The 72,089-nt window shown below is 32.6% G+C and overlaps 4 protein-coding genes across 7 annotated transcripts; 1 reads left to right on the top strand and 3 right to left on the bottom strand.

The window, feature by feature from the left end:
- Positions 1 to 24,195: 24,195 nt before the first annotated feature.
- LOC109789259 (PH, RCC1 and FYVE domains-containing protein 1) lies at positions 24,196 to 32,397 on the bottom strand. Of its 2 annotated transcripts, none has more exons than XM_083072873.1 (6): positions 31,929 to 32,397; positions 30,371 to 30,397; positions 27,145 to 29,220; positions 26,922 to 27,059; positions 25,620 to 26,089; positions 24,196 to 25,108 (listed from the first exon to the last, which is right to left on the bottom strand). In XM_083072873.1, the coding sequence occupies exons 1-6, from the start codon at positions 31,974 to 31,976 to the stop codon at positions 24,937 to 24,939; spliced, it is 2,931 nt and encodes a 976-aa protein (XP_082928999.1). In that variant the 5' UTR covers positions 31,977 to 32,397; the 3' UTR covers positions 24,196 to 24,936. The 2 variants fall into 2 exon arrangements, with proteins under 2 accessions (XP_082928999.1, XP_082929000.1); XM_083072874.1 differs by having other exon boundaries at positions 24,199 to 25,108; positions 30,307 to 30,397; positions 31,929 to 32,396.
- Positions 32,398 to 43,052: 10,655 nt separating this feature from the next.
- On the top strand, positions 43,053 to 55,792 carry LOC109789260 (regulatory-associated protein of TOR 1). 3 transcript variants are annotated; one of them, XM_083072871.1, is made up of 23 exons: positions 43,053 to 43,672; positions 44,789 to 44,891; positions 45,368 to 45,450; positions 45,538 to 45,702; positions 46,633 to 46,749; positions 46,870 to 47,027; positions 47,618 to 47,772; positions 47,875 to 48,019; positions 48,101 to 48,179; positions 48,370 to 48,471; positions 48,788 to 48,871; positions 48,976 to 49,086; positions 49,877 to 50,230; positions 50,320 to 50,506; positions 50,885 to 51,490; positions 51,614 to 51,943; positions 52,033 to 52,147; positions 52,570 to 52,694; positions 52,780 to 52,925; positions 53,078 to 53,179; positions 54,359 to 54,444; positions 54,703 to 54,787; positions 54,932 to 55,792. In XM_083072871.1, the coding sequence occupies exons 1-23, from the start codon at positions 43,334 to 43,336 to the stop codon at positions 55,268 to 55,270; spliced, it is 4,116 nt and encodes a 1,371-aa protein (XP_082928997.1). In that variant the 5' UTR covers positions 43,053 to 43,333; the 3' UTR covers positions 55,271 to 55,792. The 3 variants fall into 3 exon arrangements, with proteins under 3 accessions (XP_082928997.1, XP_082928996.1, XP_082928998.1); XM_083072872.1 differs by having other exon boundaries at positions 43,054 to 43,672; positions 45,538 to 45,696; XM_083072870.1 differs by having other exon boundaries at positions 45,538 to 45,696; positions 46,633 to 47,027.
- Positions 55,793 to 62,193: 6,401 nt separating this feature from the next.
- Positions 62,194 to 64,706, bottom strand: LOC145957480 (uncharacterized). The gene is made up of 2 exons (XM_083073745.1): positions 64,431 to 64,706; positions 62,194 to 64,224 (listed from the first exon to the last, which is right to left on the bottom strand). The coding sequence occupies exons 1-2, from the start codon at positions 64,704 to 64,706 to the stop codon at positions 62,194 to 62,196; spliced, it is 2,307 nt and encodes a 768-aa protein (XP_082929871.1).
- Positions 64,703 to 66,850, bottom strand: LOC109789261 (uncharacterized). The gene has a single exon (XM_020348175.2). The coding sequence runs from the start codon at positions 66,848 to 66,850 to the stop codon at positions 64,703 to 64,705; it is 2,148 nt and encodes a 715-aa protein (XP_020203764.2).
- Between the last annotated feature and the right edge of the window lie 5,239 nt (positions 66,851 to 72,089).

The raw sequence follows: 72,089 nt of genomic DNA, 5'->3' as shown, positions 1-72,089 counted from the left end.
CCTTAAAAAATAAAAATAAAAATTGTGGTTGAACCGATTTGACTCATCGATTCAAGTAAGGTCTCAGTATTATCTTATTAACCGATTTTTAAAAACTACTCTTCTTAAAATAAAAAAAAAATTGTGGTTCTATATATCATTGGTTGAACCGAAAAATTGACCGGTTCAATCCGATTTAAAATGGATCAAATACGTAACCGATCAAATTTAAGATTCGAACTGTCTAAACTACCGATTCCCGGTTCAACCAGTCCGACCGGTCGATCCGATCCGATCTTTAAAACACGGATAAAGATAAATAAAGTTCAAAGCGTCATAATCTATAGCAACGAAAAATTCTTAAGGCACATTTGGTTTGAATTCTAAGATTGAAACGAGTAATTGATACTCCTCTACCTTGATATTTGTTTATATAATATTATCTTAAAGTAATTTATATTTAGTTTTTTTTTAAAGGATACCTTAGTTTACCAAAAGTTCTAAAACTACTCTAATATTATACTCTACTCCACTTGAAGTAGCTAGTAAAACATAGAAAAATGTCCGTAAACATCAACAATCTCTAAGTTAAAGACTAATTTAATTTCATGTTACTTCTATTTATTGCATAATGGTTGCATAATTTAGTTAGGAGTTCTTTTTTCCAATTTTCTAACACCCAAATTGGTACCACTTGACTTGTACCGTGGGTTGTTGTCATTTAATAAAAGAAAATTACTTCTTTGGTATTTAAAAAAGTTTAAATATGCCTTTCTAGAACATACATATCAATATTATATATTTTTATAAATCATAATAAAATAGAATATTTTCATAAATTATTATATTTTTTTGTACTTCTATTTATTGTCATATAGATATACTAATCATTGTGATTTATATAAATATTTCATATTACGTGAAACAAAGAAAAATGTTTTTTTCTGTTAGCATATTTTATATGAAAAAAAGGTATCAAAATCCATAATGTGCTAACAGTTGTAAAAACAACTCAGCAATAAAAATGCTAACGATAGTAATTCTATTGAACTAATTTAAATTTTTAACATAGTAATAGTTAAAAAAAAATTTAAAAAAAAACTCCATTAAACCTGGATTCATACGATAAAAAGAGAGTAAACAAGCGAGCGTAAAAATATTTGATATTTATTAATACTGGTATTTTATTTAGCTTATACATTTTACATGTTTGTCTATTATACTTAAATATATAAATTATATTTAAAATTTGTATAAATAAATAATTTAAATATATAAATTACATTAAAATCTAAGATAAATAATTTATATTACATTAAAATATTATTTTTAATTGTTGATAATTTATTTTAAAAGTATTAAAATTTAATTTATAAATAAATATAATAAATAAAAAATTAAATTAGATAAAAATTTATAAAAATCCTACAAAATTGCTGGTTGAAGAAACTAAAAAAATATTTTCGCATATTAGATAGTCCCTTGTATTTAATATATAAAGTTATTAATCAATTTGATGGCTTTGGTTAATTAAAATATTATGCCAATGCCAGTATTTATTTAAAATTTTGTGTCTGAATTGATAAAAATGGGGTGGAGTATTTTATTCGAATATATTAGTGTAATTCAAATAAACCTTAAGATGCTACCTTTGCTTTTCTGAACCAAGTACCTCAGGGTGATCCTACGATTCATTGTTGGGCCCCACCCATTAGCTCTGTCGTGACTAGGGATGACAATGGGCCCATGGGGTGGATAATAGTAAATTTACCCCTGCTCCGCTAGATAAAAAATGTCCTCATATCTATCATATATCTGCGCGGGTATCCATTGTGCGGGTATCCATGAATTTCTTGAATACCCACGGATATTCATGGATATCCGTGGATATTTATAAATTTTTTAAGAAATTAAAAAAATTATATTACAAATATTTTTAAGTCTATATTTAATGTCATTAAAATATTAAAAATAAAAATTCAATGTTAATTTTAAACTTGTATTTAACGTTAATTTTGTTGAAATAATCTCACAAGTAAGTTAAAGTCTTATCGCAAAGCTACAATAATTCAATCATATAATTCCAAACGAAAGTAAACAACTTAAAATACATAAATTTTATTGATTCAACCAAAGCTAGAAAATTAATCAAATTATATCCAACATAATTCTATAACATGCTTAACACATGTTGATAACTTCATCAACCTCACTTTTGTAAGAAAATAAGACGAGAGAGTGTACTTTTAGGATTATGTAGTACAAGAATAATTAAGATATTTAAGAAATATTATTAAACGGATACCCGTGGGTATGATATCATCATACCCACCCCCGCCCCATTTATAAACGGGTAAAAAATTATCCGTCCCCATTATCCGCGGGTACCCAATTAGCCTATCCATTTATTATCTGTAACGGATTTTATCCATAATATCTGCGGCTGGGGGTATTTTTGTCATTCTGTGACTTGTGAAAGCATATACAGACCTCCATAGAGAAACCAACTTTTAGACAGAGATCTCATGTTTATTAGCAAGTTCTTTCTTTTTGCTTTTTCTTTCTTCATGTACTTAAAAAAAAAAAAAAAAAAAAAAAAAAAAAAAAAAAAAAAAACCTTGATGTTAGGAACTATGATTCTCAATAGTGGTTCGCATGCGGCCACAACTGGCCACAACTCAAAGGTTTTTTAAACTCATTGTGACTACATTATGACAATTGATGTTAAGTGACAAAACCGCCAATTTAAAATCATGTTGTGAACCAAAAAAAGAAAAAAGAAGGATGTGGGAATCACAATAGCTTTTGGAATGATAGATAGATATGTTTATTTTCCTCTTATGAATGTCTTCCCAAGACAATTTAGCATTTCTAAAGATAAAATAGCAGAAGTGGTTGATGTGTGTGGTCTTTGAAGTGGTTGGAGAGTTTTCTTCATTTGGAAGTTGGACAAGGCAATAACATTTTTAGTCAAGTCAGCGTATATATGACCACTTGTAATAGATCATTTACAATGTAGAAAATTTTGAAATCCTTCAACAGGTTTTGGTCGAGCCATGTGTTGCCGAAGGTGTTAATTGTTAAGACTTTTCATAGGGTGTGAAACATCATATTTTTCAAAAACGAATAAGATAAAGTTTTTAATTAATATTTATATTATATGCTTAATTAACTTATTAGTTGAGCTAGTATTATAATATAAGTAGTGGATTTTTATAAATAAAATAAGGTAAATGTTGAATTAGTGTGTTAACATTTGAGTTTAGACTTTAAAAGAAACTTGACCCAAAGTTTGACTTAATATGGAGGAGAGAAAGAGTAGGTTACATAAGTCAACTTTTTAAATTTAAAGTATTTTATGCGTAAAGAGACAACAAAGGAGAACCTTGAAAAATAACGTCAAAGATATAAGATCACACAGTGTACATCAAAGATCTTCGTTTATGATAAGAAGAAGAGTGTGATTCCTCTTTATATATATAGACATATATAAGGATTATGAATAGTAATCTCAAAGCCTCTATAGGTTCTTATTGAAGAATTATGTTTATTATTGATTGATTGTTACGTGTAAGGTTATGTGCTATTGTGAATTTGTTAAAAATTGTATTGGATTTTGCTTTATCATGTGTTTGGTTATCTCGGGGTTAAACTTCATGAAAGTGAATTGAATTAAGAATTTTGTAACATTCTAAATTTTTAATTACAATATTTTTATTAAGTTGAATACATATAAGTAATATCGAATTATATTATTATGGGATGATATTTTTAATAAAATATTTATGTTTGGGTTCCTAAAAATATATACTTATTTATAAAAAAAAATTATGTAAAATTTAATTATATAAATAATATAATATAAATATATATGTAATAAATTAGTTTATTTTTAGACATATATATAGTTGTTAAAAAAATATTATAGATTTTTAATATATAAATAATAACATGACTTCAATTAGGTTTTTTTTTCTTCCAAATCTGAATAAACATGTCCAATTAATCAATTAAATATACTGACATTTCAGGTAATAAATTGAATTTTTTACATAAATAATATTTTTTTAAAAAAATTACAAAAATAACATCTGTGCAACTTTATTTACCCAACTAGAACCAATCACTGTTCATGCTCAGAATTCGGTTTCCCGGGAACCGAATTCTGAGCTTCAATATTTTTTGTTTTTTTTACAACTCAGAATTCGGTTCCCGGGGAACCGAATACTGAGTTGTTTTAAAAAAAAAATTTCGGGGTTTGTGGCCCATTTTGGGCAAATGCTAGAAGTGGAACGGGCCGTTCCGAAAGCAGAACGGTCCGTTCTGCTTAAACACATAGAGTGTTTTTTTTTAAATTAGAACGGGCTGTTCTAATTTTAAAAAAAAAAACACTCTATGTGTTTAAGCAGAACGGACCGCTCTGCTTCCGGAACGGCCCGTTCCACTTCCGAGACTTGCACAGACTAGGCCACAAACGCAAAAAAAAAAAAAAAATTAAAAACAACTCCGAATTCGGTTCCCGGGAACCGAATTCTGAGCATGAACAGTGATTTGTTCTAGTTAGGTAAATAAAGTTGCAAAGATGTTATTTTGGTAAAAAAAATTTTAAAAAATTTTATTTACGTAAAAAATTCTAATAGATTAGGCAGCTATTGAAGAAATTTCAGGCGTGATCTCACACATTTTTGGATTCTATAAGTAGCAGAGGATACACACATTTTGTTGCACACTCACTACTCTCCTTATTTCACTCGTTCATTTTACTTAAAGAAAAATAATGAGAGTATAAAAGTATTATTTACAATGAGTTACAATGAGTGATAAGATAGAAGGGGAAGATATCTATCATTTTTTTTAAATATAAATATAATTATAGTTGTTAAGTGAAATATTTTTAATCTCATCTTATTTATTTATTTTATATTACAAAGTTAATATTAATATATTAATTAATTATTTTTATTTTTTAATGTTGTATATGCATTATTTGTGTGTTTTTTTTAATTTATTTTAATGTGTTAATTTTTGTTTGTAAATACTTTATTTAAAATTTTACTTCCAATTATATAAAATGATATCAAGTTCATTTAAATTATTTTTTTAATATTACAATATATTGATTATTTATATATTTTATTATGTTATTGTTTTTTTTTAAATAAAATAACATAACTTATACGAAATCAAAAAAGTGTGTATATATATATAATTTAATAATAATAATAATCTACTAATAATAAAAGAGATTATCTCATTTCGTGTCTTTACTATATATATATAATTTAATAATAATAATAATCTACTAATAATAAAAGAGATTATCTCATTTCATGTCGTTAAAAATTTAATTTAATTTAATTTTCATTTTTAAATTGCTAATAACTCTTTTATTTTATATTTTAAAATACATAAAGGTATTAAGTGACTTGTTGGTTAATTTAGTAATAATAATAATGATTAATATAGTAATAGATTGCCCATTGACATGGCAGCCATGGCCTATGAGCCTAGGCTCTCTCTCCCCACGCATCATTCATACCACATCTTCAAACCAAGACCTTGATTTCACCTCACTCCTCCACACCCTTGTTCATTCACTTCATGCACACACATCTCTTTCTTCTTTTTAAGCATCCAAACCTTTGCACAAAGGGGACTATATATGATACCATTATTATGGTCATGAGACTTGAACCATTATTAGCTTGTATGCGAGAACCACCTCAACCAAGCCCCATGCACCATGCACCATGCACCATGCAGCCTCAAGTTCCACTACGCCACTGATTGGCATGTGCAATCCTCAAGATGAACAACTCACCATCATTAATTATAACCTTATTCAAATAAATCCTCAAAGCTTTGTTGTTGCCATGTGGGTAACATGAACTTTTCCTTCACTTGCTTATGTCTTTGCCATATTGCTTGTCCCATGTAGCCAGGGTTGTTTTCGTCTAAAACCATCTCCATCGAACTTCATTATGCATGGTTTGATGTGTTTTTTGTTTATTTAGTAGTTGATTCACTATTAGAAAAGTGTTATTTTTCCTGTAAATTTTTCTATAAAAAAATACTCATAATTTTTTTGTGAATTTTCTTGCAATCATAATTTCACAAAATATTTTTACGAATTTATTTGCGAAAAATAAATTATAGATATTTCTTACAAATTTTTTTATGAAAAATAATCTACAAGAAATTTTTGCAAATTTTGCTACAATTTTGATGATCATAGAAATTTTTTTCCATGGTAAAAATTAGTAAAAAATATTTTAAGAATTTTATTTTGTTTCTTGCAGATTTTCTTGGAAAAATAAATTCGCGAGTAATGTTTATTAAATGGTAGAAAAATTTTACAGATAACTTTTCCTGCGGATTTTCCTGCCAATTTTAATCTGCAGGAAAAATAAAAAAATATTTAAATTTATAAGTTTATTATTTTAAAAAAACTTCAAGCCCCACATCGATTGAAAATAAAACAATTAAAGAGTATATAAGTTGGGGCAACACTTACCTTACAAGTTGATTTGTATGGTTAATTATTAAGCTTATACTCTAGAATCTTATAATTTAAAAGATTATGTCTCACATGTTGGAGGCGTGGAAATATATATTTCGGATGAATTTATTGTGAGCATTTGAAAGTTGAAGAATTATTTATAGAATTTATGGTAATTTTTTAATTTTTTTTGCAAAAAAATATTCCTGCAAAATTTCTTGTGAAAAATTCGCAGGAAACTTTCCTGCGAATTTTTTTCGCAAGAAAATTTCTTGCGAATTTAAAATTCGAAAAAACATATTATCCATGAAGGTATTACATGTGAATAAAATTTCGCAGAAAAATGTGTAAGAACAGCGTTAAAAATTCACAAAAAAAATCACATCTAATTAAAAAAAATTTAATAGTAATTTTATTTTTATTTTTATCAGACTCTTGGCATGGATCTTGATATTACGTGTGTTTCGTGGTGCAAGCCTATTCCTTTTTATGCATGAATTTAGTTAATTTATGTGGAATTAGATAATAAATTTGGTGTTTTCCTCTTCCAAGTTCAGGCTCCAATAATGCTACTATCACATCACGTTGTCTTTTTCTCTTTTTGTTACTTTGAGAGTTAATTGGTTCATTTATCTCTTTAGTTTTTTTTTTATAAAAAAATTGATATTCTTTTAAGCATTCAAGTTTAGGAGCCATGTGTGCCCTTAGCAATTTAGATGCATATATAGTTTTAACAAGAATGAGTACACATTTGAAAGATAAAAAAATCATAATATCAATTAAAGTTAGAAAGATTATTAATTATTAATAATAATAATTTATTTAAAAAAAATAAGAGCAAAAGGTTGATTGAATGTGACATTCTTTTAATCTTCAAGTTTTTAGAGCACATGTGGTTACATTTCAATTGTTCTAAATTCTAAAATAAATATATAATCATTTAATATACAAGTTTATAATAAGATTACAAATCAAGATGAATATTTTAAAATACAAAAAAAAAAAAGGTTGATTAAATGTGACATTTTCTCAACCTTACAATTTCTTGAGATATAAGTTGCGGCAATTTGATAGGCTTGAGATCCTTTAAAATAACATATTCCATAAATTATAAGCTTAGTTAAAACCAAATTTTATAATCTATCAAGAAAATGATTTATTTGAAATTAAGTAATAGAAAAAAGATTATTTGAATGTGACATTCTCTTAATCCAAGAGTTTATGAATACAAGTTGCAACCACTTGTTATCTTAAAGCTCTTCTCTAAATTAATTACAATGTATAATTCATATATATTAAAAATACTACTACAACATTTCGATAAAAAAATATTTAAATTAAAGCATTGTAATCAAATTTATTAGTAAAGGGATTAAATTTTATATGTACCACAATAACTACGATAACAATAATCATAATCAAAATCAAATATTTAGTTGAATTGACTTTGGTTGGTATGCACCTTTGTCAATTTTATATTTTAGGGTGCATGAGTTGAGACAACGCAAAAATCCTAAGTTTAATAAAAAAACTAAAATTTAATTAAAAAATGTTAACACAAATATTTTCTATCAAAGAATTATGTGATTATGATTCTCCATTACACACAGAGATATATAGAAGTAGGAAATCATTCTTGTCGAGTTAAAAAAATAAAAATAATAATATAGACTCATTTTTTTCATAACAATAATTTTAGTATTCATTAAAATAAAGGAAATACACTTGTTAAATAAAATACATTTGATTGTTTATAGCCAACTTTGATTAATTTGATATGAGATAAATATTTTAAAAGTTATAAATAATTTGCTTAATTAATTAGGGGTAACCATCTATACGGTGAGCGTTGTAGGATGCTAATATCTTCTTTACACTCAATCGACTTTCGAACTCAAAATCTAATTTTGTAAACCATTTTCTATTTTATGGTTTTTCCAATATTTTTTTCTTAAAATAAACATTGGTAACAACTTCCTATCTTTTTAATCTATTTTTGTCATCCCATGGCAACCTAGGTTGCTACACTCGTTTTTCAAATTACTCCTAATTAATTAATTAAAATATTTATTAATTTATTTACAAAAAAGTGGGATGTTACACAAGTACAAGAAATCCATCAAACTTCATTAAAATGAACCTTTTATTCCAAAATTTAACAATGTACAAAACTAACAATTCAAAATTTTCATTTCTTTTCCTCATCCAATTATCACTAAACTTAAGCTCTTCATGTTTCATGTCATTCTCAAGGAAATACCTACGCATCTCTAAACTCTCAACATGAGTTCTTCCATTTAAAGAATCACACCATATAGATTTAGGCAAACAAACTATAAATCTTTAAACATGTGCTCCTCATGCCTATAGAAATTATGGTTCCTAATATTCCCATAATGAACAACAAACATTAAAAGAAGACTCGTTATATCCATGCAATCCAAAATGATGTGTTACACTTTCAATCCTCCGAAACTTTATTTCATTGCCTAAGACTATCATGCAAATCATAGGCAAGCACAACAAATACTTTATGATTCAAAACATCAAGCAAATTGTAAGGATTATAGCAAGTATGAATCAAAATATTCTTCTCCAAATTGTGTCTTTGTTCCTCATGTGCATCCATTTCTCCTCCAAATTGACTTTCTCATTGCTTTCTTATATATAGCTCTTCCCTAGGCATCAAAACAAAAGGATTCGTGTAATTAGATGCACAATCAAAACTATAAAAAAATAAAATAAAAAAATAAAATAAAAAAACATCAACACAATTAGAAATAGCAAGGTTGTTGTTTTCCTCCTTTGAGGATTATTTTTCAACTTCTTTCACCATAAAAACACCTATTTCAAACAGAGAATTAGAATATAAAGTTTTGTTCTTCCTTGATGGAAGCATTTCTTCAAACTCCTTAACAAAAGATTCTTCAAAATCACACAAAAGGTTAGAATAAACACAAAAGTAGTTTTCCAAACTTTTTTGTTTTATCCTTTCTTTTTCCCTCATCTCTTTTTCTATCATTTTATTTTCTCTCAACTCTTTTTCTTTCATCTCATTTTCTCTCATTTCATTTTCTTTCATCTCCTTTTCTATAGTTTATTTTTCTCTCATCTCTTTCTTTTTTTCTTCCTTTTCTTTTCTCTCTTGTTCTATTAGTTCTCAACTTGTTTTGATCCTCAAAAACCTCACTTGGAGACAAAGGTGCAAGTTTCATCTTATGTCTCATTTTTACAAAAGAGAATTTATTTGTCTTCCTATGGTGATGCATGTCCCTTGCAACTTGCCAATGTCCACCTAACAAAATATATCCAACTTTCATGGGAATTACATCACACAAGACCTTATCTTTATATTTCTACTGGGTAAAGCATACCAATACTTGTTGGTCAACAACCAACTCACGTTCATCACATAACCATTTCAAGCTATAAGGCTTAGGGTCTGGGGTGATCTTAAGGTTTAGTTTGCAAACCAACCTAGTGCTAGCTACATTTGTAAAACTACTCCCATCAATAATCAAAAAACACATTTTCCCTATAACCAAACATCTAGATTGAAATTTACCTCCTTTTAAACCTCATCCATATCCTTACATTGTCTACCCAACAACCTCTTACACATCATCAACTCACAATTTAGAGGTTTGGTAACATATCCACCATCAATATCACCATAGGTATTAGATGAACTACTATAAGATAAATCTCTAATGACATCTCCATTAATATCCTTCATGACCTCACCTTTCTTGTATGGACAATGTAATGCAATATGTCCTTTACCCAAAAATTTAGAACATTTAATTAGATCACTCTTAAATGTAGGAGTGTTAGAGTTAAGATCAAGTTTACCACTTGGAGACTTGGGTTGCTCAATTAAGAAATATCCCTTCTTCTTATACTTTTCCATACCATTAGAATGATCTTTATGGTAGGTCTTGGCTTGATTAACAACATCTTCCAACATATCATAGCATTGAAACTTCACCATGTCTCGTGAAACGTCTAATTGTATTATTATTAACTCCAATATTATACGTAAATAATAGTAATATACTTTGTACAATTAATATCATTATACATAAACAAAAATTTTATTTTTCATACCATCGCTTACATATAACCCTTTATATTTGCATCATATTTTAAAAAAAAAATATTCATAATAATGTACATTCTTATAATCTACTTATTTCCGATATAATTGTATGATGTCTACATATCAGGTTGATATAAGTTCACTATTGGGTTGACATGATTGGTTGGAGGGAGATAAAAAGTGACTACTATTTGACCATCTATGATAACGGGATTTTGCTGGGTTGGTGAAAACGCAAAGGTTGATAATCCTATTCCTTGAAAAGTAACAAAATTTGCAGACGCGTCCATGGCCCAACTGGTACCCGGAAAAACTGCAGTAATAACGGAAGTGAAAGGGCCTGGTAGGAGTGGTAGATCATCTATTTTATGATATATTAAATTTTTTTTCACAACAAGAAATAAGGAGTGAGAACACTTATTAAATAAATATAATTAAAAGAACAAGATTATTTATAGTAACATAAAAATTAAATAATAAAATTTGAATTATTTTAATAGTGACTAGTCAGGATAAATAAGCATTATTGTATATCAATCAAATATCAACAAAATATTTTATCATAAATGTTTACTCATTTAAATCCCCAAGGTCAAACCTCCAGCTATAAATAATTCAAATTTTATCTTCTATAGCCATAGAATAATATTTATCTTCATAAATATGTGAAGAAATAACAACAAGACGAGTCCAAGATATCACAACTATATCCTAGTTGATTATAAATATATTTACAATAAATATATTTACGTAAAAAGAATATATTAAAAGTACTAATGATATAAATAAAAATGACAATAATTACAAAATAATTAAACAATATAAAATATGAACACCTTAATGATTAATATATGGACAACAATAATTATAGGTTAATCAAATAAATGAGGTTAGGGACACTCCACTAAATAAATATACATAAAAAATAACATAAATAAATATACATAATAATATATAAAATTTTAAAGAGACAAGGTTCTCCTCTTCCTTACCTTTGGAATGTAGATTTATCAAGATTTTATTATTTTTTTTCCACTTCGGTGCTTTCTTCTCTCTTTTCTCACCGCTGTTACAATGTTTCTTATTTTTCAAATTTCCGTTGAGGTGAAACGCACTATTTATAGTGCGCGGTTTACTTAATAAATCCACCCACATGTTTTTATGATTTACCTGAGTGTGCAGGTGTAAGCACCACCACCACATGGACTCTCCGTTGACCCAGGTGTAAACACCACGTCTCTTTGGCCACTGACCCATTTTACTTCCCAGCTGATTTACTATGGGAAAGTTATATTTATCTTTTCCTAATTTTAATTATTTATATAAAAATATATAAGGTCATGGTAAGATTTGAACCCAGGACCCAGTATATGTAGTTCTTAAGCACAACTAATTAGACCACTGAACCATTTTATTTTATATATCTATAACATCATGCAAATTTATAATAAATTATTTTTCGTAGATAATATTTATAATACAATTAGATAGCACACACACCCATATATATATATATATATATATATATATATATATATATATTATATTTAGTTTACTGAACATAAGATTTTATAAAATAAAACACTAGTATTTTTTTTTAATTATACTAACTAAAATTTAAGAATTTGATTTAAAATAATAATAAAATTATAAATATCAGATGATTCTATTTTATTAATTTAGATCATAATAATTATGTAATTAGGAATAAATATTTTATAATTTTATTTTAATAAAATTTTGATATATATATATATAGTGAAAATATTATACTTATTCTCTTTTATATATATATATTATCATAACTAAAAATTTCAATACACTTATTAATAATGTTGAGAATATTGTTATCTAAAAACATTAGGATATTACAATTCTCCCCTACTTACAGAAATTTCGTTCCCGAAATTTTTATTGCTTAAAAATAAATAAGGATAGTTTTCCCTGATTTTTTCTTCCAATTCCCACGTAGCATCTCCAGTAACATCATTCTAGATGACCTTTACCAGTGAAATCTGTTTGCCTCTCAACTGCTTGATCCTCCTGTCTGTGATTTGTACAGGCATTGTTTCAAATGTAAGGTTATCCTTTAACTGTACTGTATGAGGCATTATTACATGAGATGGATCAGAAATATATTTTCTTAATTGAGACACATGAAAAACATTGTGAAGATTAGAAAGAAAAGGAGGTAGAGAAATTTGGTAAGCAACAGGACCTATTTTTCTGAGGATTTGATACGGACCAATAAATCGAGGTGTGAGTTTCTTTGATTTCATTACCCTACCAATTCCAGTTGTTGGTGTAACTTTCAAAAATATATGATGACCTTCCTGAAATTCAAGAGGTCGTCTTCTTTTATCAGCATAACTTTTCTGTCTGCTTTGAGTCGTTCTCAATTTTTCTTGAATCATTTTGATCTTTTCCGTGGTTTGTTGCACCAATTCAGGACCCAAGATTAAATTTTATCCTGTCTCAAACCAACACAAAGGAGTTCTACACCTTCCCCCATATAGAGCTTCATAGGGTGCCATACCTATGCTAGAATGGAAACTGTTGTTATAAGTGAATTCAATCAGAGGTAGATATTGATCCCAACTACCACAATTCTCTAGCACACAAGCTCTCAATAAATCTTCTAAGGATTGAATGGTCCTTTCTGATTGTCCGTCTGTTTGAGAATGATATGCAGAGCTAAGGCGAAGCTTGGTTCCTAATGCTTGATGTAAACTTCCCCAAAATTTAGAAGTAAATCTAGGATCTCTATCAGATATTATGCTAGATGGTACACCATGCAGCCGTACGATCTCTCTTATGTACAGTTCAGTCAATTTTTCTAGGGAATACCTAATGTTAATGGGTAGGAAGTGAGCAGATTTTGTCAGCCTATCCACGATAACCCATATGGAATCAAACTTATGAATTGTTCGTGGTAAAACCAACTACAAAATCCATGGCTATGCTGTCTCATTTCCATTCAGGTATATCTAAGGGTTGTAACATTCCTGCTGGCTTTTGGTGTTCTATCTTGGCCTTCTGAAAAATCAAACATGTAGCCACATATTGTGCTATTTCCTTTTTCATTTTGGGCCACCAAAACATTTTCTTGAGGTTCTGATACATTTTTGTTGCCCCAGGGTGTATACTCAACTTGCTCTTATGTGCCTCACCTAGAATTGTTTTCTTAATTTCTGAATCATTGGGTACACATATCCTATCATTAAATCTCAAAACTCCTCTTTGATCTATACTAAACTTTTCACCATCCTTTTGACCCACCAATCTCTTTTTCTTTTGAATGAATTTATTAACTACCTGAGCCTCACCAATTTGTCCATGTAAGTCACTAGTAATTTGAACTGCATGCAATTGTATTCTATCCTGACTTACTGTAGTTGATAAATTCATATCTCTAAATTTTTCTATCAGATTCATCTCATGAATCATTAGTGAAGAGATGTGTAAAGATTTTCTACTTAGTGCATCAGCCACAATATTGGCTTTTCCTGGATGATAATGTAATTCAAAATCATAATCTTTCAAAAATTTCATCCACCTTCTTTGTCTCATATTCAATTCCTTTTGATCAAACAAATATTTTAAGCTCTTATGATCACTAAAAACATCAAACTTACCACCATACACATAATGTCTCCATATCTTGAGTGCAAAAATAATGGCAGCTAATTCTAGATCATGGGTTGGGTAATTTCTTTCATGAGCTCTTAGTTGTCTAGAAGCATATGCTACTACCCTTCTATCTTGCATAAGAACACACCCTAATCCCATTTTTGAGGCATCACAAAATATGACAAACTGTCCATTAGGATTGGGTAAGGCTAAGACTGGGTCAGTGGTTAATCTTTTCTTAAGCTCTTGAAAACTATTCTCACATCTTTCTGTCCACTCAAAGGGTTGTCCTTTCTTAGTAAGTTGAGTTAAAGGTATGGCTAATTTAGAAAATCCCTCAATGAATCTCCTATAATATCTTGCTAAACCCAAAAAACTACGGATTTTTGTCACTGTCTTTGGAGGTTCCCATAGCAGAACTGCTTCTACTTAGACGAATCCACAGACACTCCATCTTTAGAAATTACATGTCCTAAAAACTTAACCTCCTCTAACCAAAATTCACATTTAGAAAGTTTGGCATACAATTGTTTATCTTTCAGGATTTGGAGAACAGTTTGAAGGTATTCTTCATGCTCTTCATGAGTTTGAGAATATATGAGGATATCATTTATAAAGACCACCACAAAATGGTCTAAATATGGATGAAAAATCCTATTCATATAATCCATGAACACTGCAGGTGCATTGGTTACTCCAAAAGGCATCACTTGATATTCATAATGACCATACCTTGTTCTAAATGCAGTTTTCTATATGTCTTCTGCTTTCACTTTGATTTGATGGTATCCTGATCTTAAATCTATTTTAGAAAACACAGTGGCTCCTCTCAATTGATCCATCAAATCATCTATCCTAGGAAGAGGGTATTTATTCTTTATAGTAAACTTATTTAATTGACGGTAGTCTACACACAACCTAAAACTTCCATCTTTCTTTTTAACTAACAAAACATGAGCCCCCCAAGGTGATACATTAGGGAGTATAAATTGTTTTTCAAGAAACTCTTCTAATTGTTTCTTCAACTCTGCTAATTTAGAAGGTGACATCCTATAAGGTGCCATTGAAATTGGTCTAGTTCCAGGTATTAAATCAATCAAAAATTCAATCTCTCTGTCAGGTGGCAACCCAGGAATATCATTAGGAAAAACTTAAGGAAAATTTTGAACAACAGCTATGTTTTTCAAGTCGACTTCCTCTTTAGCTTCCATAGAAGATAAGATTAAATATCCTTGAACTTTACCCCCAAGAAAACTTGTTTATTGGTTTGGATACTGAAATTAATAGGTCCTTAGAATCAGAAAACATTACAGACCTTTCTGCACAATTGAGAAGGACATGATTGAATGATAACCAGTCCATACCTAAAATCACATCTAATTGTGATAAAGGTAAGCAGATCAAATTTACAAGAAATTTTTTATCATTAATAAAAATAGGACAGTCTAAACAAACTTTTTTTGGCAATTACAGATTTGTTTGTAGGGGTCGAAACAATTAGATTAGACTCTAAAGGAGAAACTGACAATTGAAGGTGTTGAATGCAATCATTGGAGATAAAGGAATGAGTTGCGCCTGAATCATACAGTACATTTAAAGTTTTGCCTTTAATGAAACATGTACCTTGTATTAGATCGTTGTTTTGAGTCGCTTCAGTTCCGGTCATGGTATAAACTCTCCCAGTTGTAGGAGGTCTCGGTTTGGGCCCAGAAGTATTTGCGTGTGCCTTTGGTTGTCCACACTCAGAAAACACATGACCCAGCTTCCCACACTTGAAAGAAACAGGTCCTTTGAGATGACAGTCTTTAGTATAATGACCATGTCCACACTTAAGACACTTAGCTTGATTATTCATGGATCTACTGGAATTTCCTGCAAATTGAGAAGATTGGGGTTTCCATTGAGGTCGATCATATGGTTTTCCTTCATTATTCTTTTTCTTATTAAACTGAGGGCCAAAGGACTTTGGTCTATTATCCTTATAGTGATCAAAACCTTCCAGAAAATGACACTTGTGTATTAACGTGGGAAAATCAGAAATTTCTAATATTCCCACTGCCTTTCTTAATTCCGGTCTAAGTTCATCCTCAAATTTAATACACTTCATTCTCTCATCAGGGTGATAAAAGAAAGTAGAGTATTTTCCCAATTCCTCAAACTTAGAAGCATATTCTCCCACTGTCATGTTCCCTTGTTTTAATTGCATAAATTCTATTTCCTTAGCCCTCCTAACATCATTAGGAAAATATTTTTCAAAAAATTTAGCTCTGAATACTTTCCATGTAATAATTATTCCTTCTCCTTCTAATAGTCTCCTAGTACTATCCCACCAATATTCTTTTTCTCCTACTAACATAAACACTACATAATTTACTTTTTGGTTATCAGGACAATTCATGGCTCGAAATATCTTTTATATTTCTTTAATCCATAATTCAACTTTTTCAGGATTATATCCTTCGTCAAATTGGGAAGGTTTATTTCTCCTAAATTCCACTAATCCTTGTGACTCCCCTATTCCTTCCGGTCGTTGATTCCTTAATAAAGCGATAGCCATGTCCCTAATAGCTTGCACAGCCTCAGTCAGTTCTGTATTTCTCCTTCCTGTCATCTGAAATTTTATAGATTAGTTTATCATACTAGAAACATGGTTAGCACATTTCCCCAAGTTACACATGGAACGTTGCTCTGATACCATTATAATGAAACGTCTAATTGTATTATTATTAACTCCAATATTATACGTAAATAATAGTAATATACTTTGTACAATTAATATCATTATACATAAACCAAAATTTTATTTTTCATACCATTGCTTACATATAGCCCTTTATATTTGCATCATATTTAAAAAAAAAATTCATAATAATGTACATTCTTATAATCTACTTATTTCCTATACTAATTGTATGATGTCTACATATCAGGTTGATATAAGTTCACTATTGGGTTGACATGATTGGTTGGAGGGAGATAAAAAGTGACTACTATTTGACCATCTATGATAACGAGATTTTGCTGGGTTGGTGAAAACGCAAAGGTTGATAATCCTATTCCCTGAAAAGTAATGGCATTTGCAGATGCGTCCATGGCCCAACTGGTACCCGGAAAAACTGCAGTAATAACGGAAGTGAAAGGGCCTGGTAGGAGTGGTAGATCCATCTATTTTATGATATATTAAAAAAATTTTCACAACAAGAAATAACGAGTGAGAACACTTATTAAATAAATATAATTAAAAGAACAAGATTATTTATACATAAAAATTAAATAATAAAATTTGAATTATTTTAATAGTGACTAGTCAGGATAAATGAGCATTATTGTAATATCAATCAAATATCAACAGAATATTTTACCATAAATTCTTACTCATTTAAATCCCCAAGGTTAAACCTCCCGCTATAAATGATTCAAACTTTATCTTCTATGGCCATAGAACAATATTTATCTTCATAAATATGTGAAGAAATAATAACAAGACGAGTCCAAGATATCACAACTATATCCTAGTTGATTATAAATATATTTACAATAAATATTTACGTAAAAAGAATATATTAAAAGTACCAATGATATAAATAAAAATGACAATAATTATAAAATAATTAAACAATATAAAATATGAACACCTTAATGATTAATATGGACACAATAATTATAGGTTAAGCAAATAAATGAGGTTAGGGACACCCCACTAAATAAATATAAATAAAAAAATAACATAAATAAATATACATAATAATATATAAAATTTTAAAGAGATAAGGTTCTCTTCCCCCTTATGGAATGTAGATTTATCAAGATTTTTTTTTTCCACTTCGCTGCTTTCTTCTCTCTTTGTTACAAAGTTTCTTATTTTTCAAATTTCCGTTGAGGTGAAACGCACTATTTATAGGCGCGGTTTGCATTCAAAATTCGTAAGTACCCTGAAGATAATCTCCAATCATTTATGGACTTGTTATTCTCTGACGCAAGAATATTTGTTAATAAATCCACCCACATGTTTTTATGATTTACCTGATACGTGTGCAGGTGTAAGCACCACCACATGGACTATCCGCTGACTCCCAGTTTACTTACGCTTGCATACTGATTTACTATGGGAAAGTTATACTATGGTCATGGTAGAATTTGAACCCAGGACCCAGTACATGTAGTTCTTAAGTACAACTAATTGGACCATTGAACCATTTTATTTTATATATCTATAACATCATGCAAATTTATAATAAATTATTTTTCGTAAATAATATTTATAATATAATTAGATAGCACACACACCCATATATATATATATATATATATATATATATATATATATATATATATATATATATATATATATATAGTTTATTGAACATAAGATTTTATAAAATAAAACACTAGTATTTTTTTTTTAAATTTTAATTTACTAACTAAAATTTAAGAATTTAATTTAAAATAATAATAAAATTATAAATATCAGATGATTCTATTTTATTAATTTAGATCATAATAATTATGTAATTAGGAATAAATATTTTATAATTTTATTTTAATAAAATTTTGATATATATATATATATAGTGAAAATATTATATTTATTCTCTTTTATATATATATATATATATATATATTATCATAACTAAAAATTTCAATACACTTATTAATAATGTTAAAAATATTATTATCTAAAAACATTAGGATATTACATCTCGGATGTCCATTCAATTCTTGTATGAACCCTATAGTATTATTTTCTTTCTCTCTTGGATGTTGGATCTCCTTATAGTCATTTTAAACTCCTTATAGTACTCATCAAGAACTTTTCCACCTTGTGTTAGCTTCAGTAACTTTTCACAAGCATTCATCTCACAAAATCATGGTTGAAATATCTTCTTAAACATCTTCTTCATCTCAGCCCAATCTTTTACCTTAGGTTTCCCTATCTTTTCCCTTACATTCACCTCATGACTCCACATTGCAAGTGCATCATCAAAAAATTCCATTGAAGGCAATCTAATCTTTTTTCCTTTTAGTATACTCACAACATGCGAAGACTTGGTTAACCTTCTTCTCCCACTCAAGATAGGCTTTTGAATAATTTTTTCACCCATAAAATATAGGTATTTTCAGTTACATACCTCTCATAGCTTCCTCTCTAACATTTTCTCTTCCTGTATCTTTTCCTCCATGTCTTTTTTCTTGACTTCTCTCTCTATGTGTTTCTTTTCTTTTCTCATCCTTTCCTTTTCTTGTTCTCTCCAACCTTATACTAGATTCCTTATTTGCTTTTAATATTTTCTCAAGCTTTTTCTTTTCAATTTTCTTCATTTATGCTAGTTACTTATTGAGATTTTCAATAGCCAGTTAGCCACCAACATAAGGTCACTTAACTTAGAACTAATATCCATACCTACACAAGGAAAAAGTTAGTACAAAAACAATTACACTTGATTTCTCTCATGTTTCACACTTTAAAGGTTTTTTCTTAAATATTCTCTCTTGCCTTTTTCCACACAATCTCCTTTTTAACTCTTAGAAAAGAACCCAATTAACTTGATTCAAAAAGAGATCACCTTAGTGAAAAAAGGTAAGGAATTCTAAAATTGATTCAAAAGGTCAAAGAAAGAAAGAAACTCTAGAGAAAACTATATAGGAAATTTCAAAAGACAATCAACAAAGCTTGAAAGAAAATTACTACTTAAAGAGAATATAAATGTGACAACTAGAAGACACAAGAATGATAAATGCACACAATCATGCAATCAACAAGAAGGTGTAGTAAATTTCACTTAAGAGAATTGGACTTGTTTCACTGTTCTTTTTCTTTTGTATTGGACCTTTCACTTTTCTTTTCTTTTGTACTTCTTTTTCTTTTCTTTTTCACTTATACTTTTTTTTTTTATACTTTTGGTCCTTGTACTTCTTTTTCACGCTAACAATTGTCCTAAACTCAATAGAAAAAAATTCGAAAGACCAATTTTAGGCATGCAAAAATTTCATATGGCTAAGCTAAAATGGCTTTCCCAATGGACCACACATTTTGTTGAGTGAGATGTAGCACGACTGAGCAAAAATCTTTCGACAAAACTCACCAGATTTTTAAAAATGCCATTCAATCTCCAAAAAAATAGTATTATATCACAGTACAACACTAAAACAATTAATTGGAACTTCAATTAACATAAAAACACAAATAGAAAATCTCTACCAATCAAATGTAGAATTTCAGAAATTTTGACAAAGAACACAAAAATTTGAAACTACTCGAAAATGAACGAAACCTTAAGGGTTTTGTTTAGCACAACAAACTAAACAAGAATCAACAAACAGAATTTCAAAATACATAAAGAATCAAAGTAGATATGAGATTTAAGATTCTTGAGAATTTTATCCAAACTAAAGATGAACATAAATTTTCACCAAATATAAATGATGATTCAAATCTGGAACCATGCTTTAGATACCACTTGGTACAATCCAATCCATGGAAAGAGAAAGAATGATCATTTCTGACATTTGATTCATCATTCCATGCAAATGAAAAATCTGTAATGTGCAACAAAATTGGAAAATATGGAATAGAGAAGAAATGATTGAACGTCACAATTTGAGCAAATCGATAAGTCAATGAAGATTCACCACAAAGGTTTATCCCTTTGATAAAAACCAAGTTCTTTGATAAGAACCAAGAGAATAATTCTTTCAAGAGATGACTATCTCATTCAATGACTTTCAAAAGTTCTTACAAATAAGTGGGCAAAGCCTAGTTATCGTTAACCCACTTTAGAAGTGTATTAAACACACTTTAGCTCACTAAAACCCAAAATAAAGAGGCTTGGTGTGCAAAGAAAATTCAAACTACAATTGCAATCGCACCATTTTTGCTTAACCACAAGATTTTCACTTAACTAAAATAGTCACACAGAGAAATTATCATTCAGTGGCAATTTTGTCACACAGTGAGATTACACACTGATAAAATAGAGAGCGCTTAGCTAAAATTTAGTGACCAATTTTTTTTGGCTCTAATTGTTTCTTATTTTCCTAACAAAAATTAATCCTATTGAGTTGACTAAAACATAAACTTCACTCAAGATTATTACAAGCACCATAGTACCCAAAAACTATTCTACAAAATGGCTCCAATATTTCTTCATGCAAAATAAATGGTTGTGCCTCTTTTCCTAGCCTTCCAAGGTCTTCAAAAGCAATCCAAAAATTATTTTGAGTTTCTTCCTTGATTAGTCATTCTAGGATCATATCATAAAAGGATTCTCTCTAGTTCCAAAGTTTATCTTTTCTAACTTCCGTATACAATTTTTCTTAGGATATGAATTTATGAAGTTCACATCTTAAGAAAAACCTTAAATACCCTTTCCTAATCTTGGTCAACTTGACCCTATTGAAAACAACCTCAGAAATAACTTAACTCTTAAAGATCTTTTGATCCTTAGAGTTTTAAAATAATAATAAACACAACATATCGATAATTAAACAACATATATCATAAAATATTGAAATAAAGCACATAAAATATACAGTTTTACAACTATTTATTATATGAAATAATACTGTGCTCAATTAGATAAATCATAAATGTATGCTATGTATAATATTCAAACTACTTCAAAACAAAAGACAGCAAATCAAATCCAACACAAGAAAGAACCCTGCAATAAAAAATTCATCCAAACTAAAAAATATGGGAGAGATAAATGGATGCACACAAAACATACACACTCATACTCATACATAGTCAAGAATGAGAGAAGCATTTCATTTTATTTAATAAAAATTGCACAAAAAAATAGAAACATAAACAAAAGAAATGGAATTCTTGGATCTCTAGGTTTGGTTTTATTTATACCTAGCCCTCCTAATTGACATTGAACATCAAAGATCACACATTTCGTCATGATATAAAATAAAAGGAAAATTAAAATTTATTATTATAGTTAATAACTAAAGAAAAATGAAGAAAAAGAATTACATGATACACATTAAAGTTTACTACTTTTACCTTGAAATTAACCTTAAGATTTGGGTTTGTTGCTCTTTATGAGTTCAAATGGATGAATCCTTCCAAGTTTCAATCACAAAGATTTATGGGGAAGATATTAATTGAAGGCCAAATCATGCTTGCACAAATGCCAATATATAAGAAAACTTTAAAAAATGGAAAGAGTATAAAACTTTTGTAATAATTAGAGGGAGATCACACTCAAACCTAGAATAGCAACCAAAGATTAAGTAGGAAAATGAGCTCTCACCACCATGACCTCGCTCGCATTGGACAGATAGAACTCTAGCTAGGTCTTAAAACAATTGAGAAAGGAAGGGAGGAAAAGAGATGTGTTAAAATGAAAGGCCCAAAGTAAAATAAGCTTTTATATTAGGATTTCAGGGTTAATATGATTGATTAGGTATCAATGGTTTGGAAATTTCAAATTCAAACCCAAGTAAAATAACCTAGACAAAACCATTTTTTAACTTAAAAATATATTATTCATTTCTAATTCAACAGTTGCATCATTTTTGCCTTGAGTATGTTGAGTTCAGGTAGGTCCAAATTTTTTGCCCACCCCTAATATTGGGCTTACAAGATAAAAGTACAACAACTTTAGAAAACAATTTTTATTTCATAAAAATTTACTCGCTAAAAAGTAGGCGTGTAAAGTAAACGGTCAGGTCAATTTAGACTATTTTATTATCCAACCTTGTTAGTCAAGTAGCCTCAATTAACTTAAGATGGGGGGTGAATTAAGTTTACCAATTTTTCTTCGTTTATGAGTTTTTGTAAATACTTTCTTATAAATTCAATTACTTAGACAAATTTTTGTGTATAAGTTAATGATGATGCAAACTACTCAATCACAATTAATAGCAAGTAATTAAAAGTGTAGGGAAAGAGAAATTGCAAACTCGTTTTATACTAGTTCGACCAATCTTGCATACGTCCAGTCCTTAAGTCTCCAACTTGAGATTTCCACTATTCTTGTAATTCTTACAATACTTGAATCCTCCAACACCTTGGAACACCCTTTCCATGTGTTGAGATTCAAAAACCAATAAGGAGAAACTTTTTCTCCTTTGCAGATCAAATGATCTAGTGGGTATAATAGAGTAACTCTCTTGAAGAGTAGATTTTATACTTTGATGATCTTAATGAACTCTTTAGAATAATGCAAATGAATTTGACCAAGAAGTTTTTGTATATGACTTTTTCACAATAGAGTTCGTAACCTTATTCTGAAAAAGTATAGGTATTTATAGACAATTATCTCTTAGGTTATGTTTTTTTATGAAGAGTTGTAACTCTCTATATTTTTTTCAGAAAAGATACACTGATAATCGATTACAAGGAATTGGTAATCGATTACAACATTTTTAAGTTCAAAATAATTTGAAATGTTGTATCTTTAAATTCAAATTTTGAAATTTTCTCTTCTAGTAATCGATTACAAGAGCTAGTAATTGATTACCAGAACACGTTTTAGCATTTGAATTTTGAACCAAGAAGTTTCCTTGCTCTGGTAATCGATTACTTGAAGTAGTAATCCATTACCAGACAAATATTAAAACATTTGCTATATAAACTTTTTGATATAGGAAACTTTTATAATTATCGGTCAAAAATTTTTTTTTAAAATCTTTTTGAATACTACCCAATTAAACTTAATCAAGTTGAGTTATGTCGGATTTGTGAACTTTTTTTAAGTGACCCAACTTAACCTGATTACAATAGGGTTGGGTTTAGTCAAGTAATCAAGTTGAGCAATTAACTTTTAGCAATACACACATATATATATAAGTGATTCCCTCCTTTTTGTGCACACATTTTACTTGACATGTTTACCCTTTAGCAAACAAAATATCCATGTAAGACCAATATAAAAGTAAATAAATGCTAAGTTAAACAAATATGAAATAATTGTACACTTTAAATTTTTTAATATTTATTCAAAAATGTAGTTTAGGAAACACACGACTGCCATGATTACTTTGGAAATATAGTAACAATTCTTTTTTTCTCTCATCACTTTTTTTTTAGCATAGAGGTAACATAAAGATATGGAGTGCCTTTTCCATGCTAGTACACACGTCTATCCTCCAATGCATTTATCTATTTATTTTATTTGTGATTTTTTTTTATCACTTTAGAATAGGCTTAGATAACTCAAAATGTAAAAAAGAAACTAAATAATAAAATATAAGAAAAAAGTAATTAATTTTAAGCTCTTATGACCCATATAAAAAATGTTGAAAAGTTTTGGATTTAGATGACCTAACCTAAAAATGGAATAACAATATTAAAAGAATCTAAAATAGATTATATACAATAAAATAAGTTTACCAATAATGGATAATTTTTGTATAAAGACTATATGATAATTTTCTCAAGAAAATACTTACAAGAGAGGAAATGACAATTTATAGAAATAAAAATCTAAAATACAAAAAATAAAGTAAATTATAGGACAAAACTACGTGTTTACAATTACTACATTCATGCATAAAAAGTTAAACTTATTTCAACATCTTACGTGACTATTGTACATTCTAAAAATATTAATAAAATATTCATTTATCATTATCTACATAAATATTATAATCTACAAAACTCTTAAATTAATATACCTAGATACATTTTTTTGCTACATTGAAAGATTAATGATGTTTCTATAATCTATCATTTAACCAAACTAAGATAATACCTATTTAAAACTACAATTCTTGTTTAGGAAGATGTTGCCTCAATATTTTCTTCGGTGGGTGGTGGTGGGGGTAGAGTGTTATTAGATGACCTAGTACCTTCAGAAGTTGTAGCTTGAATACTATATTTTCTAAGCACCCTATCTTTGTTTTTGTTCCACCATTCTTCTGCTTGATGTTCATGAAACCTTCGTTTGCTGCATAAAGAAATATATGAAGAAATCATTAAAAATTTAAGATAAAATAAATAAAAATAGCTAATGACTTGTGACTAAAAAAATTAATGATAATTGAATAAGAACTAATGAACACATGTTAATATCAACTAAGAATTAAAAAATATATTGCTCAATGAAACAAAAGATTTAACTTATACAAATTTCTATCATTCTTAATTTTTATAATGGAAATCACACAATTAATGGTTTGCTTGCAAATCTAATACCTAGTGTTTTTAAAAGAAATTTAATACCTAGTTGATTGTTCATTATGTAATGCATTTATTATTTATTTATTGGGTATAAATCTAGTTATTATTTTAGTCATGTTGCACATGCAAAATTGGATATACATATATTGACATAGCTATATAATATTAACATATTTGTGAAATTGTATTATAACAAACATTTCAAACACAATCACATAGCATGTTGAAATAGAAATTAAAAATATAGAATTTGTTAGATCAATAAGCAACTTTAGTACCTGAATCTAACTCGTTTAAACACTTTGACACCACCAGGCTTTACTATTAGTGTCACATAAACGCCAGGTTCAAATTGTTCAATGACATGTGTTTCTCCTTCTTTGCTAGATCTTGAAGACTCTTGAGATCTTGAATCATTTTCAGAGTTTTGTGAAGGCATTGATGTTTCATTGTTTGATAAAGATGAGTTATTGTTTTCTTGAGGAACATTTTCTCCATCTTGTGATAATGGATCAACACCTATAGTTTCATGATTTTCTTCTATTTTTTGTTCTTCTAGCTTAGAAGAGCTACTATTTGAGTCAAGTGTATCAGGTACATTTGGTTGTTGGGGAATCATACTTGAAGATGTCAAAGGTGATTCAAATTCTAAATTTTCTTTTAGAAAATCCTCAGCTCGAGTAAGTACAGTTTTCCAACTTTCATTATCTAAAATTTCTGATGGCAACTTCTCAATCATTTCCTTCAACTGGATAAAATAAAAAACAAGTCAGTTAAGTTAAAACTATGTACTAAATTTTTTTATTAATTAACTAACTCATTTATTACTTTTCATTTCTTGTTGACTAGAGTCTCCCCTCCCAATTAAATCACATGATTAATAACAAAAAAACAAAAATAAACATAAAGTTTTTTCATTTGTGGAGTTATCCCTCTAAAAATTCAAGTATATGATTTTAAATCTTATAATACAATTGAATAAACGTGTTTATAATTAATTCAACCAAGTGTATATCATCATCGTCTATTTAATGTAACACAAGTTTTATATTTGAATATTAATTATTTTTCTATCAACATTGATAATCACATTACAATAAATATATATATATATATATATATATATATAAAACTTGTATGTTAATAATAACTTATATATTTATATCTTCTATTACGTCTTTCATAATTTTTTTTAATATCAACTTAATTCTTATACATTTCTTACTTATCCTAGTATTAGCTTTTGGATACATATTTTCTAAAGTTGTTAAAATCATATCAATATATATAGTCATTCATAAGTACTCGTTAATGAAAAATAATATTGTAATCAATAATAAATCATTTTTTATTTTAGTTTCTTAAAAAATAGATATAATCAAGGAATCTAAGTCTTTTTAAAACTGCAAGTTCATAGAAATTATATTTATCATCAAAGATTACTTAACATGTGATCACCAACATGATTTTAGATTTTCATGTCCATTTATTTATTATCATTGTTCAATAATTAAAGTAATGAAAACATATTTTAATAAGTCAATAAATTAAAATATAGACTTGTAATAAAACAAAGATACCTGATTTACGGTAGACTCAAAAGATTCTTTCATTGCTTTATGCCTAGAATTTTCTTCAGCTGTCAAGGAGGTAGCTTCTAAGATGTTTTTCTGGAGCTTTTGAATTTCTTTGTCATTTCTTAGCTTCAAACTTTGGATCTATATGAAAAAAAAAATCCATAAACTTATTAATAATGATATAATATTTATTCAAGAATATATAATGAAATTGTAGTAAATTTACTTGGTTTTGCAATTTTGAAACTTCTTGGTTCAAAAGTTCATTTGTCTTCCTCAGACTATCAATAAGACTTCTAGAAAATCCTGAAGTTCTAGAACGTTGTGGACTTTGTCTTCTTGAATAAGGAGATGTTGGTCTTGAGTTGAGAGGTGGAGTTGGTGGTGGACTAGGAGCTCTAGCAGGCTTCATAATGCTTTGAGTGGAATTTATTGAACTTCCGAATGCAATATCATTTAATTGTAGAAGTGATGGAACTTGGGAAGTTATAAGCATAGAAGAATAATCATATTTGTTTCCCAACTTATTAGTCCTCATATCACTGTATTTTAATGGATCTATGATAGGTGGCAAAATAAGTCTTGCAGACTTTATTTCTCCTTGGCCAAATTTTTCCCTATTGACGTCTATGGAATTACGAGGTGCAGTAGTGATTTTTCTATTAAGATTGGCAGCATTACCTGCCTCAACAGCTTTAAGCTTATTATAACAAGAGTCACACACACGATGAGGTTTTCCTGGTGTTGGAGCTAATGCTGCTTTCAATACTTTTCTTGAACTACAACTATGACAATGCACCAATCCACAATTATAACAATTATGTCTCTTTCTAGTAAAACCAAATGGTTGTCTACAACCAGTGCAAATAGATTGGTCAACTCCAGAGACCCATTTATGAATGCATATGCAAGATGTAAAGTTTGAGCCACAAGAAATATTTTTTACATGTCTATCTCTCAAGGATTCAATAAGTGTTGGAGATTTTCTATCCTCTATGTCTCCATGTCCCAATCTTCCATTAGCACCTCTCCCCCAAGTATATAATTCACTTCTTGATGTCAAGGCAGCAACATGATGAGATCCACATGATATTTCCTCAACAAATTCACCCACTAACTTATCTTGTACTAGGATAGGTACTTTTCCATCAGCTAAAGGATTTCCTAGTTGACCATATTCAACATTTCCCATAGTAAATATATGACCAGATGTAGTAAGAGCAACAGTCATAGTGTGTCCACAAGCTATCTGGTGGAAATTATATTCAATAAGTGTAGAGACACATGTGGGTTGAAGGTATGTTTCCTTGTTTCCATGTCCCAAGCGATATTTGTCGCCATCGCCCCAAGTGAAAAGCTTTCTAGATGAAACATTTGAACCTGATTGAAAAGTAACCTCTACAATAGCTGCAGTATGCCATACTCCACATGCAACTTTAATAGTTTTCAGTCCACTTAATAATTGTACCTCCTTTGGATATGCCACACTTTCTCTATTTCCATGACCTAAAACACCAAATGTTCCATCACCAAAGGTAAACAGTTTCCCATTAGAAGTAGCTAGTGCTGAATGCCATGTGCCACATGCAATAGATATAACTTGAAGTCCTTCTAAAGGACCACTAACTCTCTTTGGTATCCAATGGCTAACATTAGTTCCATGACCGAGAAGTCCAACATTATATGTACCATCACCCCATGAGAAAAGATCATCAGATGTAGATACAGCGCATGTATGATTCTCTCCACAAGCAACAAAATCTATATTAGTAACTGCCAAAACTTCAACAAGTTGAGGGCGACCAAAATCTTTATCATTTCCATGACCAAGTCTTCCCCCATATTCTTCTCCCCAAGTAAAAACCTCTCCTTGCCTAGTTACTAGAGCAATGTGTCGTACACCAGATGCAATTTGTTGAACATCAAGAACAACACTTGACTCTAAAGGCTTAGGAATCAACACATCTATTGTGGAAGGAGATTGAGTGCCAAACCCATCAAGTGAAACACCATCTGCCCAAACCTCTCCCCATATATAAACATCACCTAGTGATTCTATGTCATCTGGTCCGGATCCTCCACTTGAACAACTAGGTGTACTTGACACACTAATACGAAATCCATCACCAATACTTGTTCTTGGTTGCATATTAGCACAATCTAACCTTGCATTTGTGCCTTCCAAATTCAATGAAGACTCACGAGAAGTAAAATTAAAATAGACACTTTTATGAGCAATGCTTATTGCAAATTCTAGTGTTGCACCAAAAGGACTACCATTTGAAATAAAATTAACACCATCCTGAAAATTGAAATTTGAAAAGTACCTAATTAATGTTAACATGCTCGTGAAATATAGACTTGTAAGAAATGATTGCTATATGAAACAACAAATGTTTATGATAGAATTACATAGAAAGATGGAACACATTTCACAATATGTACTTATGTCAATGCATGATCAAATTAATTAAAAAACAATTAAAAACTTGATTATTTATTTCATATAATTTCCATTACATAAGATTTTATTTAAGTTATTTTTAAAATTTGATTATTGATGTGTCAAATAACATAGAAATATTGATACTTAATTTATGATAAATGTTTTGAAATATATTATCTTACAATGATACTTTATCTTATATGTTGCATCAATTATTTTCATCTTTATGCATCATTTCAAGTTTTTAACTTAATAAATAAATATTTACAACGTACAAGTTTTTTCTTCTTCAATTTTTTATATCAAAATTATTATAAAAAATATCTTAGTGAAAATGTTATTTAAAAATAAAATAAATGAATACAAATATACTCATAATTTTATAAAATATAATGAATATATTTATTCATAATTTACTAAATTTATAATTATGTTATACATATTAATATTTTTAATTCAACCCTAATTATATTTTTATCATGTTAATTATAATTTAATAATAAATATTGATGTTAGATTATTTTTAAAATAATTTTTTTTCTCAAATAGTAACTTATAATTAGCATTGTTATAAAAAAATGTTTAATATTTTAATTATATATTAAACTTTTATATCAATTGTTAATGTTTGATAATATATTATGTTATTGTATGTGTAAAATCATTTTTCTTAAGTAATAATTCATTAATTGCATTGTTGTTGGTACTTGTAAAGTTAACAAAGAAAAAATAAAATAAAATCATCATTTAAGTTGATATAATTGTAGAATTTTCTTTAACTTAAGAATTAGAAAAATTAAAGTCTCTAATTGCAAAAGTTGTAAATATCAATCCATAAAAAAAATTTATAAGAACAAGAATTCACAATAAATCATCCCATGAATAATAAGTAATTAATAATATAATGATCATTGCAATAGATCGATTCATGATAAAACTCACATCAAATAATTTCCCTCTGACGCTTTTAGGTACAAATTAATGTCTTAAGACTTGTAAACCATACCTCAGCCTTGCCATTGTCCTTGCATATCTAAAATTAAGACCAATAAAATCACTTTATTCAAAATTTTGCAACAAATATTGAGAAATTTGAATGCAATATTAATATATTTTCTAACCAAATCAAGTGTTTGCTCCCTATTATTATAAATAGGAGAAAATGAAAGATAATTCTTTTTCTAGTTGCAAATATCTTCTAAGGATAGCCTATAAAGAAATCGTCACAAAAATATGAAACACTTTTAAAAGATTGTTGACACCGACATAAATATCAACTAATATCCCATGATCAAGTATATGTTACTTACAGTTCTTTGTCCAAGGGTAGTATGAGAAACTAAAGGCAATTTCAATTTCCTTTCCTTCTTGTAAGAAATCCAAATTATTGTTGTTTCGTCTTGTTAATGCTACTAGATATGAAATTATTTAGAGATATCAAAATCATCATACTTGTGTTTACTTTAGATATTAGAATGTGCATGTTTTTATATTCACATTATATTTAATTTAATAGTAAAACCTCACTGAAAAGAGTCTAAATAGAGAGATTTTGAATAAGCAAACTTTTGACTTAATTTTTTTATTCTACTTTATTAACTGAGTTCCTTTCTTTAAGGCAGTAAATGCCTTCAAAAAAAGTTGAAACAAACATTATTAAGTCCTAGTTAGTGATACATCTATTTAATCAAAATACTACTTAATAAATTATAGCATCAATGAATCATGTGACGTATCTAAACATATTTCCAATAAACATGACTTTTATTTTTCTTGTAATTTTTTGTAATAAGGTTATCTTAATTCTTGTTAAATAAGAAATAATCAAGAAGTGTGCAATACTATTTCTATTTTTGCAAATTATCAACTTATTATTTTCAAAACATCAACTAGTTGTTGATACTACATCAAATAATATTGCTCAAATTTCATATTTTGTTTATGTAATTACTTTCATATATTTTTTCTCCTCATTATTAATTATTCAATTAAGATTTTTCTTTCTTTCTTATGCATGTGACTTTGTACAATACATGTAATGGTTCATCTTTCAATTTTCCCTTAAAATTTTTCTTGACATAAAAAAAAATGCAACTGGTTATGGATATTTGTTATCTTCAGCCAGCTAAATTGCTTTAGTCAAGGAAAAACACATTTTTACTATAAAAACTAAAAATTTAAAAGAAGTTTTAAATTGGTTTTAATTTTAGTGTTTACCATAGCTACAACAAACCATGATCACATACAACATTAACACAATGGCCAATATCATCTCATAATGACCCCCAAAGTATTACTTACAGTGATTATAATCATAAATGTCAATCAAGTGATAACATCTTAATTGACATTAATGTCCTAAAACAACAATCCTAAAATTTTAGTTTGTTTTCATTATGGACATAATTAGGTTAGTTTTTTATGCAAACACAAAAATAAATAAATTGAATAAACATGTTTTAATTTTGATCACATTCACAAAAGGAGAAAGAACACATCTAGAGCAAAATAAATTTAGAAAACAAGTTAAGAAAAATAAATAAGAAACTTAAGTCATAACTAACTTGCTCAATATCATGCTCAAGACTTCCATAACTAGCGAGATCTGTCATTCCATTTGCAAAAATTTGTAGGGAAATTGCCAAAGATAAAGCTCAAGCGATAACAACTGCATCAAAATCTCCATAGATAGGTATGCTTTGTGCCTTGACCTCTCATCAAAATTTCTAATGATGTTGATGAAAATTTCTAATAATTGAAATGTCACACAAGAACCTTGATTATCCTTGCATGTGCATTTATTGGATCCAAATGCAAAGATGAAACATGTAATAAAATTACATACAATTACTAAAAAATGAGAATAAAAAAATCAAAGGGGGTGGTAAATGGTATGAAACAATGAAATTAGCATCAAGTGTCTCAATTTCTAGAAAAATTAGATTTTAACCAAAGAAACCATGATAATAGTTGCAGATCAATGAAACAGAAAGAAGAGAGAGAGGAGGCGAAATGAGTGGAAAGTAAATGGTCAAATTTCCAAGAAACCTAAAACTTAAGAAAGTGGGGTACTTACATTGTGTTCATGTCCACTAACTAACTAAACGTCTTTTGCCACTTGGCTTCACAGATACCCATATATATAAATGTGTGTGTATTATATAAATATATATATATATATACACGCGCGCACATATATATATATATACATACATATATTTCTCTCAAGTTATTAATTTGTGTATGTTGTGATTAAAGTTATTTTTATGAATTTTTTTATATGCATCACTTAGCTTTTAGAATTATTTAAAAAGGTATAACCAACCATTTGTTCTTTATAATTATATATTTTAATTAGAAAAAATATTATATTTGTTGAGTTATTTTGATTTTTTTTTTCATTATTTACCATTCATTGGTTATTTTATTTTATTTTGATACATAATAAATTGCATTTTTCTTTATCCAAAGAAACTTATATGGTTTACTCTTTTATTTTAAAAATTTTGTATTTTTATAAAAGATTAAAATGTGATGTATTTTAATATACTTAATTCAATGTGAAAAAATCATGACAATTTTTTTCAACTATCAATTATGGATAATTAGTTTTGAATCTTCTGATAAAGATCATTAATTTTTCAACAACCAACAAAAAACAAAACTTAAGAAATAAATTATCATTTTCAACCAACATGGCCACGAAAATTGCTCACTCAATTGATGCAAGAATTTGACAATTTAATACAACAACAAAATCCCAAGAACTCCCCTTACTTCAAGTCACCAAGAAAAAAGAAAAAAGAAGAAAATGGTTTCTTCCCGGATAACTTTACACATTGCGACGGTTTGGGAACCGTCGCAGAGTCGTCCGTCACCAGGCAATTTTGCGACGGTTATCAGAACCGTTGCACAAACCGTCGCAAAATTGGAATTGCGACCGTTTCATCAACTGTCGCACCAAATGCCTCTATATTAACATTGCGACCCTTTCATCAACTGTCGCACCAACTGCCTCTAAATTAATATTACAATCCTTTTTTTACCAGTCAAAAATTATAATTTTTTTTTATTTTAATAAATTTATTAATGTAACAATCCTCATATTTGGCCTTTCAAGGATTTTATTTCACGATATTTCACTGTTTAGCATGTTTTATCCTTACTTGTGCAATTTCTGGGAAACTTCCCAGAAGGTCACCCATCCTTGTACTACTCCAGGTCAAGCACGCTTAACTGTGAAGTTCTGATGAGTAAGCTACCGAAATGTATATGTATGTTGTCAGTATAACTTGTACAGATTAATTCATTTAAGTCATCCTCAAATATACAATCTCATATCTGTATTATAATAATAATATATAATAATTTTATATTACAAATAATAATAATAATAATAATAATAATATATTTAGTTATTCTTTATTTATATGTACTTACTTTTATAATTAACATCTACTTATTTCGATTTAAAATTATAATTTAAATTTTTTAAATTTTTTAATTTATAATGATAATATAATTTATAAAATTATAAATATTTATTTATTACATACTTATAAATTATTTTAATATTTTAAATAAATTATTAATTAATTTAATATATTTATTTACCTTAAATCAAACATATAAAATTCAAAAAAAAATGTATTTATCCTTGTTTTATTTTCTAATTATCAACTATTAATAAAATACTAACTTAAAATCTTATCTAATTATATATAATATTCTCATATCAAATTTAAAACCAAGTATTAGTTATACAAAAATATTAAGATCATATAGTAAATTGTCAATAAGATTTTAGTTAAATAATTTAAAATAATTAATGTTTTAATTATATTGTTAATTAGAAAATAATTTATTCCAAAACTAATTAATTTTTTTATATTAATTATTAGTAAAATTTAATAATTTTTAAATTAACAATTAATTGGATCAATGAAATTCAACACACACGATGAATTATTGAGCGGAATAACTTTACCAAGAGTTATTTTGTAAGTTATCTTAAATCAAACATATAAAATTCAAAAAATATATTTATCCTTGTTTTATTTTTTAATTATCAACCATTAATAAAATACTAACTTAAAATCTTATCTAATTATATCATAATATTTTCATATCAAATTTAAAACCAGTTCTTACATTTTCGACAAATATAAATTTTTCTAAAATATTTCATCAATAATATAGTTTTTCCTACAAAAATTTTCTCATCAAAAATATAAATTTTCTGACAGATTTAATTTTGTTTTTATAAGAAATCATCTTCGATTAATTTAACATTTTGTATATATGATTTAACAGTAAAAGATTTTCAATTTAACGGTTAAATTTACAAAATTCACATTTAATATAAAGTTATTGAGTTGTGTAACACTTAGTAAAATTTACACTGATGTAATTATAAACCCCCTCATATATATATATATATATATATATATATATATATATTAAATGTGACTTTTACTAAGTATTACACCGCTCAATAACTTTATATTAAATGTGAATTTGGTAAATCCAACTGTTAGATTGAAAGTTCATATCTCTCAAAGATTATATATACAAAACTTTATATTAATCCAAGATGGTTTGATACTTCATTTTTATAAAACAAAATTGATGTTATATATTCATTTTAAAATACACTAAAATATAAACAATTTGATTACCTTCCAGTTGTTGTTCAATTTTAACAAAATTTGATATACACTTATAAAGTGATATGAACTTTTAATTTAACGGTTGGATTTACAAAATACACATTTAATATAAAGTTATTGAACAACATAATACTTAATAAAAGTTACATTGGTATAATTATAACCCCCTATATTATATATATATATATATAGGGACGGATGTACATTTGGAATAGTGGGCACTTGCCCCACTACTATTTGACATATACATAATTTTTTATCTAAAAAAATAATATATTTTAAAAAATAAAAATTATATTCTAATAAAATAAAAATATAGATTCAGAAAAAATGTTTATTTATTTTATATCTATCAAATTTTTGAAAGAAATTAATTCTCATGTAATAAATTTTTTTTTCTTAATAATGAATTAATTTTTTAAAAAAGTTTAATTATAATATATATATATGTATATATATATATATGTCTTAATATTCACATATATAATGTAATATATTAAAATAAAAAGTTTTTTGATAAAATAAAATTTTTACTATGCATGTTTATCTTTTGTGTTTTTTTTTTATTGTATACGTTGATTGAAAAAATCAAAATAGTAAAATTATATATATTGATTAAAAAAATCAAACTAAGAAAAATCAGAAGATTTATGTTCCATTTAGAATTGTTATTATAAGATATATTTTAAAATAAATTATCATCTAAAAATATATATTAGATATTAAAAACATATTTATATCATAAATAAATTAAACTGGATTTTTATAAATTTTAACATATTTATTTTTATATTTTTAAAGAAAGTATATATAAAATTGTTAATAAAATATAAGTTCATTAAGATAATATACATAATACTTAAAAAAAAACTTTTAAATTCTAATAAAAAAAATGCTGAAAATTTTGCGACGGTTTATGACTAACTGTCGCAATGTTAAATTTGCGACGGTTATGATTAACTGTCGCAATGTTAAACTTGCGACGGTTTATCATAAACTGTCGCAATGTTAAACAAATTTTGCGACAGTTTATGATAAACCGTCGCAATGTTAAACAAATTTTGCGACGGTTTACGATAAACCGTCGCAATGTTGAACAATTTTGCGACGGTTTTGAAAAACCGTCGTATGAAGGGTCGCAATATCAAAGCGACGACGGTTTCTAGATAACCGTCGCAATTTGTCCGTCGCAATTTATCATTTTTCTTGTAGTGTTTTCAGCTCTAAACTCTAAATCACCAACCAGCCACCAAAAATCACTCTCAAGGGAAGGATAGAAGAAAATGTGCAAAGTTAAAAAAGAATGTGGTTCTCCACGATTCTAAAGTCTCTCTAACCTTTTTTTTTATTAAACTTTTATAAAAATGAACGTATAAAGTCCACTTCTTAAAAAAGACCTCATATATCCTTTTTTTTAAGAGGTCAACTTGACATTAGCTTAGAACAACTCCTAAAACTAAAACGCATAAGAATTTCTTAACCTTTAGAGTCGTACACTATTAAACAACTAATCACAACAACATTTAGATTAATAAAATCAACACAATACATCAAATTCACAATGTTACAATTCTTCCCAATAACAAAAAATATTGTCCTTGAGAATTGACTTACTTGGGAAGAGATATGAATATTGATTGTTGAATTGTTCCTCCAACTCCTATGTAGCTTTATCCCATAAGACTTTCACCAAACCAATGGAACTGTCCCTTAATTCCTTTAACTTGTGATCAACCACAACAATTAGCCCCTTCTCAAAATTCAACTTCTCTCTAACATGTACCTCATCTTATTCCACCATATGACTCGGACCATATTAGAACATCCTCAATTGAATCACGTGAAACAACTAATTACAATAACATTTAAATTAACAAGATCCACATACACATATACATGCATAAAATTCACATTCAACATTTATGATATGACTACAATTTTCTGGATTAATGTATTATTATATAATTAATAAAATTTTAATTTTATATTATGAAAACATTACATTACAATGTTTATGGAGAATATAGGTGAAATATTAAAGTAATTAATGTAAATTACGTTATAAGAACATATTATAACTACGTTATTAATTATAAGAATATTGCACTATAAATTTAATTTTATAACTATAAAAATTAATAATTATTATAATTAATGTTTTATGACATCGTTACCATTTTGACATTAACTAATATTTGATCATGTGCAACACACAAACAAAATATTTATTATATATAAAAAATTATAATATATATATAGAAATAAATAAATACTATATCTATATATATATATATATAAATCATAATTAAATTTTGTATAAATAAATATTTTAAACATATAAATTATATATATTTTATAATAATATATAAATTATATTTTAAATTTAATTATGATAAAAAAAATTATATTATAGCATAATATTATTTTTATTTATCGATAATTTATTTTAAAAATATTAAAATTTATTTCATAAATAATTATAATAAATAAAAATCGAATTTGTTAAAAGGTTTTAAAAAAATCTCTAAAAATTCTCTTATAAAAAAAAGTATCTAAAAATGTTCTCATGCTATATAATGTTCATGTTTAACATATAAGAATTAATATATTATTTTATAACTAATTGAAATTTTTTTATTTTATATAAATAGTATATTGAAAATAAAATAATATTAACATTTATATTTTTAATTTTAATATCAATATAATTAGTATTTTGTTTATAATATTTATGTCTTCTATTTACAGAAATATTTTTGTAACATATTTTTAGAAGATTTGTGTAATATTATTAATTAGTAAATTAGTAGTATCAGTAATCAACATTTATATATAAAACATAAACACAATTATCTTTTACGAGAACATTTTTAAATTTTTTTTATGAGAGGGCTTTTAAGAATTCTTTTAAATTCATATAATTATTTATGAATTAATTTTAATATTTTAAAATAAATTATCAATAAAATAAAATAAAATAATCTTATGCTACAACATAGATTATTTATCATAAATTTAAAATATAATTTATATATTTAAAATAATTATTTATTCAAATTTTAAATATAAATAACATTAATTTATACACATAACTTGTTTTAAATTTTAATTATATATAATAAATATTTAATCTATATATTACACATACTAAAATATTAATTAATAATGAAACACAAATTTAATAGTGATTCCAAATCTATATTTATATTACGTTACAAAGTTTTTTTTTTTGTTTTTTGAAGAATATATATATATATATATATATATATATTCAATTTTTAATGTTAATTTTGAGGAATTTTGTTGTAATAATAAATAATTTTTATGCATTAATAATTTTATAATAATTTTTAATTTTTATATACTTAAATATATAAGCGGTTATCACTTATCTTCATTTTTCTCATTTTAAATTATGTTATTATTGTTCTTTGTTTGTTTTGGTTTCATGCTTGTTAATATTTATTCATTTTTGACCTTGATTATAATAATTACCATCTTAAGAATCATCGTCTCATCTTTTGTAAAATATTGGAAAAAATTATTAATTTTTCAAAATAATTATATGCATTATTGTATAGATTGTGAGAGCAATTATTGCATGTAGAAGTTATGGTGAATGATAAATTATTTCATGTAAGATTTATTTTATAAGCATTGCATGTAAAATTTATATAGAAGTTGTTCACTTTATTATAAGTAAGATTAGATGAGTTTTACAAACATGTACTTACAAGTTTCATGTTGCTTTATACGTGAAGGATCCACTTACTCCAAGAGTAAGCCATACTACTTTCGAAGTAAGTGGATCTCCCACTCACTCTAAGGATATAAGTTGTGGTAGACTCACTCCACTCAATAACTCATCATTTACATTGATTTTTAACAATACAATCGTCAAATTAAAAGTTTTTAATACATAAATTAAATTTGTAATTTTTTAAAAAAATTAAAAAATTATTTAATACTTTGTTTCAATATCAAATTGATGGATAATCATAAAAGTATTTTATTTATCAATTTGAATTAATAAAGTGAAGTATCACATGGTTTTCAAGTTTTTAAAAAAATTGTAAACTTGATATACACATTAAGAACTTTTAATTTAATGGTTGGATTATTGAAACTTAATGTAGATGGCAAGTTATTGAGTGAAATAAATTTATTAAGACTTACTCTTGGAGTAAGTTGATCCCTCCTTTATGTGTAATTATAATATTCAATAAAAATTATAATATTACATAATTTGATGTATTCTTTTCACTTCATTGTGAAATTCATTTGTACTTATTAATTTTTTTCTAACTTATATTCGCAAAAAGGAACCTCGAAGATCTCATACCATCATTAAACACCTATCGAGGTAAGGGAGAGTGAGTTATCTCATCATGGGTGTAGGTTAATTGTTGGTAGCAAAATCCGCCCTTAATCCCAAATGTTTGTTGTTCTCTATTACTTTTAGAGGACCTTGAGAGCCCTTTGTTTTCATGCATGCTATGATTTGATTATGCATCTATCTTTTATTGTCCTTGTTTGATTGCATTTAATTTACTTTTTCTAGTTTAGCTTTTGTTTGTTGTTCTTTGTTGCTTTGTAGGGGACTTTTAATTTGTTTGTGTTTAAGAACATAATTGTTTGTCTAGATTCAACTGTTGATGTTTGTTATTAATTGTGCTTTGTGATGCTTAATTGAAATGTTTAGAGTTGAATTGAATTTCTTTGAGAACCCCTAGATTCTTGCATTTTAAGAGATAATTATCTATCTAGATTGAATTGCTTGTTCTTGTTGTATAATTGCTTTGTACTATGATTTTTTATTTATAAAAGGTTGAATTTGAATTATATTGTGAACCCTTAGATTTTGTGAGATCCTTGAGAATTCCTAATTTCATATTGATTGATTAATGTGTTTAGGGTTTAGCTTTTAACTCTAAACAAATAATATTTGATGTATGTATTTGAAACCCTAGAGCCTTAAAATATAATAGAATGAAATGGTAAATAAATTGATTGAATAATTTTTTCAAGGATGAGTTGTAACACTTAGATTATGCTTTAATTGGTATAGAAAGTTGCGTGCCTAATTAAGTATATTATATGATTGAATTAGGCTTTATGGTCTTCATAATAAGTGTAATCTTGTATGTTAGCTTTCTAATGGCATAAGAATAACCCAAAAGGAGGTTTAGAATTCAATATATGATCCAATTAGTTAACAAAGGTCAAGTTATCAAAATTAGACTTAAATATTATAGTTTAATAATTTTTAAGTATAGTTGTTGCTAAAACTAACACTTTAATTCAATATAGAAGTTGTAAATAATTGTTTTTTGTTTTCTAATGAGATAAAGATCAATTTGATGGCACATGTATAACTTTAGATATTATGTTTATACCACTTGAGGTCATGGAAGCTTAAAATAAGAAAAGAACATATGTGAGTTATAATGTTGAGTGTTAAGGACTAAGAGTAAACAGGGAGAACATAGAGTTATAATTTGTTATTGGAGGTTTTAAAGAGTAATTATGATGTATATATGAGAAATATTAAGGATTACAACTATGTGCTTGACATGTTGTGCTATGAGTTATATTTGCTTGTGAGATATATGTGTTATGAACTAAGTCTATACAATTGCTTAACAAGGAGAAATCCAAGTTTACACTTGGTCATTTGAGAAGTCTAGGCATAAGTGTCTAGCCAATTGAGATGATCAACTTGTGGGTACAATGAAAATGTTAAAATTGATATATGCATATGAGATGTGAATGTCTTGCGTTGAGTCTTGTGTGTGACATGCATCATATGTATAAAGTTTTTTGTGATGGGGTATCAATGTGGAATACAGTGTCAGGAAGGTCTCCCTTGTGATCTTGGGGTTCATGACCTTAGGGACAACCAGGTTTGGGAGCCCAATTCCACCCATTGTGTGCATGGAGTGAAACTTATGCAATATCATTATCCAACATGTCCTAGTGTATCTTCCCCCTAGTTGAGTATTTGAGAGTCAACCACCTTGGTTGATCGTTTGTCACTAACATGTCCCCCTATGCTACCCTACGAGCTTTTGGGTGACAAATGTTTTTGATTGGCGTCACATACATTTAGAACTAGATGAGTTAGTGCATCCTTCACTGATAATTGTTTTGTAAATGTTGATGTACATTTTTAATGTTCATTATGAGTTTTGTTATATAATATCTATTGTGAATTAGATTTATATATTGCTTTGATGACTACTTATGTTTTGTTTTGCTTATTGTTGCTTGACCTTATCTCACACTGGGAGCATAAGTGAGATTATCTCACTCCCCTGTTTTGTGTTATTTTATTTTCTATTTGGTTGAACTCCATTGAAAGTGAAGATCATCAGGAGGATGATGATGGTGATGAGGCTTGAAGCCTTAGTTATATGATTGGGTTGTGCTTTGATAGAATATGACATCTAGACCCTTGGTTTTATTTTTTTTTTCTTTAGGATTATCATGTTGAAACTTGTTTATATTTTTATCTAAGAACCTTTGTTAGATCTTTTGACATTTTAATGGCCTTTGGAGAGTCATCTTTATTTGCATTAATTTGTTATAGATGTTGTTTATGTTAAGTACACTTTTAGAATCTTGGTTTTAGTTTGAGAAATAAATGTAAGTCCTTTATCCATTGAAGTGTTTTTATAACCATTTTTTCATTGTTTTTAAATAAAGTATTTTATTAAGAAAATCTTTTAAAAAAATTTATAGTTTATTATGAATATTATCTGGAGGGATAGAAAGTGCTACATGGTTAAGAGAAAACCCTTCACTAAGCAACCCACCTCTTGGACCAACATAAAGACCAAATTTTAGTGACCTGTTGTCTTTGATTGAATTAAAATGGTCCATCATAGAGACCAAGACTCGCTTAATGAAATTGTTTTGTTGAGCCAAACTTCATAATGAGCAAAAATATGAATTTTAGCTCTTGGGACTTCAACATATGAAGGCTTGTTGAGTAATGATTGTTTTCTAGAGTGAAAAGTTATTGCACCTTTAACATACAAGACTATTCCATGCCTCCAAAACAACATGTAATCCATACAAAATCAACTAAATAACCACCAATCGCACACACATACATGTTTAGTATACAAAATCATCATTTCAAAGGTTATACCCAAATTCCACATGCGAAAAATTCCAAATTTTAACAATATAGCTATCAATCTGGCAACAATATCGAACACATTCATATAATATATATGAACAAGAATCAAACTTCTTGTACTTAAATTAAGCTTCCAAAGAAAGAGAATCGAGGTGGAAAGAAAGTCCCCTCAAAAACCTCAAAATAAAGCTCCTACAACTTCAATATTTAAGGTTTTATCTTCAAGGATCTTCTTCTAACTTCAAGAAGTTTCATTCTATGACTTAAATAAGATCTCAAGTCTAAAAAACAATTAGAAGTTAAGATGAAATTCTTGTAATCTCAAAATCATTCTCTCTAGTTTGTCTCTCTTAAATTTTAAAACTAAAATTTATGAATTTTTTTTTTAAAATTATTATATAATTTTAATACTAACTAAATTTACCCCTCCTTATCACCTTAAAAAACATCAATCTTATATGATAAAATAAAAAATAATAACGATATAATATAATATAATAATCATAATCATAATAATATATAATTAATATTAATATTAATATTAAGCCAAGAACATCAATAGAGTTAAAAAGAAAATAATGTTCAATAATATAATGAATAATGTTCAAATCTCAGTTAAAAAAATATATATTCAATTTATTGCTTAACCATATACGATATATCTTATAAAATTACCTTATGAGAGGATAATATTTGAAAGAAAAAAAAAGAATACTAAACCATGTAAAAGAAAAAAAAAAAAAAAGGCTACAACATACTGTTCTCCCAAAAAGCAGAATTTCAATTTCAATTTCAATTTAATTTGTTTCCCGTGGCAGAGCCTAAAGGAGAAAGAAAAGTTTATTGCAATTAATATTATTAATTTTCGTTTTATTTTTTTTGGTTTGGGTTCACAAAATCGCAATTTCGTATCACTCGTTTCCGTTTCGCTTAGAGGAGAGACAGTGCCTGCCGCCACTGTTCTATGCGCCCCCTTCTTCTTCATCATCATCATCACCATCCCCATCATCATCATCGTCACCATCACCATCATCATCAACGCCACTGCCATCATCACCATCTTCACATCCCTCATCCTGCGAAAACCTAGGGTTCCCTCCGCTTCAAAACCCTTCCCTATTCCATGTACGATCACTGAGGAGGGTTTCCGATTTGGATGGCATTGGGAGATTTCATGGCCTCTCGCTTTTCCCAATCCACCGTTCTCGTCGTTCCCACCCAGAACCACCACGACGATTCCACCGCCTCCTCCTCCTCCTCCTCCGCCGTCGTTACCGCCGCCACCAACGACGACGCCGATTTCGCCAGCCGCCGCGACTCCGAAGCCGCCATCGCCAGCAGCAGCGGCAACTATGCCGGTAATGCCGCCACCAGCATGGCGTATCTGCCGCAGACCGTCGTCCTCTGCGAGCTCCGCCACGACGCCTTCGAGGCCGCCGTCCCCGCCGGCCCCTCCGACAGCGGCCTAGTCTCCAAGTGGCGACCTAAGGACAGGGTGAGTTTCAATTTCAGTCTCTGGAGAGTTTGATTCGGTTGTTAAATGTTAACCTTGTTATCTGCATTTCGCGGTGTTCAATCGATGATTTGCGATTTGATTTACTGTGCCGGTGGAAAGTTGTGTGAATCCTGTGTCACGTGTTCTGCGTAATAGGGGTTTGGAAAGGGCGTTTTGGTCAATGCAATGGTACCAGTGGTGAATGCTTTCGTTTGTCTTTGCATTTGTAATGTTATTACTTATTAAGGTCTTTTCGAGGATGTAAAACCTTTGACCTGTTGAACATGAACATTTGTCCAAGATGGGCACGGATAATCTCAAGTGCAAAAAGTAAAATGCTGAGGGGTAATGATTGATGAGAAAATCCAGTGAGTTAGTGCAAAGATTAAAGTTCTGCTAGAAATTTTGTTTTAGTAGTTTTCTATTGCCAATGATCTTTATTTATTCTCTTCGGTGCTCTTCCTTTTTACAATTAGTGCCATTGTTTTTTTGCCAAAAAAATTGAGGCTTCTTCAACATAAGCAGCTGATCACAGTTAATGTTCTGAAATTGTTGTTTGCACGGAAGTTCCATATACTCTGGCTGACTGACATTTAAATTTTTTGAAATGTCTTATTACCATACTGGATTTAACTTGAGATTCAACTATGAAGAATGATATGGTTCTCCATTTCTCCTCAGTAAACATCATATTTCTTTCTGCTTTTGAAATAACTTTACATGATGAAGTGTGAAATGTTGTGAATCACAATGGCCTTTATGGTGACATTGATTGGCTTGGATGACTGTTTTCAGTGCTATGGTTTATTTTTCTGTTAATGTTTTTACTATTGGTTCTTTTTTTGGGTTGAGGGGGCTAAGGGTGGGCTTGTATCATCTAAAAGATAAATTTCCTCCCCATTGATAAAGGACTTCTTTATTAGTAATCTACCTTTGCAAAGGATTTCGTTAAGTTATACAGGCATTTCACATTTTTTTCCTAATCAGAATAATTTTCATTCAAAGTATATTTTTTCCCCCTCTAAAATGTTCTAATGATTGTTTCTTAAAGATGTTTATATATTGTATCTGTGGCAAGAAGTATGCTCTGTTTTAACTCCTAATTTTGTGGTGCAGATGAAGACAGGATGTGTAGCTCTAGTATTATGTTTAAACATTAGTGTTGATCCACCAGATGTAATAAAGATATCCCCTTGTGCCAGAATGGAGTGCTGGATAGGTCTCTTGTTACCTTTCTAATCTCCTCTATTTTAATTATTTTGTTTTCTGTGGTTTGTACTCTTTATTTACTTCATGGATTCGAGTGTTTTTTGCACCTTTTGCTCTCTAAATGTTTGGAAATAACTTTACGTTTCTTAATAATATTATATATGTATTTTGGTTAGTAACTGTTTGTTTTTACAAGTTCATATTGCTATCAATCCAAAGCAATTGTAAAATGTGTTTTTTTGCAGTAAAACATGTAGTGTGCTGTTCTTCAATTATTTGTATGGTTGGAGTCTTTGGTTCATTCTTGTCTTGTTCAACTTTTTCTTCGTTATTAACTTTTTGATCCCCAGCCAAATTATTTAGAGTTAATTGTGGCTTGGTGAATGACAAATGAGATAAATTGATTATGTAGTCTTTGTGATGTATGCTTGCAATGATGGTTATGGTGTAAACAGCTTTTGATGCTTACCTGTTTCAATGCTGCAGATCCTTTTTCTATGGCACCACAAAAGGCATTGGAATCAATTGGAAAAACTTTGAGCTGTCAGTATGAAAGATGGCAACCAAAGGTGGGAATGTTTAGCATTAGCTAGCTAACCTCATCTTCATGTTACCTTTGAAATTGATTTTCAGTTAACCTTGTTGCATGTTTTCAGGCCCGCTATAAATGTCAACTTGATCCAACAGTGGATGAGGTGAAGAAGCTTTGTACTACATGTCGTAGATATGCAAAGTCGGAAAGAGTTTTATTCCATTACAATGGGCATGGTGTGCCAAAGCCAACTCCTAATGGTGAAATTTGGGTCTTCAACAAGGTCAATGTTCGTTTTGTTCTTTTTGGTTCTTAAAGTGAGAGTTATTTGATAAATCAAATGTTGTTTTCTTCATATTGACAATGTAGGACAAGTTGACAAGTAAGAGTGTGTGTATAGATTGCCACCTCTCTACAAATATGCTGTGTTCATTAGAAAAAGATGTAAAAGATGAAAATGGGTGAATAGAAAATTAGTGATTATGAAAATACATGAAATCTAAGAATAGAAGGAAAATCGGATGGCCAAGGTATGGGATGGAAAAGGGATGTGAAGATGTTGGAAAGCCGCTATAGTTGCAGTCATCCCTTGCGCACCTTAGTTGTGGCCACTTTGAGAGTTGCCTTTATTGCAGCTTCAAGGGTGGTGGTTTAGTCCTCTACATCAACTAAAGATATGGCTTAATTAGAGTTTATAAAGCTTGGGCTGTCCTCACCTTATCACTTGGTTTTAAAGGTTTAGTTAGGCGCTAAGGCCAAATTCTAAGAGAGAACAGTTTACTATTTATTTTAGCCCATGCATGATGAGTATAATGTATTTTAATTATTTACTTGTTATACCTCTTATCTGGTTTTCTTCAACAAGCACAATATATATGGGGAGGGAGATATTAAATAATCATAAAATGAATGCCAGGAAATAAAAATAAAAATAAAAAATAGGGGCTGATTGTTCTGTTTATGAGAACTAAAAGTTGACTATAATTATTATACTGGAAAAGGGCAAATTTTTATGCTTCTGACTTTACTACGATAAATTGATAATAACTGATAAAAACTAAACTGCAAATAAATCTTTATTTATCAAAGAAGCCTTTAGTTTAATTCTGGCTACTAGGTACCATGGATTCCAATTGAGTAAAATGCCCTCAGTTACAATATCATGATGAAAAGAGCTTCATGGCATTCTTATTTTCATTCTTTGTCATATCTTGTTCAGAGTTATACGCAGTATATCCCCTTAGCTATCAGTGAACTTGATTCGTGGCTGAAGACCCCATCAATTTATGTTTTTGATTGCTCTGCGGCTGGGTTGGTCGTGAATTCCTTTATTGAGGTATCCACTCAAAACTGTTATTATATACTGTATAAAGAAAACTGCAAATATGTTGGTACTGATTTTGTCTCGTATGTAATTTTGTTTGCCACATTTGTTGCTGGACTTGTTATTGATAAGCTTCATGAATGGAGTGCTTCCAACTCCTCTGTGTCCCAAAGGGATTGCATTCTGCTTGCAGCATGTGAAGCACATGAGACTTTGCCTCAGAGTGCAGAATTCCCAGCTGATGTCTTTACGTCTTGCCTTACAACACCTATAAAGATGGCATTGCGATGGTGAAGCTTCTCTCATTAATACCTGCTTAGTTTATTCAGAATGTTTTATATATTAAACACTCAGAAAGGTTTAATGTACCTTGTTATACTGAGTATTTTAAACATAATGCCATTATGCATGGATTCCTAAAGCATTTTGCATGGCCTTCTAAAGAATGCAGACTTTTTTTTGTGAGTGGTTTGTAATTTACCTACTCAATCTCTTGCCTTATTGTACGTTTTCCATGTTGAACCCTTAGTTAACTACTTTTATCTATTAGCATTTTTAAATGGCTGATTTATCCTTCATAATCAATAATTATTTTTTAAAAATACAATTTTCTCCTTGTGGGTATTTTTGTTAATTGATCATATTGTTTTTTTGCTGCAACATTTTTCAGCTGGATTATATGTTAATTGTAGTTGTGACAGAAAAGTCCTGTGATAAAGATGGTTTTTACTATTTAGTTGATTTTATGCTTTACACCTATATTTGCATTACTAACTTAACTCTTTTTATTTTATCTGATTCCTAAACTTTTAAGTGGCAACAAGTTATATCTCAGTTAAATGGATATTAATACTTTTTTTGTGATGTAATTTGTCTCTAGGTTTTGTACTCGTTCTTTACTTCGCGAGTCACTTGATTATTCACTTATAGACAAGATCCCTGGCCGCCCAAATGACCGAAAGACACTTCTAGGTGAATTGAATTGGATCTTTACAGCGGTAACTGATACAATTGCCTGGAATGTTCTTCCTCATGGTAGGTCTCAACCCTCCCCATCCTTCTGCTGACTTGTTAAATTACCATTGTGTTTTCCTTTAACTCCAGTTATATAGCAAGCATTTTTTTTGTTACCTGCAGATCTTTTTCAGAGATTGTTCAGACAGGATTTGCTTGTTGCAAGTTTGTTTCGAAATTTTCTACTTGCTGAGCGAATCATGCGATCTGCAAATTGTTCTCCTGTCTCTCACCCAATGTTACCTCCAACCCATCAGCATCATATGTGGTATTGTTGGCTATTATTGTTATGATATTGCTTCATGTGTCGTCAAATTTTGTCAGCAGTTTGTTTTTATCCACACTGCAGGGATGCATGGGACATGGCTGCTGAGCTCTGCCTCTCTCAACTTCCGTCTTTAGTTGAGGATCCTAGCGCTGAATTTCAGGTATGTTTTTTACTTTTTTTTAATTATTTTTTACTTTTTTTTATAATATCTCTGATGTAAGGTTCTTTGAAATTATTGAATAATAAAAATTGGCTAAGGCATTCTGGTTTGACAAGGAATATTGGTAATACTAAGGATTATTTATAAGTTTTGAGCTTACCTGATGAAGCATGTGGTCATTCTCTTTCAGCCTAGTACATTTTTCACTGAGCAGCTGACAGCATTTGAGGTATGGCTTGACCATGGTTCTGAACATAAGAAACCACCAGAGCAGTTGCCTATAGTTCTTCAGGTTTGATTCATGTCTCAGTCTTTGTTTCCTAATGAGCCATTGTGTTGGTTCATAATACTGTTGTTAGGTAGGCTACATGATTTTTATGAAAACAGGTGTTGGGAGTCTTAGATATATAGTGACCAATTGACAATTGTGTTGTAAAATCTCATTTGCAAAATGAAGTGTCATCGTTTTTTATGAACTTTTGAGTTATTAGTTTTTCCTTTTTCACAATAGTTATATTTTATACTTAAGAGAAAATTATTTTTTCAGTTGTTGGTTGATATTTCTTGTCTATTGTGTTCATTGATAAGTAGCATTGTTCCTATTTCAGGTTTTACTTAGTCAATGCCATCGGTTTCGGGCTTTAGTACTCCTTGGAAGGTTCCTTGATATGGGGCAATGGGCTGTAGATCTGGTAATTGTTCTCTCGATTCATCAACTTATGTTGAAATTGTTTTACATATTTATTTAGAAAAGGTTTATGATATGATAACTTGATACCAAGTTCTTCATATGTAGGCATTATCTGTTGGAATATTTCCTTATGTTCTAAAGCTGTTACAAACAACAACACCAGAACTACGTCAGATCCTTGTATTCATATGGACAAAGATTCTTGCACTTGATAAGGTACTTTTGGAGGAGGATAATTGTCTTTTAAGAAAATGTTTATTACACAAGTTTTGCTTAAAATGTAAGTGCATGTTTGGTTTATTTTATTTTAGAGAATAATTGTTCATTTTTGTCAGCTTCATCAGAGAACTGTTAAAAAATGTGATTAATTGATTATTTCTCCAAAATTAATCCCAACCAAACATGCATTAAATCATATGGAAAATTTGGTTTTGACAGTTAAGGTTGCTTTTATTGTAGTTATTGCAGTATATAAACATGCTGTGTGTGTGGTGCTGGACAAGCCAAGAAAAGTAGTATGATAGATGAAGTGTAGAAAATAAGATAGGGAACGAATAATTTACCCTTTGTTTGGACCAGAGAAGAGGAAATAAAATAGGGGAGGGGAGAAAATTTGTAATGGAGGGAAAACTTTTAAAGTCTTTGATTTTGAAGTTTTGTTCCTTGAATTTTTTTTCCTCTCTATTTTTTTCCCTATTCCAAATATTGGTAGGGCCAATATGATATTCCCCAATTATTCAATATCCTACTAAAAGATCTTTATTTTGAATGAAACATTCAGTTGGCTATTGGTCGTGTTAGTGAAATTCCTTAGTTCATAAAGAATGCAAACCATGTAATCAAATCCAAAGTCTTAAATTCTCCATGTGAAACCAGGCATGCTGTTGTTTGCTCCTGACATTTTTGAACTTTATTATATTCAACTAAAATTTGTGTTTGAAACTATATACATTGCATTTCTATTGTCTATTGTGTCTGACAATGATGTTCCATATCTGGGCTGTAGTCATGTCAGGTTGATCTAGTGAAGGATGGTGGTCATATCTATTTTATTAAGTTTCTTGATAGCATGGAAGCATATCCAGAGCAACGTGCAATGGCTGCTTTTGTTTTGGCTGTGATTGTGGATGGTCATAGACGAGGCCAAGAAGCATGTATTGAAGCTGGTCTGATTCATGTCTGCTTAAAGCACCTTCAGAGTTCAAGTCCTAATGATTCACAAACTGAACCCCTCTTCCTTCAGTGGCTTTGCCTGTGTCTGGGGAAATTGTGGGAAGACTACTCAGAGGCACAAACAATTGGTTTGCAGGAAGATGCAACTACTATATTTGCTCCTCTACTGTCTCAACCACAGCCAGAGGTTTACTGCCCTACTTATTGGCTCTATTTCCAGAAGATTACAATTTTGGTGTATTAAATCATGTAGTATTGTAATTTATTGTTTCACAGGTTAGGGCATCTGCTGTTTTTGCACTGGGTACCCTCCTTGATGTGGGATTCGATTCTTGTAGAAGTGTTGGTGGAGATGAAGAATGTGATGATGATGACAAGTTTAGGGCTGAAGTTAGTATAGTTAAGAGTATGTTATGTGTTGCTTCAGATGGGAGTCCATTGGTGAGGGCAGAGGTAGCAGTGGGTAGGTGATTAAGCATCTGAATTTATATTTATATTTTGAAAGTTTTGGATTAGATTTTATGTTATGATTATGATAAGATGGGAAAGACTAAGTTTCGCAGTTAATTTTAATCATCTGCAAACAAATTCCTAATGGCTAGTTGTTTCTGAACTTATAAAAGGAGGAAAAACTTAAAAAAAAATTACTGTAAGTGAATAAAAAATAAATTTTTAACAAGAAATATAATTAAACTTGTGTATAAAATCTTCATTTTTTATCTTGCAATTCTAATAGTCTTAGATAACTCACTGTTGTCTAATAGTACGGAGGACTGGTATTCTTTAGGGTGGGATGGATCTGAGACATCTTGCTGACTTTTTCTTTTTTTTCAACTGTCAGCTCTAGCACGATTTGCTTTTGGCCACAACAAGCACCTGAAATCTATTGCTGCAGCATATTGGAAGCCTCAAACTAACTCTTTGATAAATTCCTTACCATCATTGGCTAATATAAAAGGTTCTGTTGGTGCATATCCTAAACAGAACCAACATATGAAGCCTCATGGAAGTATTGTTTCTCCTCAAATTGGTCCTATCAGGGTTGGAAATGATAATTCTCCAGTGCTTCGAGATGGGCGGGTCTCTTCTAGCAGTCCTCTTGCTGGTACAGGTATCATGCATGGGTCCCCATTGTCTGATGATTCATCTCATCATTCAGATTCAGGGATTCTGAATGATGGTTTCAGCAATGGAGTAGCTAACCACACTGGACCAAAGCCCTTGGACAGTGCATTGTATTCACAATGTGTACTTGCCATGTGTACTTTAGCAAAAGACCCGTCTCCACGCATTGCAAATCTTGGTCGTCGGGTACTGTCCATAATAGGTATTGAACAAGTGGTTGCAAAACCATTGAAGTCTAGTGGTGTTCGGACCGCTGAATCTACAGCTTCTCCTAGTCTTGCTGGACTGGCTCGTTCATCTTCTTGGTTTGATATGAATGGAGGTAGATCTCCCTTTCCATATGATTTAATGGTTAATCTTGTGGGATAATTTCCAGTACAGTTAGTTTGGTAATATCTCTTCAAATCAATTTTACTTGGTTTAATATTTCTTGCTGATCTGGCAGGACATTTGCCAATGACCTTTAGAACTCCTCCAGTCAGTCCTCCTCGCCCAAGTTATATAACTGGAATGCGCAGAGTCTGTTCATTGGAGTTTAGGCCCCACCTGATGAATTCTCCAGACTCAGGATTAGCTGATCCACTTTTAGGTTCTGCTGGAACTTCAGGGACTTCAGATAGAAGCTTTCTTCCACAATCAACTATATATAGTTGGAGTTGTGGGCATTTTTCCAAACCACTTTTAACTGCTGCAGATGATAGTGAAGAAGTATTAGCCAGAAGAGAAGAGAGGGAAAAATTTGCATTGGAGCACATAGCAAAATGCCAGCACTCTGGTTTGTATTTTGTTTTATTTTTATTTTTATTTAATTAACCATGTGCTTTATAGATCTCTGGTTGACAGCATGTTATTTTATTCTGGCAGCTGTTAGCAGATTGACAAATCCAATTGCTAAATGGGACATAAAGGGTACACAAACAGCATTGCTGCAACCTTTCTCTCCTATAGTGATAGCTGCTGATGAGAATGAACGTATCAGGTATTTGAAGTTCATCAATACCATTATTAGTTAAATTAAGACTGTTATGAAGCTGGACATGGCTTTAGATAAAGGCTGATGATGTTTTTTGTGCTTAGAGAGTGTTAGGTCAATTAATAGATGATATCTCAGCCAATGCCATCTGTGGTGTGTTGTTAGAAGTTATAAATTTCCAAATCATGTTTATATCCAGGGTTCATAGTATTTGGCAAGTGTGAGTGGCAATTTATAAGATATATAGACTTTTTAAACTAAATAAAATAATTCTTGGCATAATTTTATGGACAATAGGAATTCTTTGTTTTGATTAGAACAAAATATTTTTCTGGTCTTGATGGTGAATCTCATAGCTCAATTTGTATTGTGTAATTCGGATTTTAGTTGTTGGCTAATCAGCTAATGTTCTTTGGAGTTTTTCACAGGATATGGAATCATGAGGAGGCAACACTGCTCAACAGTTTTGATAATCATGATTTTCCCGACAAAGGAATTTCTAAGCTCTGCCTTGTAAATGAGCTCGATGATAGCTTGCTTCTTGCTGCTTCATGTACTTTTCTCCACTGTTAAATATTGTACATGTTATTCATGAATTATTGTCAGAGTATTTAACATTAGGGAATCTTGTGATGCAGCTGATGGAAACATTCGAATTTGGAAAGATTATACTCTGAAGGGTAAACAAAAACTTGTTACTGCATTCTCTTCTATTCATGGCCACAAACCTGGTGTGAGGAGTTTGAATGCAGTTGTTGATTGGCAACAACAATGTGGTTATCTGGTATATGGTTCCTCTTTGTTTATTCTTGGGAATGTGGGATATCTCCCTCTATCCCACCCTTGTCCTAAAATAGAAACTCTAATTCATCCCTCATATTGTGATAATGATTTTTTTCATGGTGGTGTTCCATGTTCCATTTATACATTTATCAGTATGCATCGGGTGAGATATCATCTATTATGCTATGGGACGTTGATAAAGAGCAGCTTGTTAATTCTATACCTTCATCATCAGATTGCAGCGTCTCAGCGGTGGTAAGCCTCATCTATGCATGATGTTGTGTTGATAACTATTTTGTTTGCTTTAATTATTTTGGCATGATAGCCAAACAGATTATACTTTAAGAGACATGTACTAACTTGTATTCCAAGACATTTGAGCCAAATATTGTGAGGTTTGGCATGGCAGTTACACTTAGATGTTTTGTATAGCCTTATTTTTGCAATAATGTTTAATGCTCCCGTCCTCTAGATCATAGTTGTCAATCTCAAATAGTGGTGCAGTGGCCACTCCCAAGTTTGCTATTATGGGTAGTGGGATTTTGACTATTCTAAGGTTTTGTGACATTAAATAATTCATATTAGGCCAATATAAATGCTCAAAATCAAAGATATTCGTTAATAATATTTTAATGGTCAAAAGCCATTGAAGGGAACACAACAGAAAGATAAACTTGAAAGGTCTGTTTCAGACTCTGGAGTTTGCTGCAGAAAGAAAGAACAGAGCAGGGATACAACAATAATCAGCAGGCTGGCCAGAAACTTAATGGGCTGGCTGGAAATACTGCTGTAGGGGTGGGTGAGTGTGATTTATCCTAACTCAGGAGTGTTGCATGATGATGGGAAAAAAAACTAGTTTTTTTTTTTTGTTTAGCTCTGAAAGGGAGGCAATATTGCTATTTTGCCTTTAAAATTAAAACCCTAAACAGTACTGTTAGAAGGGATGAAACTGGGTTTCCATTACCTATCATCATAGAACTGCAATTACGTGAAGAAAGCTTTGATTGTGGCCGTGAACCAAAACCACTCCCCAAAATTTACTTCTCTAGTGGTCCAGGTGCCATAATTGCATGCTTTTAAGAACTTCGCATATGCCCTTTGAAGAACTATGGAGCATAATATGTTTGTGATTTTCTTTGAGGAACTATGAAACTCAGGAGATCATTTGGGAGGTGGGGTGATTATGGCAGTGCACTTTCATACAGTTTATTGTATATTTCATTATGTAGTTTGTTTTTAGAAGGGGTTAAAGATCTCTAGCTGAATACTCAGACAACTCCTTGGTTGCTTGGTTGTTTGGTAGGATATATTTTAATAGTTCTGGTGGGATTTGCTTACAGTATTGGTTTATTCAATCTGTAAGCATGTAACAAAGGAATTCTTTACAAACATTTTATCCTTTGATTTATAAGAAAATTTTATTTTGTATTTCAGGCTGCATCTCAAGTTCATGGTGGACATTTTGCAGCTGGTTTCGTAGATGGTTCTGTTAGACTTTATGATGTCAGAACACCTGAAATGTAAGCACCGCAGATGAATTTCTAGCATCTTGATGCAAATAAGGACATGGTTATTAGTTCTCTTTATTGATGTGATTGAATTTAGCAACATTGTTATTTGTCGGCTTCTATGTTTTGACATGGTTACCTTCATGCATCTAAATATTTAGACTTTTCCTTGATGAATACTACTATATTTAGTTTTATCATAAAAGTATACAACTTAGGAAGATTTAGATGCATCCGACTCTAATCACTAATGACAATGATGCTTCTCAGGCTCGTCTGTGGATTAAGGCCTCATACACAAAGAGTAGAAAAAGTTGTAGGTATTGGCTTTCAACCTGGATTAGACCAAGGAAAGGTAAAAGAACATGTTGCTAGTTTAATTTTTTTTTCCTTCAATGATTTGTAATTCTTAGATCTTGGTACAAATTCAATGATTATGATCTATGAATTTGATATGAAGTGGATGATGCAATTATGTTACATTCTTGGTTTCCTACAGATTGTTAGTGCTTCTCAGGCTGGGGATATCCAATTTCTTGATATAAGAAATCATAGCAGTGCCTATCTTACTATTGAAGCTCATAGGGGTTCACTCACAGCTTTAGCTGTACATAGACACGCTCCAATTATCGCCAGTGGTTCAGCTAAACAACTCATTAAAGTTTTTAGCCTGGAGGGTGATCAACTTGGCACCATTCGATACTATCCTACCCTAATGGCCCAGAAAATTGGTTCTGTAAGTTGCCTCAATTTCCACCCATACCAAGTATTACTTGCTGCTGGTGCTGCAGATGCATGCGTTAGTATTTATGCTGATGACAACACTCAAGCAAGATGAGTCCACCTTTTTTTCCCCATGATTTCATTGGTTGTCTCCGGCTTCGAAGAGTGCATCAAACATCTCTCAGGAATGCCGTGCATATTTCTTGCAGTTGGATAATCCTGTGATGATGCTTTAATCCCTCTCCGCTGTGAATACATCTGAAAATATTGGTAGGGGTACATTCTGCTGATAGTTTATGCAAGATATTCATTAGCCTCCATGGTTAGAGGGTTGCTCTCAACAAGAAGAAAATCATGCTTATTGATTGGAGGCTTCGGCAAATAATGTCAATCTTCGTAAATGTGTGTAAATATCATTTTCTCCATAATTATTTTCCATTCCTGTTTTGCGTGCTATTCCCACCTTTCTTGATTTGTAAATTTTTTAGTCAGAATACATAAGCTAGTTTGCTGACAAATGTGGGTGATTGGCTCCTTCAAATGGATCATGTCACTCATGATTGTAGCTTCTGTTGAATTGGGGGACCCTTGTTTTTAACCAACATGTAATTAAATTCAAGTTTGTCCTAGTGTGGAATTTCTGTCTCGATTTAAAGGTAGAGTTTAATTGGGTTGGACAGGTTGCGCTATAGTTTCCTTTTTAGCACAAGGGGTCTTGTCTTTCGTACGATGTAAAAATCCAGCTAGTATCTGGTACCCAAGATATGTTACTTTTAGTGCACAAATCTTTCTGAAACCAGGGACAAGGGGCCGTCTTGGTGCGTATGAATAGTACAAGTATTTAGCATGTGCAATGGTTAGGTAAAATATTTTTTTATGTATCTAAAATTTATAATAAAGTATAAATACAAATAAATATAATATTTGAATATATAAATTATGTTTTAGATTTATAGTGAATAATTTATGTTGTAACATGGTATTTTTTATTCATTGATAATTTATTTTAAAAATATTAAATTTAATTTATAAATAATTATGTTGGAGAAAAGTTTTTAAAAATAATTATTTCAATTAAAGGTGGTGTATGATTAGCTTAAGGGTTTCATTTAAATATTGACTTTAAAACATTAAAGGTGGTTTGTGTTACTAATGAGTTTTTTTTTTTGTTTTTTTTTAAATATTGAATTTTAAATTCTTTAATGTCGGCTTGATAAATTCATGTCACGAATTAATTCTTTATGCCTATGTATTAATTTTAACTATTTCGTTTACATATATACTTTACAAAAATTAAAACGCGTAGAAAAATTATTATACAAATAACATCATTCACTCATGTCTCTAGTCACGTTAGGTGATGTTTATCGGTGCCCTACCATACGAATCCAAATTCAGCCAATTCCCTTGGGAAGGGGAAGTGCAAGTTTCAAGTCATGTTTCTGGCTATCTCTTCATGAATACGTTAGAAAGCAACTTCTTGATAAAGTATGGCCTAGAAACAGCAGTATGAAAGATAACAAAAATGTTTCTGCATGCCTAAATCAACAAATTGATAGTGTTCCTGTGTTAGGATACACACTTCAATTATCCTTGTTGTAGCGGGTCGAGTCCTGGGTCTCGGTCTTCTTGTTCCTATCCGGGTAATCCGATATGAGGGGACGTGTGCCTGCAAAGACACTCCAACGTTCAAGTAAGTGCTCGGCGTAATAAATGCGGTAATTGAAAGTTAGTTACATACCTCGAAGGTGGTCTATTTATAGTGTTTCTTATTGGGCTGTGATTAGGAGCTGGGCCCCGGAAAATCAGGGGGCTAATCCGGCTTATTCCTTAAATTAATCCTTCGTAATCATACTGTTGGAGTCCTGGGGATCGGCCGAGAAAATTGACCCCTTCTGTTTGGCGAGTGTTCGGTGTGTTCGGGTATTGGTTTCGGTCTCTGTTGGGTTCGGGTATTCGGTCGGGTTGGTCGGGTCGGCCTCGATCCCATACGGTATACAACCCCCGCAGCGTTGAGGATAGCAAGGACGAAGACGGTCTAAAAGTATTAGGTATTTTGCGTCGATTCGGAAGGATGGATAATGACTGGTATAACGAGGCACCCGTCTGATGAGGTCTTTGCCGAGACCTCGGTGGAGCAGGTCCGTCTGACTACTAGGCTGAGTTTTAAGCCGGGCGCTAACTGGAGGGTCCATGCTGAGACCTTGAGCGTTGGGGACCAGCGCTGAGGACTCGGTGATTGTCGGGACTATACTGAAACCTCGAAAGCTGTGAACCAGTTCCGAGGACTTGGTGATTGTAGGAGTTTATACCGAGATCTTGAATGTTGAGCCATCGCCGAGGACTCGTGATTGTAGGGGTCTACGCCGAGACCTTGAAAGCTGAGAACCAGCGCCGAGGGCTCGGTGACTGTAGAGGTTTACGCCGAGACCTTGAAAGCTAAGAGCCATCGCCGAGGACTCGTGATTGTAGGGGTCTACGCCGAGACCTGGAAAGATGAGGACCAGCGCCGAGGGCTCGGTGATTGTAGAGGTTTACGCCGAGACCTTGAAAGCTGAGGACTAGTGCCGAGGACTCGGTGATTGTCCCTGCCACGTTGGCCCTAGCGGTTACGGGCTCAACGGTTACCAAATCTGAACCGTTGGATTGTCCAGATCGAACGATTGTGGTTCCGGGGCGCCTTTTCACCTCCCCCTTTTACCTTGCATATAAATAGGGGGGTGTTTTGAGATTTTACTTGCTGTAAATTCTCCGAGGTCTCTGAGTTCAAGATTTTAGCCGAGCTTACCGATCAAAGGTACAATTTTGTATTTTTTATTTTGTGATAATAAATGGATAAGGGTTATTCCTCGGCCAGGAGCTGGACATCCTCAGAGGCGTCGGGTGCTGCGTCTGATAAAGAGGGGTCGGGTTCAAGTGAGATATCAAGGCTGCCTCTGTTACAATGCGAAGTAGTGTTCCCCTCCGACCATCCCGAGCTGAGTGATAGTGGTGACGAGGTGGTAGAGGTATCGCCGCCGATGTCCTTGGCTTTAGCTTTGGCTCGGGCTACCGAGGTGGATGACAGAGGTCTCGGTCAAACCGACCAACGAGGCCCACTTGCCGAGACCGTTGGTGGCGAAGGCAGTGAAGACGAGGTAGAGGTAGTTGGCGATGATCGGGGCAAAGGCGTGGTCGGGCCTAGTGGTCGGGCTAAGACCAAAATTGATTACGGCACGGTGGAGATGTCCGACTATGAGTGGGTGGACGGAGAGGTCGGGATATATTTTTCGAAGTTGTCCGACCAGGCGTTATTAGACGCCTTCGTGTCCTTAGAAAAATGTTTCGGGAGTGACGAGGATGAGTTTCCTCTGCTTGCCGAGGCGTGCGAAGATGATGGGCCGAGCACTGATTTTGTATTCTTGGAGTCGGAGCCCGACGAAGACGACTACTTTTATGCATATATGTGTTGGTTCGAGGATCTCGATATACAGCTCCCATTCAACGACTTTCAAATGGGAGTTCTCTGAACATTGAATGTGGTGCCGACCCAGCTACATCCGAACGCTTGGGCAGCCATGCAAGCGTTCCGGAACTTATGTTTGTGCTTGGGCCTTGCTCCCCAACCATTAGCTTTTTTGTATTATTATATATGTCGTCCGAGCAAGCCGGTGAAGTGGGTTTCGTTAGCCCGGGTGCCAAAGTGTGGGTTTCTTCGGGCGTTCACCTCTTCTTATAAAGGGTTTAAGAGTGGGTTTTTTAGAGTTCGTTGGGGGACGGAAATGAACAATTGTTTCTATGACCGGGAGGGCTCTCCGTTATTCCCCTTCTATTGGATGAGGCGGCCGACGCGGTTTGAGGCGATGCCCCTATCAAAGCTCCCGGCCGAGGACAGAGGGATTGTCGACCTCCTAGACCAGTTGCCGAAGGGTTTGCCTGTCCGAGGCCTCTTGGACATTTTTGAGACGTCTCATTTTGAGATGGCTTTGCTAGGTATGTATGTTAGGCTTCGGTAGTTTAGCAGTGTTTTGAATTGATGTTAAGATTTGTTTTGTTGCAGGTTTAATGGCCGGAGGAAAGCTAGATGTGACCGCTATGCACGCCAAGAGGGCGAAGGAAGCCAAAGAAAGTGGGAAGGTTTCGCCGGCAAGGTCGGCCCTGAATGTCCAACGGGATAGGCCTGCTCATGTATCAATCCCTTTGGCCGACCCCAAGAAGAAGGGTAGCACCTCTCGGGTGCGTTCTGCCGACCAACATATGGAGTCTGAACGCCCGAGCTCCTCCGTGAAGCGCCCGAAGCAATTGTCTTTGGAGCAGTCGGGTTGCGGCGCCTTCGCCATTCCCGCTATCGTCGCTGGGTCGAACTTCTTGACCTCGGACGTGCAGGTCGAGAACTTGGTCAGTCTAGACCTTACCACCGGAGGCAGACTGCAATACTTGGAGGGCATGTCTACAGAGGCCGAGTATAAGCTCTTCTGTGAGCTCGATGCTCGGACTTCCCTCGTGGCAAAGCATGTCATGATGAGGTCGGCTGTCTCGGCCGAAAGGCTCCAAACCCGACTGAAGGATGCCGAGACGACGGTGAAGGAGGCCTTAAGCGCTAATGCTAAGGCTACAGAGTCGGCCGAGGAGTTGAAGAAGGCGGATGACGCCCACCGGAGGGAGGTCAACGACTTGAAGTTGGTTGTGCAGAAGATGAAGGTCGATGCCGCCGCTGCTGCGGCCGAGATTACTCGGCTAAAGGAGGCTGCCGTCAAGTTCGAGGCCGAGGCCACCGAGCAAATTCTCTCCCAACATGATGTCGGCTTCTAACATACAGTCAGGCAAGCTTACCACTTTTGTGAGGTTCCGGCCGACTTTCAGTTTGATGTTAGCCGAGACTTCCTAGGTGGGAAGTTTTTGAGTTACGCGGAGTTCCCTCAAGGGGCCCAGCCCGATGCCGAGGCTCCTCGTCAGGGTATGTCCACCCGAGCTCCCATACAGTCAACCGAGGAGGAAGATCCGGTAATCGACGTGGTCGGCGACGGAAATCCTACGGAGTCGGCCGCAACATAGAGATCGACTTTGGTGATGTTTAGGGCCTTAGGACTTCTTATTTTGTAATCGGGCCGTTAGCACCTTTTGTAAGCTTGGCCATTGGTGTCGGTGCATAGACAATGATTTGTTTTTTGTAAGTAGCCGTTTTGCTCGGCCATGATTAATGGAATATTGTTTTTCAATTGCATGTATATCAACACCGATCACTAAAATGAACTGACTTCATATTTTGCCAAGGGGGCTAATTTCGCAATTTGAACGTTAAAATAAACCTAGAGTGTTCGGATTGTAATCTTTCGGGTTAATCGTGCTCGGGCCTAGATTACACATTTTAGCGGCGTGTCGAATTACGCAAGGGTGACCGAAATGAGAGTGCTCGAGTGTATTTTTGAGGGTCCGGTTGAGGGTTGCTCGGTTACAGTGTACGTGATGCGTGTTACTATCGAGCTCGCGTGCACCTTTGAGTGGTCGGTCTCTCAATGTTAGGCCATGAGCATATGAGAGTGCTCGGTTTAAGAGTAATTTCGTGAATGAGTGGTTGGTCCGAGAATGGGAGCGTGAGAGAGCGTTCGGCTAAAGAGTTCTCCGCGTGAGTGTGTTCGGCTTGTATGTTGGTGCGTTCACGTAGTTGAGTTGTTGGCCGAAGATTGCTCGGCCCTAGTGCGTTGGTGCGTAATGCTCGGCCTAGGTGCATCCTTAGCCGAGGAGGTTATTCGGGGGGAAATCTGTAGGGCGTGAGTACATTTTTAGTGGTCGGCCGAGAATAACTCGGCCTCATCGCTTGTGTTTAGTGCTCGGCCTAGGTGCATCCTTAGCCGAGGAGGTTACTCGGGAGGGAAACCTGTAGGGCGCGAGTACACCTTTTAGTGGTCGGCCGTGGATAGCTCGGCCTTATCGCTTGTGTTTAGTGCTCGGCCTAGGTACATCCTTAGCCGAGGAGGGTACTCGGGAGGGAAACCTGAAGGGCGCGAGTGTGCATTTCGTGGTCGGCCGAGTATTGCTCGGTTAAAGCGCGCGTTATGCGTAGTGCTCGGCCTAGGTGCATCCTTAGCCGAGGAGGTTACTCGGGAGGGAAACCTGTAGGGCTCGAACGTACTTTGGAGCGGTCGGCCAAGGATTGCTTTGTTCAAGTGTGCGAGAGTGCGTAGTGCTCGGCCTATGTGTGACCTAAACAACAATAAAAAAATAGGAAACAACATGATGAAATTTGAAGTTTTTATTAATGAAGTGCCTCGTTAAAAACCTTGCCGACCCAAAACCCTCCTTAGGGAAAAAAGAGTCGGTCAAGGAAAAGAGTGCACTGATACATCAACTGTAATACACTTTTAAATGCGAGGAGTTCCAGGTTCTCGGAATTGGTTCTCCTGATAAGTACTCTAGCTTGTATGCTCCGTTGTTTAGGTTGTGTCGTATTCGAAAGGGTCCGTCCCAATTTGGAGCAAGCTTTCCTTGTCTCAAATCTTTTCTCGCCTGGCCCGTAGCTCTCCAAAAAAGATCTCCCTCTCTGAATTCTCTAAGCTTCACCCTGCTGTCGAACCTTCTCTTGTAGCGTTGTTTCGTGGCCTCGGCCACGATTTGTGCTCGGTCTCAAGTGTTTTCTACGATGTCCAGGTTTATTCGGAGCTCGGCTTCATTATTCGACTCGTCGAAATGGGCTCGGCAAAATGAAGGCTCCCTGATTTCCACCAGAATCATCACGTCAGACCCATAGACTAACCGAAAGGGGGTCTCTTGTGTGGTTGACTGAGGGGTGCATCGGTAGGCCCAAAGTACCTCGGGAAACTGTTCGGCCCATGCTCCCTTTGCTTCTCCCAGCCGCTTCTTCAACTCTGTCAGAATGACCTTGTTGGCGGACTTGGCCTGACCGTTCGTTTGTGGGTGCTCGACAGATGTGACCTTGTGTTGGATTCCTAGGCCAGCTAGAAACTCGTTGAGTTTTCGGTCGGTGAACTGAAGGCCGTTGTCGGTCACTAGGGTATGTGGGATGCCGAACCGAGTGATGATATTCCTCCATAAGAATTTTTAGACTTGATGGGCCAAGATACATGCCAAGGGCTCGGCTTCAATCCATTTGGTGAAGAGGTCCACGGCAACAATGAGAAACTTGCATTGCCCCTTAGCAATCGGGAAAGGACCTAGTATGTCGGCCCCCCAAGTGGCGAATGGCCATGCAAGAGGAATACAATGCAGCTGCTCGGCCGGTTGGTGGATCAGGTTGCCGTGTTTCTGACATGGTTGACACTTCTTCACAAACGTTTCACAGTCGGTGTTCATGGTCGACCAATAGTACCCAGCTCGTAGTAGTTTGGAGACGGTCGTTCTGGCTCCAGAGTGCATTCCACAAATTCCCTCGTGAACTTCCCGTATCACGTAATCGGCCTCGGTGGGGTGTAGGCACTTGAGTAGCGGAGTGGAGAAGCCATGCCTGTATAGCAGGTCGGTGATGAAGACGTATCTGCTAGCCTGTGTTCTCAGCCGTTTTGCCTCAGTTGGGTCGGCTGGGGTGACACCATTGGTGATGAATGTCTTGATTTCCTCTCGCCAATCCGGAGAGTCACTTTGGTCTGGGAGCTCGGTAACATCGTTTGCCACGACTTCTTCCTCAACACTGGGGTGGACGAGTTCTTGCTGAATGATGGTTCTTAGTTGGCCCGGCTTCTTGGTTGCGGCAAATCTGGCCAATTGATCGGCTCTGGTGTTGTCCTCGCGCGGGATATGCTCGACCAACACTTCTTGAAAGTTTGCCTTCAACTTTTGGTAAGCATGGTAGTACTTCATCATGTTGTGGTCTTTTACTTGGAAGCTACCGCCCACCTGCTCGACCACAACTTTGGAATCGGTCAGGCATTTGATTCTCGACGCACCCATGTCTTCGGCTAGTCTCAGTCCGGCCAATAGGGCTTCATACTCGGCTTGGTTGTTCGAAGCCTTGAACTGGAAGCGGAGTGATTGTTCTAAGACTATCCCTTTGGGTCCCTCCAGGATTACTCCTGCTCCGCTTCCACGGCAATTTGAGGAACCGTCCACGTGGAGGGTCCAACAGTGCTCTTCGAATTGACCGTGGGGATGGAGCTCGTTTACGAAATCGGCAAGGCATTGAGCCTTGATCGATCCTCTCGGTTTGAAGGTGATATCGAATTGCGAGAGCTCCATTGACCAGGCCATCATTCTTCCGGCGAGTTCAGGCTTGCCTAAGACTTTTGAGATCGGAAAGTCGGTGTGGACGCCTACTTGGTGGCTCTGGAAATAATGTCGTAGGCGTCGGGAAGTGTGTATTAAGCCAAGCGCCACCTTGTTGATCAACTGGTATCGAGTTTCTGAATCTTGTAGGAGTCGGCTAACGAAATATACGGGAGCCTGGGTGCCTTCTTTTTCTTGCACTATAACCGAGCTGATCGCCTCTTCGAAAACGGTCAAATATACGAGTAGTGGGCTCAGAGGATCTGGTCTCGTGAGGATCGGCGGCGTCGCTAAGGTCGTTTTCAATGTTGTGAAGGCTTCCTCGCACGATTCGTTCCACGAGAATGCCGAAGCCTTGCGTAAAAGCTTCGACATCGGACTAATCTTGTCGGCCAAACGGGGGAGGAATCGGGACAGCACGACCAATCTTCTTGATAGTCGCTGTAATTCCTTGAGGTTGTTCGGGCTTCGCATGTTCAACACGGCCAGGCACTTGTCTCGGTTTGCCTCTATCCCCTTTTCTGAAAGCATAAATCGTAGGAACTTGCCCCCCTTGACCCCGAAGGTGCATTTCTCGGGGTTGAGTCTCATATTGTGCTTGCGTAGTTCACTGAAGATTTCGTCTAGGTCAGCTACATGATCGGCCAGGGAATCGGACTTGACCACCATATCGTCCACATAAATCTCAATGTTTCGGCCATTTGACCTTGAAACACTTTGTCTATTAACCTCTGGTAGGTCACCCCGGCATTCTTCAGTCCGAACAGCATGACTCGGTAACAAAAGTTGGCGTTCTCGGTGATGAATGCCGTCTTCTCCTCGTCGGCCGGGTGCATCTTTATCTGGTTGTAGCCGGAATAGGCATCGAGGAAGCTAAAGATGGAGTGTCCGGATGCCCCGTCAACAAGTTGGTCAATGCAGGGTAATGGATAGGCGTCCTTGGGGCAAGCTTTGTTGAGGTCGGTGTAGTCGGTACACATTCTCCACTTTTCGTTTGCTTTTTTGACCAGAACCACATTAGCTAGCCAAGTCGTGTACGTAACCTCCCTTATGAATTTAGCCTGTAGCAATTTTTTTACCTCATCATTTGCGGCCTTTCGCTTTCGTCCCCCATTTTTCTTTTCTTTTGTGCGACTGGTCGTGCGTCTCGGCATACGGCCAGTCGGTGGCACAGGAATTTGGGATTTATTCCTGCCATGTCTGATGCCGTCCACGCGAAGAGGTCTCGGTTGTCCCTGACTACACGCTTGACTTAGTTTGAGTCGATCTCGCTCAGCTGGGATCCCATGTTTGTTACTTGCTCGGGTGTTCTGCCGAGTTGAAAAGGCATGAGGTCCTCGGCAGGCTCGATTCATTCTTCTTCACCTAACCGAGGATCAAGGTCAATGTCTTCAGTCGTCTGCTGCCTTACTACATTCACACCTTTCGTCTTTGGGGGGTCGGCCAGTGGCTGCACTTTAAGGCTGGAGAGATAACACTCTCTTGCCGTTTTCTGGTCGGCATGCACGGTTATCACTTGTCCATCTCTCGAAGGGAACTTCATGCACAGGTGGGGGGTCGAGACGATGGCTCCTAGTGCGTTGATCGAGGGTCGGCCTAGAAGGATGTTGTATAATGTGTTCGCGTGCACCACAATGTAACGGATTTTAATCTCTTTGGAAGACTTTTGATCGAAGCCGAAATGGGTGTATAGGTCAATACATCCCCTCGTCATCACTCTTTCGCCTGAGAAGCCTAACAATGGTTCTTGGTATGGTTCTAAGCTCTCCTCCGGGATCCCAAGCTGCACAAATGTAATCCAGTACAAGATGTCGGTCGAGCTCCCTTGATCGACCAATGTTTTCTTCACAATGCAGTTGTGCATTTCGACTAAAATCACTATGGGGTCGTCTTGGATGGGGTCGACGCCCCGGAAATCTCGGTCGGAGAAAGTTATAGAAGGCATCCTCGGCATCTTCGGCTGGTTTACACTGTTCACTGATCGTACGGCGCGGAGGTGTCTCTTTCGCGCGGAAGATGTGGAACCTCCCTCGGCGAAGCCTCCGGCTATGGTGTTTATTACCTTCCTTGGTCGGTCATTGCCATATCGGGAATGCCGTGAGTGGTCTCTCCTTTTGGCCGATCGGGATCGGCGGCGCCAATCCCTCGGCGGTGGTGCTTCCCGAGAGTGGTAGTCACCTCCCCTTGACTGGTGGTTTTGAGAGGTGACGAAGCTCGCGAGGTGACCCTGTTTGATAAGGTCCTCAAGCTTGTCTTTTAGTGCTGAACATTCTTCCGTTGAGTGCCCCCTGTTTCGGTGGAATCGACACATCTTGGCCTTGTCGGCCCTAAGGGGCGTGTTCGCCCTTTTCAGCATCACGAGGATCTCTGATGCAAGGGCCTGCTCCATTACTTTGGCTCTACTCGCATTAAGGGGAGTATACGCTGTATAACGTGGGCCCCTCGGGGGACGAATGCTCGAGGGGTCGGCATTCGGCTTTCTCATCGGCTCTCGGCCGGATTCTTTTCGGCTATGGCCCTCCTCGGCCCTGGCTTGATTCCGAGTCTCCGCCAGCTCCTCGATTTGCATATACTTTTCAGCTCGGCGTCGGAGATCATTCATATCAACAGGAGGCTTTTTGCACAAGCTATTCACAAATGTCCCCGGCCTGAGGGCAGTGCTCAGCCGGTCCATCGCCACGGCCGGGTTAAGGTCGCCGATCTCTATGGCGACTTTGTTGAATCGGTCTATGAAACTTCTCAAACTTTCTTTCTTCTCTTGACGAACCCCCGCTAAGGCTAACGAGGTCATCTTGTATGGTTTACTCGTCGCGAACTGGAGGGTGAATTGGGATGACAACTCATTGAACGAGTCGATAGAAGAGCTCGGCAACCTCGTGAACCAACTCAGGGCCCTTCCTTTCAGTGACGTGGGGAATATTCGACACAATGCCGAGTCGTCTTGAGTAGAGAGGGTTGCTTGTGTTAGGAAAACATTCAAGTGCTCCTCGGGGTCGGTGGACCCATCATACTTCTCGATTGGCAAGCTTTTCCAGTGGTCTAATAAGGTAGCTTCCATTATCCTTCGGGAGAAGGGATGCCTTAGTGAATGTGTGTTGGAGTCGGCCTTGTTGCCTATCAGAGAGGTGGCTAGTGTTCGGGTAATCTGATCGGTCGGAGCGTGATAGGCTGACTCCTCTATGAGTGTAGGAGTGGTCGACACATAGGTTTGGTTCAGATTTCGAAGCTCGGCATTTTGTCGATGCAACTCCGCCAGCTCCTTGGCATCGACTTCTCTCTGTCTTCGGATAGCTGCCATTTCTTCGCGCAATGCGCGCAAGTCATCTTGGAGGTCGGGCTGAGCTTGATTAACGTTCGGCTGGACCTCTTGTATCACAGGATCCGGTTGAGTCTGAGGCATTCCGTATGGAAAACGTTCCTGGTTATTCATGGCAGGATTGTTCTCGGGGTTAGGTATCGGTTGAGTCGTTGTTGATTGTCCTTTGCGTGTTACTACCATATCTCGGTCTCAGTCGTAGAATTCAAAGGGGCTGAAGCGTCTCTTCGGCCCCACGGTGGGCGCCAAATGTTCCTGTGTTAGGATACACACTTCAATTATCCTTGTTGTAGCGGGTTGGGTCCTGGGTCTCGGTCTTCTCGTTCCTATCCGGGTAGTCCGATGTGAGGGGAGGTGTGCCTGCAAAGACACTCCAACGCTCAAGTAAGTGCTTGGCGTAATAAATGCGGTAGTTGAAAGTTAGTTACATACCTCGAATGTGGTCTATTTGTAGTGTTTCTTATTGGGCCGTGATTAGGAGCTGGGCCCCGGAAAATCAGGGGGCTAATCTGGCTTATTCCTTAAATTAATCCCTTCGTAATCATACTGGTGGAGTCCCGGGGATCGGCCGAGCAAACCGACCCCTTCTGTTTGGCGAGTGTTTGGTGTGTTCGGGTATTGGTTTCGGTCTCTGTTGGGTTTGGGTATTCGGTCGGGTCGGTCGGGTCGGCCTCGGTCCCATACGGTATAGATAGTATGAAGATAATATAAGTTTCTGCATGGATAAATCAACAAATTGATACAAAATGTTATCGGTGGGACAACAATTAATTCACACACATTCACTCAGCGGAACAAAATTGAGAGAGAGGATGAATATTTCTTTTATGACTCAATAACTTGATTCACTTTGTTTTCACTCAAAATGATACATTCTCTTTGCGGTACATTCGCTGCCTTTTTATAGGCAATTACAAAGTGTTAATCTATTAATAAATGCAAATACTTAATGCTTAAGGAAAAAAACTATGACGATGAACAGTTAGTTGTTCAATCTTAATAAAAATCAAATGTTATAATACTTGAGAATTATGCAAACATGCTGTCATGCAGTAACCTTTGAATACGGTTTGATTCAATAATATTTTTCTGACAATGCTTCCCATAAATCAAGTTTTCATCATTCTGAGTATGTTTTTCAACTTGTAAAATAACTCAATCTTGAAGGATTTTGTAAAAATAGTTGCTATTTGTTCTTTAGTTTGACAATAATTAATCTCTACTTCTTTATTGGCTAAAAATCTAATTTGGTCCCTTATAATCTTTTTTTGTTTCAATTTAGTCCCTCATTAATTTTTGGTCTCAATTTGGTCCCAAATTAATTAATTGGTTTCAATTTAGTCCCATATTAATTAATTGGTTTCAATGTGGGACTTTCCATCCAAATTGCTTTAACGGTGTTAACTTTTGGCCACGTGGACGCTACGTAGATGCATACGTGGATGCCACGTGGATCAAAATTTTTTTTAAAACACCTGGACCCAGAACGGCCCGTTCTGAAACCGGAACAGGCCGTTCTGGGTTCACTTTTGGTGTGTTAATTTTGCATCCGGAACGGCCCGTTCCAGGTGCAAAATTAACACAACGAAAATGCAACCAGAACGGCCCGTTCCAGTTTCAGAACGGGCCGTTCCGGTTTTATTTTATTTTTTTTATATATAAAATATTAATAATTTTATAAAATATATATTATTAATTATATTTTAATTATGTTATTATATCTAATAAAATAAATATATTAATATTTTTTTATATTTTATTTTATTATGTTTATTTTATTAATTTTTATCATTTTATTCTTTTAATCTTAAATAAGTTGCAAAAAATTATAAAGTGATATTTAAATATTTCTTCAAACAGAAAGAGAAAGAAAAAATTATTACTCTATTTATAAGATAATTATATTTTATAAAAATAAGTAACTTTAAAATTTTTACCATAAAAAAATATTTTTCACAATTATTATATTTTTTAATAAAATTAATCAAGAATATTGGTTTAATTGCATTTTATATCTCTCAAACAATTGTGCAGTTTTGTGATCTCCAAGATTTTAATTGCATAATTTTAGTGCTTAAAGAATTACAATTGCGCGATTTTGGTCCTTCAATTTTTAATTGAACAATTTTAGTCCCTCGAATATCATAATAGTATGATTTTTGTTTCTCCCATTAAAAATTAATAATTTTAATATATATATATAATATTTTAAAATTAAATAATTATTTATCTATTCAAATTAACGTATATTATAATTTTCGATATTATATCAATAATATTATTAATATATTTATAGATAAACTAATAATTTGATAAATATAACTTGTTATATATTAATATACTTTTATAAAAATATAAGTATATTAATTAGAAATATATATCTGATCTTATATATTTATATTTTTGTAAAAGTATATTAATATATATTAAGTTATATTTATCAAATTATTAGTTTATTTATAAATATAGTAAAAATATTATTAATATTAATTTATCAGTAATATTAAAATACTAATAATATATAAATTTTATTTATTAGTTTTAAAACATTATATATATATATATATTAAAATTATTAAATTATTAAATTTTTAATGAGAAAGACTAAAATTGAACAATTATGATATTTACGAGATTAAAATTGTTAAATTAAAAATTGTGAGATTAAAATTACACAATTATAATCTTTTAAGGACTGAAATTACTCAATTAAAACTTTAGAGATCAAAATTGCATAATTATAATATCAAAAACACAATTAAGCAAAGAATATTTTATTCACAGTTTTGGAACGGGCCGTTCTGAATTCAGAACGGCCCGTTCTGCGTCACTGATGGTGTTTCAATTTTGCAACCAGAACGGCCCGTTCCGGTTTAAGAACGGGGCGTTCCAGTTTCAGAACGGGCCGTTCCAGTCCAGGTGATTTCAAAAAAAATTCTCATCCACGTGGCCAAAAGTTAACTCCGTTTAAATAATTTGGACGGAAGTCCCACATTGAAACTAATTAATTAATTTGGGACTAAATTGAAACCAATTAATTAGTTTGGGACCAAATTGAGACCAAAAATTAATGAGGGACTAAATTGAAACAAAAAAAGATTATAAGGGACCAAATTAGGTTTTTAGCCATAATTTATTTGCTATCAATTTTCGTATTTTATAAAATCGAATATCAATGTGTTTGGACCATTCATGAAATATTGAATTTTTACTCAATATAATTGTAAACTTGTTGTCACAAAATAATGTACTAGGAGTATCTTGCTTTTGGTGCACCACTTCTAAAATTCTTCTCAACCATTGTGTAGGTGTAACACAATTGGTTGCTTTAATGTATTCAAGTTCGATGGTAAAAGGTGCAACAATTGGTTGTTTCTTTGAAGACCATGATATTGCACCAATATCTAAATGAAATGCATATCCTGACATGCTTTTTCGCATTTTCACATCTCATGTTGAGTCACTATTTGTATATCCAACAAGTTTCGCATCGTTATTATTAATGTAAAAGAATCCATTAGTTAAAGTATCTTTGATATAATGAAGACTTTTCTTTACTCCTTGCAAATGATAAGCACGTGGCTCTTCCATAAATTTGTTAAGCAATTCAATTCCAAAAATTATATCTGGTCTAGTTACAATCAAATATCTCAAACTTCCAATCAACCTTTTGTATCCACTTTTTTGCCTTTACTTTCTCTAGTCATCTTTAACTTTTCTTCAACTGGTGTGAAAATTGGTTCTATCTTGAACTTCTTCAAAATATCACTTCATATTTCTTTTGAAAGATAACAATTTTATCATCCTGTTGAACAACCTTAATGTGAAGGAAATAGGACATTTGGCCTACATTCGTCATTTCAAAGCAACTAATCATAACCTCCCTGAATTATACAATTATCATTGGATTGTTGCCAATAAAGATTATATCATCAACATGTAGGCACACAATAATAATTTCTCCGGATCAACAAATTTAACATATAAAATGTACTTAAAAGGACATCTCTCAAAACCATATTGCACAAAGTAAGAATTAATTTTCTTGTACCATGCTCTTGATGTCTGCTTTAACCCATACAAAGCCTTCTTTAATTTGTATACTTTATCTTTTTCTCCTTTTACTACATATCCTGCAAGTTGCTAGACATATACTTCTTCCAAAATACCATTTTGAAATGTAAATTTAACATCCATTTGATATATCTTCTAATTATTTTGAGTTAAGAGAGAAATACTCATGCAAATTGTATCCAATCTTATAATAGGTGAAAATACTTCAAAGTAATCAATACTTGATTTTTACTTGTACCCTTTAGCCACCAACCTTGCTTTAAAGTGATCAACTTCTCCATTGGGATTGTATTTTGTCTTGTACACCTACTTCACTCCAATAGGCATTTTATCTATTGACAAATATATCAACTCCCATGTTTCATTCTTCTCAATGACATGAATCTCATTATCTATTGCTTTTCTCCATCTATCATCACTTGAGGTTTCTTCAAAAGTCACTGGCCCACAATCGACAAATTAAGAAAAATTGATAATCTTCTCATAAAATAGGTCATTATCATTACCCATAACATAATCTTCCAATCTAGTTGGTGGTTGACGACATCTCCTTGGTCTGTTAGAAGATTCTGGTTCATTAGCAACTCGATTAGGTTGTCAAAGATCACCATTTTCTCCTTTTGGGATTTAGGAGATTAATCTTATGCCTTTTTCATCAAATATCACATCTATACTAATAATCACCTTCTTTGTCATTGGATTGTAAATTTTATACGCCTTTGAATTTAAGTTGTAGCCAATGAAAACACATTTTCTCCTTTGCCATCCAATTTCTTTCAGAGTTGATCTAAAACATGTGCATATGTTATACATCTAAAAATTCTGAGATGTATGATTGATGATCTCCTTCCACTCCATGCTTCTTTCGGTATCTTGTCACAAATACTTTTTGGTCCCGGTAGAACACGAATCTAGAAGGGGGGGGTTGAATAGATTCTTCACTTAGATGGCTTTTTATGTTCTTTAAAATTTTTCTTATTCTCTTATTTCTTTTCTTAATATCAATTAATCAAATTTAGAATACAAATCAGTAAAAGATACAAATTATCAAATTTACCACACAGTAGAACAAATATTTGTAATCCAAGTTGATTTTAGTGATTACCTTCTTTCTTTTATTATTACCAAATTGCTTACATGATAAACTGAGTATGAATAATAATTGATAACATGTCAAGAAACATTTTCTAGAAATTCTTTTTAACAATTTTCACAAGAATTAGCATCCAACTAAATTAAGTCATTCTACTATAATATTCTTTACACACACCATGTACAAGCAATATTACAATCAAAATAAAAATTACACAATCTTTATTCCACAAGATTTTACAATCACAGAATTCTT

This window comes from Cajanus cajan, chromosome 4, assembly GCF_000230855.2.
Source record: "Cajanus cajan strain Asha chromosome 4, NIPB_CcT2T_4, whole genome shotgun sequence".
NCBI classification, from domain to species: Eukaryota; Viridiplantae; Streptophyta; class Magnoliopsida; order Fabales; family Fabaceae; genus Cajanus; species Cajanus cajan.
Note: the sequence above shows the minus strand (reverse complement) of the source record. Positions and strands in the feature narration are given on the sequence as shown.

Bases quoted from the DNA above. Each gene is read 5' to 3' on its own strand.
- LOC109789260 (XM_083072870.1), top strand. From the start codon at position 43,334: ATGGCATTGGGAGATTTCATGGCCTCTCGCTTTTCCCAATCCACCGTT. The intron at 53,180-54,358 runs GTAAGCCTCATC...TTTGTATTTCAG, and splicing joins ATTGCAGCGTCTCAGCGGTG to GCTGCATCTCAAGTTCATGG. The intron at 54,788-54,931 runs GTAAAAGAACAT...GGTTTCCTACAG, and splicing joins CTGGATTAGACCAAGGAAAG to ATTGTTAGTGCTTCTCAGGC.
- LOC109789259 (XM_083072873.1), bottom strand. From the start codon at position 31,976: ATGACAGATCTCGCTAGTTATGGAAGTCTTGAGCATGATATTGAGCAA. The intron at 27,060-27,144 runs GTAAATTTACTA...TTTTTCATATAG, and splicing joins TTTCAAAATTGCAAAACCAA to ATCCAAAGTTTGAAGCTAAG. The intron at 26,090-26,921 runs GTATCTTTGTTT...TATTTTATCCAG, and splicing joins TTGAGTCTACCGTAAATCAG to TTGAAGGAAATGATTGAGAA.
- LOC145957480 (XM_083073745.1), bottom strand. From the start codon at position 64,706: ATGAATCGAGCCTGCCGAGGACCTCATGCCTTTTCAACTCGGCAGAAC. The intron at 64,225-64,430 runs GTAAAAAAATTG...CTCCATCTTTAG, and splicing joins GAAAGGCCGCAAATGATGAG to CTTCCTCGATGCCTATTCCG.
- LOC109789261 (XM_020348175.2), bottom strand. From the start codon at position 66,850: ATGGTAGTAACACGCAAAGGACAATCAACAACGACTCAACCGATACCT.